The 61,173-nt window shown below is 35.8% G+C and overlaps 1 protein-coding gene and 1 long non-coding RNA gene across 8 annotated transcripts; one reads left to right on the top strand and one right to left on the bottom strand.

Moving 5' to 3' along the window:
• Window positions 1–2,157: 2,157 nt before the first annotated feature.
• Window positions 2,158–48,762, top strand: LOC127874670 (fos-related antigen 2-like). Of its 7 annotated transcripts, none has more exons than XM_052419161.1 (4): window positions 2,158–2,266; window positions 44,777–44,947; window positions 46,208–46,318; window positions 47,436–48,762. In XM_052419161.1, the coding sequence occupies exons 2-4, from the start codon at window positions 44,783–44,785 to the stop codon at window positions 47,919–47,921; spliced, it is 762 nt and encodes a 253-aa protein (XP_052275121.1). In that variant the 5' UTR covers window positions 2,158–2,266; window positions 44,777–44,782; the 3' UTR covers window positions 47,922–48,762. The 7 variants fall into 7 exon arrangements, with proteins under 7 accessions (XP_052275121.1, XP_052275122.1, XP_052275119.1 ...); XM_052419162.1 differs by lacking the exon at window positions 2,158–2,266 and adding an exon at window positions 3,139–3,159; XM_052419159.1 differs by lacking the exon at window positions 2,158–2,266 and adding an exon at window positions 6,093–6,194.
• Window positions 28,229–46,324, bottom strand: LOC127874671 (uncharacterized). The gene is made up of 4 exons (XR_008047042.1): window positions 46,184–46,324; window positions 37,631–37,689; window positions 29,741–29,882; window positions 28,229–29,162 (listed from the first exon to the last, which is right to left on the bottom strand). It is a non-coding gene; the product is annotated as an uncharacterized LOC127874671 (long non-coding RNA).
• Window positions 48,763–61,173: the final 12,411 nt, after the last annotated feature.

Genomic DNA, 61,173 nt, shown 5'->3' with positions numbered 1-61,173 from the left:
TTATGCATGAGGATTATTCATAAACGAGACGATTGCATTTCTTAGCCATGTCAGAGTTTTGTATCGCTTCATTGTATTCATGTAGAATAGATAGTTTATTATCCCCACGCTTTTTGAATAGCGTGGGGATATTGTGGTTATCTCCGCCGTCCGTCCGTCCGTCTGTCTGTCCGTCCGTCCTGGCCACTATCTCCTCCTACAATATAAGCACTAGAACCTTGAAACTTACACACATGGTAGCTATGAGCATATGTGCGACCCTGCACTATTTGGAATTTTGATCTGACCCCTGGGTCAAAAGTTATGGGGGTTGGGGTGGGGCCGGGTCAGAGATTTTCACTCATTTTTTATGCTTTTTTACATTAATTTCTTCATTTCTACACAGATTTAATTTTAATTTATACTGAACTTCTCTTATGACAATACGCTCAATCTCAACTATGCATGGCCCCATTACCAACACTGGGGCGCCCCGCCCACATAGGCCATACCCACACAAAATTGCCTTTTACTATAATTTCTTCATTTCTACACTGATTCACTTCAAATTGATACTGAACATCTCTAATGACAATACGGCCAATCTCAACTATGCATGGCCCCATTACCAACCCTGGGGCGCCCCGCCCACATAGGCCACACCCACCCAAAATTGCCTTTTACTATAATTTCTTCATTTCTACACCGATTCACTTCAAATTGATACTGAACTTCTCTTATGACAATACGGTCAATCTCAACTATGCATGGCCCCATTACCAACCCTGGGGCGCCCCGCCCACATAGGCCACACCCACCCGAAATTGCCTTTTACTATAATTTCTCCATTTCTACACCGATTCACTTCTAATTGATACTGAACATCTCTTATGACAATACGGTCAATCTCAACTATGCATGGCCCCATTACCAACCCTGGGGTGCCCCGCCCACATAGGCCACACCCACCCAAAATTGCCTTTTACTATAACTTTTTCATTTCTACACCGATTCACTTCTAATTGATACTGAACTTCTCGTATGAAAATACGGCCAATCTCAACTATGCATGGCCCCATTACCAACCCTGGGGCGCCCCTGGGTCAAACATGCGGCGTGGGGATACGCGTCGGTCTCTGCCGCGCCATTTCTAGTTAGCTATGCGGCCACCGACCCTTGCATATACATTAACACATACACATTGCATGTAGGTATAATAGCAATATGAAAACAATTAATTCAAAAGTGGTACAGCAATACTATTATATTTAATATATGTAAAACATGTTAAAGTTATTAGGTTAAGTGCCATACGTTTATGAACCAAAAACATTGTAAAGGAAACAGCGTTTGAAACTCTTGTCATCGCTAATTTAGCAAAAACGTGTATTACCGATATAGCGTTTATGCCTAGTGGACTCTCCCATCCTTCTAAATGGGATCAATTTATTTCCAAAATTAGGGATTTCTAGTATACTTATTTCTATATTAAGATTGTTTACATAAATTCCTTTAAGCAAAGAGCGCAGACCCAGATGAGAGGCCGCATCATGCGGCGTCTCATCTGGGTCTACGCTGTTTGCCAAGGCCGTTTTTCTAGACGCTAGGCATAAATGGGTTCACCATACCATTATTTTTAATAGCAAAGGTGGCCGTGTGGTCCCGAGTTAGCTTTTGGGTTCGAACCACACATCAGATATATTCTTTAATTTATTGTTAAAAATATTGTTTCTTGTTAAAATAGTTATTTAAAACTATTACAAGTATTACCGATGTGTTTTTAAATTCATTTAATGGCATTTTTCAATGCACGAAAACCTGTTAACAAAACCCTTTAGATGCATATGTACAATACAGATTTATACTTTCACGTCCTATCGGTTAATTTATTCAATGCACATCTATATTAAATTAATTATTAATAATCAAGCCAATGTGAGTGTGTAAAAACGTTTATCTTCAAGTTGTGTCATATGAAGTATATATACAACTATTATTATATACATATATGTCGATACACTCTTATTTAAGCACGCAAGCAGACGAATATGATAATGATACCGAACGAGATATATAAAGAACATAGCACGTTATGTAAAGCTGTAGATGTAAAGCATGTATATAATTATATCTATGCAGCGTTAACCTCCGCTTTCGCTCAAAACAACGAGGGATCCCTAAAATATTTATAAATATCGATGTCGTTTTTCAACACAAGCGTGTTTGAACATGCTCCCCTGTGCAAAATACATTTCTATTGTCATTTGGATACAGACTGGAAGCAAATGTGAGTTTTTTTAGTGTTAAATTTGATAGCAATTGTATTTGATATGGAAAATTGGCACTTTTATTCTATGTCACTTATTATTAATAATAATAATAATAATATTATTATTATTATTAATATTATTAGTAGTAGTAGTCGTAGTATTAGTATAATTATTATTAAATTGGTATTGGCAGTAGTATTGCATTTACCATAATACAAATTATTATTATTACTGACATAGTGCGATATTTATTTATTTATTTATTTATATTATTATATTGATTATTATTAGTTTTTTTGTTGCTGCTGTTTTTGTTCTTCTTTTTTCTTCTTTTTTCCCCTCCTTATTCTCCTTTTTATTCTTGTTCTTCTTCTTGTTCTTCTTCTTGTTCTTTTTCTTGTTCTTCTTTTTGTTCTTCTTCTTGTTCTTCTTCTTGTTCTTCTTCTTCTTCTTTTTTCTTGTTCTTCTTCTTCTTCTTCTACTTCTTCTTCATCATCATCTTCTTCTTCTTCTTCTTCTTCTTCTTCTTCTTATTATTATTATTATTATTATTATTATTATTATTTATCATTATTATTATTATTATTATTTTATTATTATCATACATTTTATGTAGGAAATATTATTTTGGTTTTTGTATCACATTGTATGTTACACATTTTGACCTTAAGTGCAATATTGCAATAGTATGGTAAATGACCTTCCTGTTACATCAGAATATTCACCATCTACATATTCGCTACGTAACTTTATAGATTCATATGATATTCTCCTTTTATTTATTGCATCACTTATTTTTCATTCAGTTTAATGAGCGAAAAGCGTTAGGAAAACGTTTCTTGTTGGGAACCATCCTGTATCGTCCGTGGCTCCAATGCCGTCTCAACAATTCGGTCCGTTCTCACAATAGGTACTGCACTTTTTGAATCTTGACCAATCTATCACAAGAATGATGGTCCCGTTGTCAAGCCTTACAATGTCAACATTTTTTTCAATAAAGTTCTCCTGCTTCCAAAACTGTCTTCACAACCGTTATTGATGATCATTTATTGTGTTCATTTTTTGTTGATGTATCAACAGTTAATTTAGTGAATATGATCTAATAAAGCAAACATGTAAAGTCAACCGGGAAAACAAACAATATTTCAGTCCCGGCACTAAAACTAGGCTTAATCGGGTTTGTGAAAATATACAACTTTTTTGGGCTAAAAGGGGCATTTTCACAGATTTTTGCATGCTGTGAAGTTTGTCATTAAATGCTTTATATTAATAATTGTAAATATTGGAAATAAAAAGCCCCAGTGAAAAATCGAGAATAAAATTTAAAAAAGAAAAAAAAGTTACCCACAACTGGGTTCGAACCACTGACCCCTGGGGACCGGGAGTAAAAGTATAAACCATTTAGACCACTCCGCCATCCGCGCTCACACAACGAAGACAGTATTTTATGCTTTATATGAGCAATCCTCGTAGTATCACAAAATCTAGCGACAACAACAGAACTCTCCAAATTTTTAAATCGTTTCGCGTTGCAACGCTTTATAACTTTCAGGTTTTAAATCGTAAAAAGATCCATATATTGGCTATTTTAGAGCATGGTAAATGTTCAGTGTTACTGTTTCCTCACAAATATCATAACTAAAACCAAAATTTGCGAATCGGAAGCAACTTTTTAAAAATTTTGTCAATTTACCAAAACGTGAAAACGCCCCTTTATTATACATCGGTCTATCTACCAACTCGTAATAAGATACCGCTTCTAGAAACGAGATCGTTCGTCTTAGTGGTTTTTCGTCGATTTCCAATGTATTAAAGTATTTTTGCATCGAATTATACTTTAAAATGCGCACGAAATGTAGTCCTATTGACTGAGCGACAGGAAAACTAGTCATCCTCTGATTGCTTGTTCTTGTAGTTATTGACGTTGAATCAGCTACGAAGGGTGGAGTTATAGGCCTTTATTTACACTGTGTAAGACTTGTGCGCAAAAGTGAGTTGCTGATTTGTCATAATCAGCGACCCGTCTCTTTTGTTCGTATCTATCCAATAAGAATGTTACAATTCCATGTTGCTGTTTTTCCAATATAGTGTAGCGTGACATCTGTTACCAAGTAACATATTCAGTTTAAAGGCATCCTTTGGCACACTTGGTTATTTAGTGCCTGCGCCCATGTTGAGTCGTTTATCTTCCTTGTACTAAGGAACAACCGATTTACGGAAGCACACTATTAAGGGAAAACGAAGTTTTGGTTTCAAGTTGTACCAGTATAACGAACGAAAAGCTTTACAAGCTTTGGTATTTAGAATGCGAACAACTAGACACTTTCACACTCTACAGGTGTCAATTACCTCTACGTGAGGGAGAATTTTAAAGCTATTGTCAAACTTGCATAGCACAGCTTTCTGGACTGTTATTTTTTATTTATAATGTAATTTTAGTTCACGCGGAACTCCCTTGACCATTGCTTTAAGGTCATATCATACTTTCATTCAAAGTTTTACTAAAACAGCTTTTGCGCAGCTTTAGAATTTGTCAGGCAATGCGAAAACCAAATCGTGTGGCGAATGAAAGTTACGTGGAGAGGGCGTCTCGCGCGAATAACATGTGACCCTTCGTTTAAGGTCATCGTCACGCTTATAGGTCGATTGTCAAAGACGACCATCATACATTTTGTTCTCACTTCTATTTCATCATCATTAATAAGGACATTATAAAAGTGCTTACTTCAATTGATCACTTTGCGGAAACATGTGTCTCTCTAACTCAAAGGTCAGGGTCGCAGTTGCAATGCCAAGATAAACGATGGACACAATGCAACTTAAATATTAAAATTAAAAAAAGTTAATTCATTAAAAATCGGTGCTAGCGATATATCTCTTGTTCTCTTTCCCAAAACGCAATGTCTCGGTATTCGTGTTTGTGAAACATCTCTAATTAATGCTGCAAGTTATTAGCAAGGAACTGACAAATAAAGCGTGAGTTCGCAGGTTTTATTTCAAAAGCGAGTGAATGTAGCAGATGCTTTAACAACTATTCACAACTATGTCAAGGCAGTTAGCTATCATTTAGCAGGACTTTCCCTCTATTGTTTGACTTTTATAAAATCGATATGAAACTACTTCTGACACGTAAAATGTAAATGCAGATAGCAGCGAAATTGGTTTAACGGTGCTACCTTAGATAAATTGCAGTACGCAATAAATTACCTACATTTTTAGAAATATCGGTGACACATCAACCTGTGAAATAAGTTTTTCATAAATGTACTTGATTTATGATTTTTCTGGTTAACCTGTTTTAAAGTTCCTCATAACGTGATATATATTCACAGAAGGTCCATAGGCAAAAACTTATGTCACCGGTATTATTCTTAGAAGGACAATTTCGTAAGTGGGTAATTTATTTATGGGTAAATGTAGTAGGTGTATATATGTTTAAATGCTTGATACTTGGAAAGTAAGAAAGACGCCACAGCCATTTGAGTTCCATGGGTCAAATAACAAGACTACATTAGCTAGTAACATGAAATTCGTCTCCGCACGATATCAAGAGAACGTTAAAGAAATCGGTGCCTATTGATGATGATGTCAACAAATCAAAGTTACAGCGTAGTTGTATCTATACATCAATGCCTGTAGTATATTAACATGTATAGATTCTTTTTCTTTTCACAAAATGGAGACATTGACAGTTGCGTCTCAGAAAAATCTTCGTTGAAATTGTTTACTCATGCACACAAATAAAACAGATCTACGGGTCTGCAGTGAATTTAACTTCACTTTTCAAGTTATGCTGTTATCTTGATTACATACCGAAATTCTCGTATGGGATCCCATGTAATACTGCCCCAGGTGTTACAAAACCCAATAAAGTATACGTGTATGTGAGTTGATGCGTAGCTTAATAAACTGTCTTCTCATTACGAAATAAATTTCTTACCAAACGTGAGTAGACCGTTTCTATTGTAATATGATAATTATTCATGAATTATTTTTGCTAATATAACAAATATTTCTTTTTTTTTTATAATTTATTTAATTTATAAATGTATTATTATGATTATCATTATTATTATTAAAATTTTATAATTATCATTATACCATCATTACTTTCGTATATTGTCTGTCATAATTTACATGAATCGAAAACTGTTAAATATAATTTTACATGTCAAGATTATTAATCGAATTTACATTTTAATGCAATTTAATTTAAAAACTTCGAAGCAATGAAACAATAACTTCGTTTCGATGAACGTAGGCTGTCTCATTAGTTCACGTAATTCTCTCCTTTAAAAATATGCATAATAACAGAGGCACACATATCTTAATCCATATATTAATATGTTCTAAAGTTTGATTTCATTTCATTTAAGTGCATGAAGTTTTAACAGTAACTATAGCTACCACTATTAAGCAACTTGAAGCTCGCCAGTTTTTACATTTTAAGAAATTTGTATTTGCTGTTTTAATGTCAGAGTTTTATAAAAGTTCTAATTGCAAATGTACATGTGAATGCAAATAAACATCATAGTATGTTTTTCCTTGTAAAAAGCCCATTTAAAAAATTCACCACTGCATAAATCGATTTTTAATCGTCAACTTAACAAACAAGAGACTGTAAATCATAAAGTTGTGCTAATTATTTTTTTAAAGTGTATAAAGTGCAGTTCGAAACAAGCATTGTGCGTATATATGCCTTTTGCACAAAGCGTATTCGAACCTGCTATTGTTACAAAGAAAACCATTCAAACAGAAAATGTAATTAAACCATTATCTAAAATTCATAAGGACAACTGCCCTTTGTAAATACGTTTACTTATTTTCTGTAGATTTTGGCTTAAAGAGACATGCAAATTGTTAGTTTAATATCGTTCCTGTACTTTGTTATCTAAAGTCGTTTATTTTAAGGAATGCAGATTACATGTTTGTAAATAATCGCAACCAATTTTGACAGAAGTATGGTATTTTGTTAGTTTTAGCTGACTAGTGTATATGTGTATGGCCAAACATGTTCCGGGTTAACATCTGTGAATGTGACGCATCCATTTAAATACTAATTTCTGTATAGTTTCACTGTTCTTAATTGTGTATTGAAAACAATATTGAATGGCCGTTCGTGGCTTTTCTTCAATTACTTTACCGTGAATATAACGTACGTGTACGTATGTGATTCATTTCTTGTTCATATAGACACATGCAATTTTTATTGCACATATGAAACCAAAAGTTAAAAAAAACGAAAGAGGAAAAATGTATCAATCGGTTGCAAAATAATCTAGTCCAGATTGTTAAAGGAGGATATTACAAATTTGTATAAACAGGAGTGTGTTAAGCAATCCTTTGTTTTTAAACATCCCGTGTCATATAATTATAACTTATGTAATAAACGCTTAAGAGGATTGCAATTTATCACTTAAGTATTTTATGCTACCTTCTCGACGAGTCAGATCGATTTCTGGCTTTTCCTCAATGATGTATACTACTGATGACATTATAGTCCAAAATGCATGCACTTGTATAGTATTTAATACACACAATTGGCTTTTTTTTGTAGCATGACTTTGATTAACTTATCGTGGTTCTTGCTTTTTCATTAAAAACTGAATGCTCGGGAATTATTTTAAAGAAATTGTATGGTCTGTTGAAAAAAAAAAAATAATGTTCTGTTGTTATTTTAATTGGAAATATTCCTTCAAATTGCATTATCTCGTTCACGTCTTTTCGGTTATCTACAGGCGGGTGGCTGTATTAACTTTTACTTAAAAAAAGACGACCAAAGTGTAGAAGCTGCCCAGCGCTAAAGCTGTCGGACCGTATTTGGTACAAAAACGAATATGGTACATTTGTACCATATTCGGCCGAATATGGTACAAATGTACCATACTCGGACCGAAGATGGTACAATTTTCGACCGAATATGGTACAAACATTGTACCATATTCGGTTGGAATAAGTTTTTCTATGCTCGCCAAAACGTATTTGGTACATACCAAAAAAACTCATAAAAATGAAAATGGCCTACGTATATGGTACATAAATTATGTATTTCTTAATAAATGAAATAGTCTGCCGATGTGTAAACTTTTTTTCAAACTCAAATACATTGTATTAACCTAATATTGGAAGTGACAAAAGTATCATCATCATCATCATCATCATCATCATCATCATCATCATCATCATCATCATCATCATCATCATCGTCGTCGTCGTCGTCGTCGTCGTAACTAGCAGTAACAGAAACAGCTAACCTAACCACACTTTACATGGATTTTGCTGGTTGTGTAACTGTTTCGCCGGCTAGGTCAGTCGGTTGCGCGTCAGATTGGCACGCAGGCGGCCTGGGTTCGATTCCCGGGCGGGCCAGATACTTTCGTGGAGATCATTAATAGCAATTTTCAAATTTTTAAAACTTTTTTTTTCGAAAGTGTATTTTCACCAAAATCCGATTTAAGAGATTTTGAGCTCTTTTAAATGAATATATCTCTCCAAAAATAAGGATGTTTGACTGGCTGCTTTAGACAGGTGTGACTGTATTCCTAAACATTACTTTGTAAAGTTGATTTGTCGTTCCGACGTCATATTGCTGAGAAGCCGACAAAGCTTTGAAGTTTCCGATTTTTTCTTTGATAACGTGCCGCTTTAAAAAGGCGGGAATTTTGCACACGAGTCTTACTCAGAAGTCAGTAACCATATTTGACTTGGCGGTCGGCAAGAAAAGTTGTGATTTTCGACTAGAAAGAATTGAAATCCAAACTTTCTTCAAACTTCAAAAGAATTCTTGACAGTAAGTACTGTACATAATTTTAATTTTCAGTTGTCTTAATATCCATTGATGTTTTAACATGCATTGATTTTTATGTTTTATGCCCCCCCCCCCTCAGAGTGCATTTGCAGTTGTCCGTCCGTCTATCCAATTGTCCGTGGCATTCCTTCCGGGTGCGTAACTCCTAAACTGCTAAAATATTTAAGCTACAGTCATTTTTTCGAAAGTGTATTTTCCACCAAAATCAGATCGAGCTCCTGTAATCTGTAGATTTGAACATTTTAAATTTTATGGAGTTTATAGGTCTTTGATCTTCGAACCCTGCCTAGTCGTGACTTCTGGTGAGCGACCTAGGCCCCCAGGGCCCCTTCTTTATATCCCTTCCATCCACGTAGCATTGGTTTCTACAGACCGTTTGTCCGTTGACCGCCATAAGTTTGCCCGCTATTTTTCCCCTGAATTTGAATTCGGTTGGATTTCAATGAAACTTTACATGAAGTACTTGCTACTTTCATTGCGCATATTGCCCGGAAGTTCGGATTGTAAATTTTAGCGGAGCTATCAGACGAGTGATTTTAGCTCAGCTCATGTCGTGAGACATTCGTTTTCGACACGCGGTGTTCAATACAAGCTCTATTAACTAATGAAGTATAAATGTATAATAACTTATTATATTATTTCAGATGAAGGAAGCAATTAGGAGAAAAAGGAAGCAATTAGGGTGCTTGCCCAGGTCGAAGTACGACATTATTGTCAGATGTTTAAACGGATCGTTCGATGTCCCTGTGAAGAAACGGACACATGAAGAGAATAATTGTTTGGCCATGATTAGAAAACGTAAGGACTTCGAGCTTGGTGACCGGGGTTCTTTATTGTGTGGCGGAAAGCAAGTCCTTGTGAAAGAAGATCTTCCTAGATTTGTTGAGAAGATGTTCATGGAAAACAAAGGATGTGGAGCAAGGGTTATTTACAACAAACTGAAAGTAAATTACACGGGGTTCTCGGAACAAGCTATCCTTGAAATACTGTACAATAGCAAGTATTACCATGAGAAGTATCCGAGATTTACAAACAAGCCAAAGCCAAAGACAATTACAGAAGAGGAACCAGGCAAAAGATGGCAGATTGACATAATTAACATGAAAAATCAAAGTGTTAGCTACAAGGGGTCCACATACAGTTATATTCTACAAGTCGTGGACGTTTATTCTAGGTACGTTATGCCAAAACCCCTGAAAACGAAGAGTTCGCGTGAAGTTGCAAAGGCATTAGAGGACGTGTTGATGGTTAACCTTGCCCCTGACATCATCCAATGTGACAACGGACTGGAATTTAAAGGCCCTAGTATGAAACTTTTGTTGAACAAGTACAACATCAAAATGATCAATAGTAGGCCGTATCATCCTCAATCACAGGGCAAGTGTGAAAGGTCAAACAGTGTTATAAAGGCCAAGATTCTATTTGCAACAAAAAGTAAACGTGGATTTAACTGGGTCGAAGGGCTTCAAGATTTAGCCTATGCCATAAACACAAGTTTCAAACGAGTTCTTGGGGGTCTCACGCCCTTTGAAGCCTACTACGGAAGAAGTCATGTTTTTACCAAAGAACGTCATAGTTCTCGTGAAATAAAGAAAACCATACGGCGAGCAAATAAAAAGGCTTACAGGTCGCTGTTGAAAAACGCAACTTCCCCAAGCAAGTACAAAGTAGGAGAGACAGTATTAATTCGCTATCCCTTTCGAAAATCCAGGGTGCCAACCAAAAGATATGTTATCGAAGGCAAGGTAGAAAAAGTAAAACGAAATGGTGTTTATATCGTGTCATTTCAAGTACCGAACAAACCCGAACTTGGATTCGTAAGCAAATCGGTTGGGGTCGAAAACATGACTAGCCTAACTGTTGCGTTAGAGAAACAACGAAAAATTAAAAAACATTCATTAAAACAGAACCGCTCAGAGAAACAAAATCACAGAACTAAGTACTATCATGTTTTAACACACCATGAAAATCTGCAGTTGTTGGATGGGGTGAATATTGCCATGGACCCAAATCCGGATGGAAATTGTCAATTTGCTGCTATATCGCATCAACTTGGTAAAATTGGTATATACAAAGACGTAGATGCTTTACGTAAGGAAGCAGTCCATCACATTGTAGAAAACAGATATTTCTATGAAACTTTTGTCTATGATGAAACATTTGATGAATACGTTAAGAATATGTCTAAGAATGGGACATACGGCGACAACCTCACGCTCATTGCACTTATGAGAGAATATAATTTGCAGTGCCTGGTAGTTTCTACCCGAGGACTAGAACACTCATCAATTGTGTCAGCAGATGGAAAGTTCGATGGTGATGTTGGAACAATTGCATTGGGGTATTTCCCAGAAGGATTTGGCATGCATTACGTTAGTATCCGTATCAATCAACGCGTGTACAAGGACATAATATCACGCTTAGAACAGTCGTATGACAACGGTGACTCTGGCGACAGCGCTGCGTCTGGCGACAACGCTGCGTCAGGCGACAACGCTGCGTCTGGCGACAACGGTGACTCTGGCGACAACGGTGACTCCGGCGACACCGCTGCGTCTGGCGACAACACTGCATCTGGCGACAACGCTGCGTCTGGCGACAACGGTGACTCTTGCGACAACGGTGACTCCGGCGACAACGGTGACTCCAGCGACAACGGTGACTCCGGCGACAACGGTGACTCCGGTGACAACGCTGCGTCTGGCGACAACGGTGACTCCGGCGACAACGCTGCGTCTGGCGACAACACTGCATCTGGCGACAACGCTGCGTCTGGCGACAACGGTGACTCTTGCGACAACGGTGACTCCGGCGACAACGGTGACTCCAGCGACAACGGTGACTCCGGCGACAACGGTGACTCCGGCGACAACGCTGCGTCTGGCGACAACGGTGACTCCGGCGACAACGGTGACTCTGGCGACAACGGTGACGTCTCTGTGTGTTCAGCCCTGAAAGAGCTTCAAGATATGATAAACAATAGGAGGGCACAGAAGCGAACGACTTTTCCATTTCTGATGTTACCACTTCACATTCAAGTTGAAATTTTTAAGTTCTGCATACAATCAAACCCGTCAATCCAGTTTGTGTTGGCGAAGGTCGGCAAACCCTTTAGAGATTTAATAAGGTCAATGAGTTTGCAAACACCTAGAATTTACATTCGGCCGGATATTGGACTAGATACTAGTAACAGAAATCCTGTTAGCGTTCGTTTCCTATTAACAAGAGCGGGCAGAAACAGCGGTCTTATTTCGGCAATAAAAGAAAAGGGGCCAAAATGGGCAAACGCATGGCTGCGTTTGCGTGTTAGTGGAATCGGTTGGTATGATATCATAGATGTCATGTACAGACATTACAGGTGAAATATACATGTATATCGGTGTTTGGAAACCTGTTATGTTATTTTTGTGATTGATGATTATGTTCTTCTACCGGAAATTTGTTGTCATTTGCTCATTTACTGGTAACTTTTTACGAAGCACATTTGGGATATTTTGGCTGCTACTAAAATGAATGTATATATGTATATTATGTCTTGTCAAAATGCTACAGTTGGATTAAAATTTAAATGCTGTTCTATGTTCTTCAATATTACTTTGAAAAATCCTGTCAGTATACCAATAAATGAAAAAAGTACAAGTTTGTTGAATCTCTTGAATGAAACAAATTATAAAATACAAAATGTAAAATGAATATGTGAGGATGATGATGACAAAACATTTGTGATGATGATGATGGTAAAAAAATTGTGATGATGATGGTGGTGGTGATGATGATGACAGTGGTTATGATGATTGGGGTTTGATGATTGTGGTGATGATGATGATGATGATGATAATGATAATGATGATGATGATGATGATAACAAACGTTTTGGGATGATGATGACAGCGATGTTTATCGGACGATGATGATGGTTATAATGATGATGATAAGTTTTTAGATGATGATGACGGCGATGTTTATCGGCCGACGATGATGATAATGATGATGATGATAACAAAATATTTGTGATGATGATGATGGCGATGTTTATTGGCCGATGATGATGATGATATTCTCATCGTCGTCATCATCATCACAACATCCTCATTATCGACCGAAAACATCGCTGTCATTATCATCACAAAAAAAACTTTTGTGATCACCATTACGATCATGATAATGGATATGATGATGTTGGTTTTGATGGTGATGATGATGGTGGTGTTGGTAAAGATAACAACGATGATGATCATTGGGGTGTTGATAATTGATGTGATGATGATGATGATGATGATGATGATGATGATGATGATGATGATGATGATGATGATGAGATAACGATGATGATGATGATGATGATGATGATGAGATAACGATGATGATGATGATGATGATTACGATGATGAGTGTGTATCATATTCGGAACGAATGTGGTACATTTTTCATCCGAATATGGTACAAGTTTGTACCATATTCGGTCAGGCATTTTACCCCAAAACTGCAGATACGTATATGGTACAATTAGACAGTTGTACCATATTCGGCCGAATATGGTACAAACTTGTACCATATTCGTTTTTGTACCAAATACGGTCCGACAAAGCTACACAATCATACTGTTCAAGGATTTATATTTCTAGAAAGATATTCATCCCTCCATTCAGCTTATCGAAAATGTCCAGTATTAATAATGGTAGATAATCATTCGTATTTCCATTCTACCAATCGTACAATCGTACTTAATCCTCGGTAACGCAGTTTTGGTAAATTACGTATACTACATTTATCATGTGTTGGCATGCGACGATGTCGTAATTTTCCATGATAAGTATTTTAAGATAATCCACCAATTGCTCATTACACGACATTTTCATTCGAACAGTAACAAGAAAATTAGCTTTTATCTTACAGACGGGCGTAAACAAAAACTGTATCATGCGAATCTCATTTAGGAGTTATTCCCCTTGTATTGACGAGTATATATTTTACTTCAAAATTTTGCAAAATTATTGCGACCGTATAATTATTTTCCAACTAAAATCGCATTAGAGTGCACAACCGCTAGCGATTGGTGTAACGAATATTAAAAGTGAACAATCAAAAACAGTTTGCTAATGAGACAAGTTGGCTTGTATTATTATTTGATGTCAATAAAATCATAACCCCCTCCCCCTCACCACCACAACCACCACCACCAACACCACCATACAACGCCGACCGATGATCAACAGCTGCACTATAATCATATTAGTAATACTAATCATTATGATTATATAGATAATCATAGAAACAGACATGCATAGCATATTATATGTTTATTGTGTTTATAATATGTCAAGAACATAGATCGGCAGAGGAAAACACGTGCTTATGTTTATAAAACATTTTTTAATGCGGTTTAAAGCGATGATCCGTTTTACGGACATGAGTGTAGTAATCATATTTGGCAATGAGTATTCACATTACGCCATGTTACTATATGTAGAATTTCAGCGCGTGCGCGTCGACTGTGGGTTTTTTACGCAAGGGTGGGTTGTCTGTCAGTCGGACTCGTTTTTATTATACGAAAAAAATCTATTGACATGTCACGCGTCGTGCGATATGTGTACACTAGATCACACACTGATTAATTGAATATGCTTATTTTTATACAACGCACGTGTGATTGTAATTTTTCATCAGAATATATCTATACTATTGTTTTTTATTGGCGTTTATCGTTGTTATCCACATCGTGAGGAAGAATTTTTAAGAAAAAAGCACACTATAAAATATACACTTTGAGTATAGTTACAAAATTCCTATTTAACGTTGACGTGAAACAAAGATTTTTCAATTAAATTATAGAATATAATCATATGAGCCACGTATATTTTAGCCTGTTGTTTCTTATGCAGTCATGTGCCTCTGTATCGGTGCTTAAAGTAAAGGTTCAGGTAGATTCCACTTAAACTCACTTAAATGGTAGTCCCTCAAGAATGTTTGCAAACGTGAAGTGTAGAAATACAGCGAAATTTACTTAGGTATGGATGTAGGATGTACTAAATGTCTGGTTGTTGGCATAGACGTTTTGAACAAATGGTTTTGTACTACAACATGTACTTATTTTACATTTATGTGTAAGAAATTGATCGTACAAGTTATTTGATACATACATTTTAAAAGAGACATTGCCATTTCTATTTTCTACAAAATGCTAGCATAAAGGTAATCAAAGCGCTGAAGGCACTGAAGTTGTTAGTTGCTGTCGTCCTTGATTAGCTTGTGCGCATTGCACAGGCTAATCAGTGTGCACAGGCTAATCTTATTTGACATGCATTAAGCCCCGTTTTCCCTGAAAGCAGCCAATATGTACAGATTTCAATGATAAACACTAGACTGGCCAATGTCGTCTTACAAGCTGGTAAATACACTCACTGCAGTATTAGATGCAGACACTCCTAAGCATTCGTCGTCTGCAGTGCAGAAAGGCAGCGGTACTCTTTCCTAGCATAGTGAGTAACGGTTCTTAGCGTAGCTAAGGCTTCTAAGCACATACTGATTTGCAAAATATGCTCTGTAAATTTAGTCGTAGCTAACGCTCACAACTAAAAACAGCATAGGAGCAACGCCTTCAATGCATTTAACTTCTCTTTTAGTGTAAGACATTGCATAAATAAAAATTCTGTAAAACATATCGTAACTAAAATGGAAGCTTGGTTGATTGGTAAGAAACAATACGGATTAACCTATCGAGCTATATATTTTATTTACAACCCCACTCACTTATGCCCATGTGGTTAAATATGTGCGCACCAGACTTCAATTCGTTGCGTATTGTCAGGCAAACACCGATAACTGGACTTTGTATGTACAGAAGATGTATTTCCTCAGTATGGTTTGATAACTGGGAGAGCATTGATTTTACAGTGATAGCTATGTATTCTCATCTACTGCTTGATATATGGGTCGCGCTCTGTGAAATCCGGGCCTAGTGCATGTGCGTGAAGTGTCGTCAGAGATAAGCCTTTGCAGCCCACACGGGCTAATCAGAGACGTCACTTTCCGCCTTGGCTGGATTTAGAAGAGACGTCGTTTTAACGAACAATTCCGTAATTTTAAGCGGTATCGCTCAATTGATCATTGTCGGCTTGGGTATTGCTAAAAAGTACCCCTGGTACTCATAAGTATACTACAATGTATCCCGGGTTACGGAAACTACGCTTAAAGGCACCCGGCCAATATCAGACTTTACCCGATTGTTAATCCCGCCTAAAAATCCGATGTCGTAAAACGCGCGCTACCGAATCTTAAACGGTATTGTTTTTGTCAATGGAGGAGTTCTGAATGTGAATTTGTGTCAGAGAAATGAATTTGTGTATGATTTTCGATAATATAGAGGCCATTTTACAGACTATTGACACATATATGAACATAAATTTGAAAAAAAGGGCCGACAACGACCAATTAAGCGCAAGTATTCCCGAGTACGTTTTAAATAGTATATTTTCCGTACACGGGGTACATTGTTTTATAATTAGGAGTACTTGTGTTACTTCTAAGTAGTACCCGAGCCGACAATGACCAATCGAGCATAAGTGTCGTCCCTGTGTGGGCTGCACAGGCTAATCTGGAACGACACTGCGAAAATGCATTAAGAACGGTTTTTCCAGAATGCAGCCCAAATATAATCCTTTCAACTAAAGCGATTACCCATTTTAAATAAATGAATGTAACTATAGTTATCTTCAAATCATTAATTCGTAAAGTTTCATTGCCTATCCAGTTTATGCCTTCTTAATCAAACAGAAATATAAGAGAACAACAATATAGTTAACTTTATTAAAACAATTACGCAATGAACTGACATTTTCACCAAACATGAGATAACGGTTTAATGTGTATTTTTAAATCGTTGGTTGGTTGTTGTTGTTGTTGTTGTTGTTATTTAACCAATGCACTCCCCACCCATAATCAGATAATTTCGTTATGGTGCTGATTAGTTGAATAAAGTTTTTAGTTTACGAAGCGCGAAATTTAGTTATTTTTTTTTGTTTTCGTATAGTTTGCTCAGCTCATCTGTTTTATAACTGAAAGTTTTAAACTTTTACTTAAAAATAAGTTTTAAAAACAGCAGAAAGTATGGTTATAAACGTTGGTCCATAGATCAGAAATTGCCAAACAAACCAGGAAGCTACGGCTCGGAATTAAACAGGTGGACGCTTTTTTGGCTTTGTCTCAATGACTCATCATTTTTTTGGAAACTGATTTCTCGGTCAGTGTTTTATCAGTGCTGCATAAATTGATAACAAATTCTGACACTATTGTCTACTAGTACGATTGTGCATGTCATGGTTTCCCTTATGCTCACAATAAAGCGATAACGACATCTTTATTATTGGTAAACATTTAATCTTGCATTTTTTAACCGAATGTTGGTAACTAGCTATTATTTCTTTCGCTTCTATTTATTGAGTTATTGTTGGACAACTTTTGATGCCTATGATGATGATGATGATGATTATGATGTGGTTGTTGTTTATGCTGTTCCTGGTGTTGTTGTTGTTGATGTTGTAATTTATAATGATGATGATATTGTTGTTGTTATTGTTGTTGTTGTTGATGATGATGATGATGATGATGATGATGATGATGATGATTATGATGATGATGATGATGATGATGATGATAATGATATTATGATAAAGCTAATTATTGTGATGATGAGGAGAAGGAGGAGGAGGAGAATTGTGGTGAAAACGATGATTGGTGGTGTTCATTGCGGTACTGCTATAAATGTGATTTAATGTTTGTTTTACGCAAAATCACACAAAATCTATTACGGTTTTATCTCAAATCTCCTATTTGACAGCAATCTGCTCTTCAAATCACTTTCGACTCTCATGTTTTACTTTATGTTCATAGTAAAAACTAGTATGTTGGTTCTCTATCAAGTTTGTTCTAATAATGTCATTGGGGTCATGTCTGCTCTAGGAGTATACATAACATTAATTATTATACCGTGTATACGTGTTTACGCCGGTAGCTTAATAAAATGATTCTGTAGTTAATTATTACGTGCATGTTAAAGCTGTATATAAGTAAATTAGATTTGACAGTGATATACCATGTAGAATTCACCAATATATCAAGTTACATAATTGTCCTTGGGAGAACACTAAGTGACGTAATTTATATATTTATTTATCTACAGTTAAATACATATCACGCAAGTCATGTGGGAATATTAAACTGGTAAACCAGTGAAACCCCGCTAGCATATCCTAATTATAGTATATATATACATTTTTATACATGGTCGCGTTCAAAGAACGTATGACTTGATTTGATTTTCACCGTCTTAAATAAGTTTCACCTTTTATCTTTGGTGAAGGAAAACATAAGGCTTGCTTATGCTTACAAATTGTTGGAAAACAAAATGCGATTTTTTATGCGATGATCCATTTACTACAATCAGTGTTGTTACAATATTATTTGTCAATAAATACTCACTTGTATATTTACAATTTCTGCGCGTGCGCCTCGATTCTATTTCAGGCAACGCGGGTTATTTGTCTGTCTGGTCACACGCCGCTCTATGTTCATTGAACATAAGTGATTGATTGCGGCCTATTGATTCTATTACATACTAGTTAAAAGTAAATGTTTATATTAATTTAAGGAAATTGTGAGTTTTGATTGTAAAAATAGTTATATTGATTGTGTTATCAACACCGTTTTAGCTTCTGTCTTCTCTGTTATGTGCATGTAGTTACCAGTATAAGTTCGGGGGGGGGGGGGGCGTGAGAATTACTATTGCTCACTTGGTGAGTTGACCATGGTTTATTTATGTATAACACAAACTCTTTAATCAAACCTTACGTAAACTCATCTTTAGAATTGTATAGAATCTAATAATAATAGGCCGAATATGTCCTACTGTTGATTTTGGTCATAAGCCGATTAAAATGTCCGCGCTAAAAGTTAATGTAATCCACTTATATTTTAATATTTTAAATTATTATGGAACAGTGTTGAAATCCATTGAAAGAGCTAGGAACTCGAAGCAATAATATGCCAGGTAAAATAAGTAAAAAAAAAACACGGCGACATGTTAGGAATTATCGCCCTATAAACTTGCGTTATACAACTCTAAAACAGTACACACACAAATAATAATAGTGTGTGTATGAAAATCTTGCGGCGATCAATATGATAGTGACCTATATATACTGTTTGACTGTATTCACGCTGACATGAGAATATGTATGGATATATTTTTTTTTGTAAATGACAAAGATGGTAAGTTTACGTACTAAAATATTATGCCTATCTTCTGTTAACAATATTTCGGCACATGTTCGCACGTTTCATTTGAAATTTTATATTTGTCTGATTTATCTGGGCAAACAAATGAATTTCACTACATTCTGAAACGGGGTTTATTTTGACCATTCGCCCTCTGCTATAATAATTTGAAGCTATTAGCTCAAGATGTTGCAAGTGCAATTTTGTTAGACTGTGCGATGAAAGAGGAAATTACGTTGTTTTTTTCTGACAGATTATTTTCATTTAATTTCCTATAATGCTTTCAGTAAATTACACACAAAAAACAAAGCGCAACGAAATCCAAGTTTAACAAATAGTACCACTAAAAAACATCGCAATATACTGTCAATGTCACCAATCATGAGATAATGTTTTATGTTTATTTTTGGAATGGGTTTTTTATTTAACACCCTCCACCAATCTCCCGATATAAAAATATGCATTGCGTTGTTGAGTGGTAATAACGTGTCCATAACTTCTAAACGTCAAATATATTTATTCAACTTCTTATTTCGCGTGAACGTGCCACGTAGCTGAAATTTAGCAAAAGTGTTGTCAACATAATTTACTCTCAAGTTATCATTACGTTATAAAATATATATTTCAGCTCGATTGCATACGTTTATTATATTTATTTTAACTCGATTTCATTGAACTTCAACTACTAACTGAAACACTGTGGAGTCCTTTTTCTGGGTAGAGCCAGTACTTTAGGGTAATCTTAGGTACGCTCTCAGACAAGTACCTCGCTAGGTGGACACCATGTCCGCTGCTCCACCGCTACCATACGTAAAAACTTTTTTTTATGGATTTACGTACACCACTTCATTTAAACCTCAAAATAATTGGAAATAGACGTGGTATGGGTGTTAACGGTGGCTCCTAAGTTTCAAAGGTTAATCAAACACGGGGGATTTTGCATGGCATGTCACACTGTAAGGTGGAAGACTTCTTTACTTTTTGCTTTGTCACAATGACTCATTGGCTTTTCTTTGCAACATTTCTGCCCCGGTCAATGTGTGCTTAGTGCCGCGTACGTTGATAACAATATGCGACGCTAAATTGTCTACAACGGAGCGCCTTTTGGTTTCCCTCTTGCTTTCACAATTACAGCAATTAAGAAACTTTGTTTTCACAGGAACAATTGATTGCAAACGGCTTTCTGTGACAATTACGTTTATACTTGTCGTTGATATTTTTTGTTATTGGTGTTGGTGGTGCTGCAGATGATGATAATAAGAATGGTAGCGATGTGATCAAAGTGGATGTTAGCGCAACGGGGTTAGAATTTTGGAACCAGGGGCGGTAGCTAATATTCAGGTTGATCAATAAAATCCGACATATTATTGAGTCGCGCTCTGGGATAACGGGGCTTACTGCATGTGTAAAAAGTACCGTCTCAGCTTAGCCAGTGCAATCAGGTATGACATTTTCCGCTTTAATGGAATTGCTCGTTGAAAGGAATGATCATCTAAAGAAAAATCCAGTCTTGCGGAAAGTGTCGCCTCTTGTTAGCCTAAACGGACTGCACAAGCCATTATGGGACGAAACTTTACGCACCATCGTTAAGCCCCGTTTTCGCAGAGTGCGGCTCGACTATAAATATGCCATACTTACCCCATATAATTTCTTGAATGCTTCTGTCCAACCTCCGCGTAGAGATTTGACTGGTTCAGAGGATAGCTCGATATCAAATCCCTGCCGTTATAACCAGCCACGTGTTGATAGCCGAGCCACGTGGAACAATAATTGTCTTACGGTATCGACGGCATGAATAAATTTTGCCGTTGTTATGTTTACTTTTTTAATTAAGTCAATTTATTTTTATTATGAACCTTAACGTATACACTATTTTCACAATATAAAAGAAATTGATACTTATTTTCATAATAAAATACCTTAACAAAAAAATCTAGATCTGGAAAGGTGTTCTTGTAATGGCAGTGGTTATCGCCAGTAACCGTGAGATAACCGCAGCGTAGAGTTTGAAGTCGTCTGCTTGATACTTCCACGTGCTATTACGTATGAGCTTTTCGCGGCCTGTCGTCTGCTTTATTAAGACGCAATTCATTAAATCGATCTGAAAGGCAGACGTGCTCTCATTTGAGCCCAACTAAGTGGTTAATGTTATTTTTGTCCTGACGATTAAATAGATATATGCACTCGATGCCTTTTAGTAGTGCGGTTAGCCTCGTTTCAAATTTTGATACGCAAAAAGTGCAGCGTGTGCGCGCGTGAGGTTGTCATGGCAAATGTCCACGCTTAAGAAGCTTATATCGAACAATGAGGCAGATTTGTTAGCTTTAATATTAAGCAGTTGCTATTTATGTATTATGTAATATGCACCATATTGTGTGTTTGCGTAGTCATTTTGTTCGCATAAAATTTAATATTGGTCATTTACACATCATTATTGTCATCGATCGATCGATGAAGTGTTCTTATATAATATCAGACATGGCGAAAGACCGTCACTATTTACAGGCCAGACTGGCCAACGAGGAGAAATAATTTACCGGCCAGTTGTTAATTTCACAGGCCTCAATCTTAATTTATTTCTCCTGGATGGACATTGCAAAGTAAATTATAAAAGGGAAAATTAACATGTAGTTGATTTATGAAAGGGCGAATATAGTGAGAACAGCCTAATTTGAAGTAATAAATTAAGTGTATTTTTCAGTTTGGAATATATTTACACATATAAACATACATAATTGAGTTTTATTGATGTATTTAACACATATTTATTAATATATTAAATACGTTTACCTTTTATTATCTTTCATTTCACTAACATGCCATAACAGTTCTGTCAATAAACTGTATAGAGTGACAAAAATAATAAAGCAGAATATGCACATGAATCTGATTATACACAGATACAAGAACATATAAATCGAATCATGTTTGTCTGTTCCCATTTTCGAACCATCATCTTGTTAGATTTCTTTTCGCAAGTAAAATGAACTCCAAATTATGAACACTAGCTCTTATTCTGCGACATTCATAAATTTCTAATGACAATGTGTTAATTGTATCTAAAAAATATGTTCCATCGTTCAATGATAAACGCTTTTCATTAATCCATACTCATTATATGATGTCCATCATTAATTTCATTTTTTATTGTCATTTTTGCTGAGCATCGTAATTTCTTTTTATTGTCCACCATCTTAGAATATTTGCGACATGCGTACAACGCAACGAAAAATCGTAAATGTCCGACTACTTTCGCGACCATTCGAGAAGCTCCATTCATGTTTGGAATAATTCTCGGAATTTATCGATGCTGCAATTTACTAATGACCTACGAAATTTGGCGAAAATGAACTTTTTATTTTCGGAAATATCATATTGCGGTAACAACAATATAATGTTGTTGTGAAAACTGCGAGTGGGTTACAATTTTTTAAATAAAATTACCGGACAGTAAGTCCGACGATTTTGCATTTCACCGTCGGCCTTTTTAATTGTTCATCGGCATGTCTGAATAATAATTTGTGTCGTTGTCATCTCTTTTTAATGTTCATTATTAGCACCTTTACCAACCTATATACATCATTAACATATTTTCTTTTTTCTTTTTCCTGAAATACTTCTTCTTCTTCCTCTTCTTCTTCTTCATAGGAGCCTTCTTCGTTGTTGTCACTCACAATCTGTTTGGCTCGAGTCTTATAAGAATACGGACAAAATACTAGGTTGATCTGAACCCCTAAGACAGTACTCAGTACTTAAGCGTTCAGTTTTGAGTAACCCTGGATCAGGAGAAGTGAATACAAGCAATGACCCTGTTACCGCATTTGCAATTATACTTTTATTTGGACTGAATAGTAGATTTTACAATAAGATAACTGTTTATATACCCAAGGCAATCACGATTTAATGTCGGTAATTATGAGCGAAGTTTAACGAGTTGATAGATGTGGCTTTTATGGTCGATAATACACTTGCTAAGGTTTTGTAACCGTTAAAATAGAGCAATAATTGCCCCCAATAAATGCATCGTGAACTTCATCCGGGAACTCAACAACATAATTGGCGTTGTCATCATCAGCAGCGGCGGCAGCAACTATAGTGTTATACTTATCAATATGATATAATTGTTCGCAGCATGGTAATACGCATCTGTATTTATAAAAAATATCATTATGTCTCATCATCATCATCATCATCATCATCATCATCATCATCATCATCATCATCATCATCATCATCATCGTCGTCGTCGTCGTCGTCATGATTATCATGATGATGATGATGATGATCATAATCATCATCACCACCACCACCACCACCCTTATCATATTTATAACGACCACCTCAATTCTATTATCATAATTTTAATCAACGTCATCATAATAATCACATTGATTATTATCACTATCATCATTAGCATCATCATACTTGTAATTACTAACATCACCATCACCATCACATCATCACATCATCACAAGACTGGTAATATCCATTTATAACACCACTAGGTCGTCTTCCAGCTCTGTTTCTTTACCACGGCGGCACTGTATGACTCAGACTTGTGGTTTGGAGGTGAAAGGTCTCTCAGCTTTATACAAGAGATACGGTGCACGTACATCTGAATATAATATATAGACTGATAGTCAAGGCCGCTTGGGTTTTGTTTGTGATTTTTAAAGCCCTCGTCTTTGACTGCTCTGAGAAATAAACGTATTAAGTAGACAGCGATCAATGTAAAGTTGTTTAACTTATGTTTGAACAAGCTTTTGTATTTAATTATCATTTGTGGTATTGGTTGAATGCTGTAAATTTGTAGTAGTAGCAGTAGTAGTAGTATCAGTAGTAGTAGTAGTAGTAGCAGCAGTAGTAGTAGTAGTAGTAGTAGTAGTAGTAGTAGTTGTAGTAGTAGTAGTAGTAGTAGTAGTAAAAGTAGAAGTAGTAGTAGTAGTAGTAGTAGTAGTAGTAGTAGTAGTAGTAGTAGTAGTAGTAGTAGTAGTAGTAGAATACATGATGCTGATGATATTGGTGTTGCTGCTGTTACTGCTGTTGCTGCTGCTGCTTCTTATGCTGCTGCTGATGATGATGATGATGATGACGATGATGATGACGATGCTGCTGATGATGATGATGATTGTCTGACAAGCAGACAAGCATGTTTTTTTCTTATTTCTATTGTGATGAAAGCTCGTCAGTTGTGTGTTATCTGTTACCCTACTAACCAAGTTGTTATGACACGATCTGATTACGCGAATTTCCAACTGCGCAATAATTAATTCGTTTGGTTCATGATTCAAAATTTCCCCCGGGGCCGGGCTAATCGCTCCTAAATGGTATCGCCGCAATTTAAACTGAAAGAAAATATAAAAAACTGAAAATTGGACAATCTGGTCGAAACGACACTGTAAAATAAATGTAAGACTTTTGACTTTAACATCTGACCTTTATTTACGTCGCCTTTGTACCCACGAAATGAGCGTTCCGGGGCATGCGTTTTATTCCCGCTGGATGCAAGACTATACATCACAATGCGCGCTATCCGTACATAGTTATTTATCTCGCAGTATTTTATGTTGTTAAACGGCAGTGTGCGCTAATCGATGAGTCACGGTTTAGTTAAAAGAGCGTGAAGTGATCTTTAAGTGAAATAGCTATAAAACACTTTGGGGGTCAAAAAGACCCCGGGATGTCAGGTCTCTTATATTTCGTTGGAATTTATTTAGCAACGCGGGAAAACTCACTGTACTGAATAAAGACAATAGCTCGGGAATTCACCGGTGGTATTTGAAGTATAAATATAGCAATTGTGTCATAATAATATGCAGAAACTAGATTGATTAGCAATGTGCAGTTGTTTACAGTTTTTTTGCAAAGAGCGCGGCATGAGTTACAGCAACTGAGTGTTGGACACAGGCTACATTCTATTTTCGTCGGCTAACATAGAGCACGCGCGCGCGCTTTTAACACATGCAGAGACACTTGGCACATAGCAACAATGCAGCTTCCGATCGTTCCCGCAGCACCATCTGCTTTTTGTTGCTGGGCTGGCGATAGATTTTAAAATGTTTAACATGACCCACGCGTATATTTTCGACTTTCTTCACTTCTATTTTTTCAGGCCACATCTGCCAGTAGTGCGGTTGAACTCGTTTACAGCCAATGCGTAATTTGACCTAAAACGCGGTATTCTCAATCAAACAAGTCACTGGAATTATATATAATCAATATTTGCAGAATTAAACTCATGTCATTATTACTATTAACGTTTGGCAACTTAACAATTAGTAGTTTGTGTTTTGAACTTGTGTGTCACTTATGTAAGTTGAACTTGCCCTCATTTTGCAGGAGGTGGTTAGCGGCTGTTGAAAATACAATACGAAATCATTATCTCATATATAAATAACTCCCTGGCGAGCGTCTGTATTTACGCTGTAGTTTATTCGATCTACTGTTTCTATGTAGAAGCGTTAATAATAAGAACAAATCAGCTCTCAGCTCATATCAATGTATCTGTAAACTGGTTCTGATTGGCTATGAATTATTCATGCTACCACGTCCCGCCCTATCGCGTGCGCACTGGGCTAACTGTATTTGAACTTGTTTAAACATGCATTTAGTTTAAATCTACGATGTTAAAAGTGTCAACTGGCTGTGGCGATGATTTTATTGGTTCACTTAGAGTTTAAATATTGTAAACGCGCAAATTACCTTGCATTATCGGAAATGAGTTAGGCGTGAACAGTTAAAAAGTACAATTGTATTTAAACTATGAGGAAAGTGTTGTGAACGTAATTTTGACTGCTATTGCATCAACTCATTTCAAATTTATTTTTTCAAAAAGGACTTAAACAGGTTACTTCAAAGTGGCATGTAAGTATTAGTGGAATATTAAGCTTTGTTTCAAAGTTATTGTGAAGTTTTTTTATTATGGATGAAATGCGCATTGCAATGGCACAGAGCAATCGATATGTTTATCTTTCCTATTCCTATGGGATGTAGTAACCGCAATGAATCATTGGTATAAATATACCTTTACTTCCGAACAGAAGTATCACGATTTTCACGCACGACCATCACGTGCACAATAGATATTTTGAGTTAATTAAATCGTTAAAACAACACGTGTGTTTGTTCACATATTATTGCCAGATTTAGGCAATGGTGCTTAAGAACAATTACCGAATACTATGCTAAAGCGAAAAAGTAAATGTGCATAGAAAAGATTACCTAATAGAAGCACATGCTTATGTTAGATGTATATGTAAACGGCACGTGTCGGATAAATATGAACACGATTGTGATTGCAAAAATACAAAATTGTGGTTGCTATCAAGAATTATCGATTATACTGTATCCTTTGTTTTTGTCACTGAACAATATTCAATTGCTTTCAAGTGTATGCTGTATTTAAAGTTGAACATAATCAATGTGTCATTCCTGAGAATTTCGTAACAACACTAATGTTAAATTACGCCATAAAATCTCTTAGATTTTTTTTAATTTGATAAGTTACCTCGAAAGAAATGTGGAGGTTGTATCGATTTATTTGTGACACTTACCATCGGCATATATTTGCATGACCGTTTCAGGAGATTTATTAATGATGGATGATAATATGTATATACACTAACACAATATGCACACTTAGTTAAATCTGTATGCTAAAGTATTACATTGCTAAATACGTGGTTTTAATATATACATTCGTAAATAAGGTATTGGATTGATAATTATTTTGCTGTTGTTTTTTCTTCTGTGTTCTGATATCATGCTGAATTTACAAGCTGGACATGCTTTTGTCTAAACACTAAACAAGTGCAGATGCATCGACATATAATTCCACTAGCAATCATCTTTATTTCAGTCACGTTCTATGAAAACGGGGCTTAATGCATGTGCGTACAGTTACTTCCCAACTATGCAATTCATATAGGCGTATCAGGGCCGACACTTTCCGCTGTTATGCAATGTTTCGTTTAAAATAAAAATCCAGTCAAGGCGGAAAGCCCCTGATTGGCCTGTCCGAGTTGCACATGCTAATCTGGGATAACACTACGCACATGCTCTAAGCCCCGTTTTCCCAGAACCCAGCTCATTTCGATATATTGTTGTCTATGCACGATGCTAATGCCAAAAAGTTTTCCATGTTGACATGAGGTAACAAAATGTGTTCAGTTCGGAATAAAAACTCCAAATTATTTAAATACACGCCATCCTAAGCTAATGTTTGTGACTTCTTTTTGTGTTGCTAATGAATAGTTTTACAACAATTAATGGGTGCTCTTCCTGTGTTATGATTATCGAGTACTATGTTTAAATACCGAGTTTACTTTGTCCGCAAAGCACCAACTTGCCCTTTTTACCCCGGCCCCAGGGACTTTGCGTAGATAAATGTTTTGCGGTTTTTGCGGTTTTCACAATGAGTCTGTACTTTGGAAACCTGTGATGAAGGTTGTTGAATCAAGATGTACCTAAAGAAAAACGTACTTTCTCCCTTTTTAAATTCTTGTAAGCCCGATGCTACGTCTGTTATGATTGAAGATTTGCTGTTGGCTATTTTTATTCTGTTTAATTTCATTTACACAGAACGAACCGGCGTTTTTTTGGATTCACATTTGGAATATGTAAAATGGTCTGTCTCTATATATTCATACAATTTTACACGTATATTGTGAATGTATTGTGCTAATAATGTGTATATTTTATCTGGATGGAGGTCAGTGTTATTTTCAAAATATATCATTAAACATAAAGAATACTTCTAATATGGTTGTGATTTCTCAGTCGGACACTCGAACTTGGGTAGCAGAATAATTTAAATATTCAAATGTAAAAAACACTAAAAATCCGAATATCTTGCACAACAAAAAAGTTTCTGTTTCGGAAAAGAACAACGCACACAAACCATGGTCATAGATTTTACTTGTTCTACATCGTCAAGTAAGTATTATGTGTATGGAATGAAATTTACTGAATATTTTTCAGGCTACAATCAAAATATACATACAACGTATGATGACATATATTTATTGGGTAATAAGTACATCAGTTCTCATTGATTAAGTGTTTATAATGAAGCTGTCCTAAAACATTTTATCTACGTATTTCTTTTTTGCCTCAATATCAATGATATAAAAACGTCAAAGTTGATTGACATAATTTGTGGAAGGATTGCCGATTTGAGACCCGACTGGTTAATAATAAAAATACAGTCTCAATACTGACTTCTTGGTAATGAAAATTACAATTGGTTATATAAGCAGTAGACATGTTATTAATCTCGGTAGATTATATCAAAATAATTCATTTTTTTACAAAAACTGAACAACATAATTTTCATGTACATCTTACATCCCCTTCATACATATATTTTTAGCATTGTGAGTTATCAGACTTTCTAGTGAGAAGTGTGTTAACTACCTCATGTGAAAATTGTTTTAACTTTTAAAATCAGTAACATTTCCTCCAAAAAATATCTATGACTGATAACTACAAGTATAAAAGTACTTTCTCTGCTGTGACAGCACTTAACTGATGTCCAGCATAATTAAACGGGACGCAGTGCTATCAATGCTTCTACGTCACGTGCCTAGCCTCAACTGACCCTGATCAGTTTGCACTAATTAAAGCCTCATTAGGTCCGACCGGTGTGTCTTAATTAATGCGTCCCCGAACACCGTCAGGTTGTTGACCAGTTTCTGGCAAGGTGCCGATGCGCAATGTCGGCATTCTAAATAAACCATCATCGCCTAACTGCTCTTCGCTTTCACCACTGTCTGTCGTGGAAAAATCGGTACCGGGAATGTTCTGCTTTTTCGATTTCCGGCGAGATTAAAGATCTTAAATATACATGAAGGATAATATGATCAGTGCACACTATAAAAAGAGTTATACATATGTCAAATGATTTTTACTTCAAGTTTGCAAAAATAGTAAATAAAATGAGCCTTGTTCTGAGAAAACTGGGATTAATGCATGTGCGTAAAGTGTCATCCCAGATTAGCCTGTGCAGTCCGCACAGGCTAATCAGGGACGACACTTTCCGCCTAAACTTGATTTTCGGTAAGGCGGGACTTCCTTGAAACTAAAAATACCATAAAAGCGGAAAGTGTCGTCCCTGATTAGCCTGTGCGGACTGCATAGGATAATCTGGGACGATACTTTACGCACATGCACTATGCCCAGTTTTCTCAGAACGCGATTTCAAATAATAAGCTGTCAAGAACCTGCCAACGCTGTAATTGTAACGAAAGAACATATTTAAGTAGTATCAACAAGATTCGAAGAAATTTCGGAATAAAATGTATTTCTTGTGGATTTAGATAGTTGACAGCATGTATTGCATTTCAACGATGCGTATGAAAATATTATAATTGCATGAACCTTTACCTTGTATTATCATTGCATGAACCTTTACCGTGTATTATCATTGCATGAACACATTTATCAGGTCGCGGTGGCGTAGTGGACTAAGTGCCCGCTTAGTTCTCGTGTTCGAGCCCCACTCTTAGGGCGTCCTCATTTATCGGACTTTCTCGGAGATGGACGTGAGAGTGTCTCTATAAGCATAAAGCTTTTGTTCAAGCGAGCTTAAATGATAGGGTTATACTTAACACATAACAACATCAACTTTATTGCGTTTTATCGAAAAAACAAACAAAAACATTATAAGTAGTATTTTAATGTTGGTAGTAAAATTGGAATGTAGAAAACATACAGTATCTCCAGATATTGCAAATGGCTATACAATCTATATATTGTGCAAATTATTTCAGAGGTTGAAAGATGATATTTTTTAAACAATAAAATCATATATTTTACTGTTAAAACAGACATGACTTGATTCCTTATGCATGAAAGGTTTTATTTGAGCATTCCTTGAAGCCACACACTTACGTTAAAGGTCTCTTCAGTCGAATAACTAGAAAAAACATGTGCATATTCATAGCTTTAGAACAATTTTCGTGGTTAACCGCACGCATGAAGTAGTTTTCAACACAAGGATCAAACGGTTATCTTTTTTTGAGTTTTTTTTTTGTATTCACCCGTTTGCAAACTTACTCGAGCAAAACATCGTTTTACGACGAATTGCATCATATTTTTGTCAACTGTACACGTGTTTACTACATATCAAAAACTGATCGATTTGTATGAACATGTTACATGTACATGTTATGACAACCCGATGAAAAATCAATTTATATATGTATTGGGTATCTTTATTGTTAAAGATATTTGTAATATTAATATGGAATTATAATTGTATATAGTCTAACGGATCTTACCCAGGTGCATTTATACTTGGTTATGCTTTAGATTCATGTAATTTACTTTCTCCCATTTATGCCTAGCGTCTAGAAAAAAGGCCTTGGCAAACAGCGTAGACCCAGATGAGACGCCGCATGATGCGGCGTCTCATCAGGGTCTGCGCTGTTTGCTAAAATAAATTACTGTAAGAAATATTCTAAATATATAATAAATATACTAGACATCCCTTATTTTGGAAATAAATTGATCCAATTTAGAAGGATGGGAGAGTCCACTAGGCACAAATGTTTTATTGTTACTTTTTGCAATGGTTTTCTAGGTATGTATTGGGCACAATATCCTAAACCGCAAATCGATCCAACGTATTTTACATGTTCGCACCAAGAAACCAAGTGCCGTCAGTACTTTTGGGAAGGCATGATTCTTAATCATGAAAAGAAAACTGATCCATTTTGCATTTAAATGAAAACAAAATGATTAAATAATATTAACTTTAAGATTGGAATACGGAAAATAAAGATATTGAAAGTACAATGTGTGTCTTTTAAATATGGTCAGATGATATCTCAAATGAATGTAACTTCACGTGTTATTCACTTATTTAAATTGTTTTCAATTAAACGAACACTGATAAATACAAAAACAAACAAATTTCAATAAACTGTGAATGTTATTGTTTCTTACAGAAGATTAAGAATCGTTCGGGTCATCCCCGCCGTGTTTATTTGTCCTAAATCCTTGTTCTTATTTATGTTTTCGCGTTAAAATCCAAGGTCTTCCAATTCTTTGGTCGCCACGTGCGTTTGTTATGTCAATCAGCTGATCGGGAAGTTTAAATAGGTCATCCATATCTATTTTAAATCGCAGATCAATTGATCAATATCGCATTTATTTTCATACTGACAAGTGGTCTTGAACTGTATGTTACGTGCTATTGGTGTTTTTTGTTCTATCTAGGAGAAAAAAGGATATAATTTCAGTCACAGTAAGTCCTAGCAATTTCAGACTGTCTTGGAAGGTCCAACTCTTGGTATTTTTTATTCCGGATGATATTTTTGTGGAATAAGTTTAGTTTATCGCAAGTTTATGCGCACGCATTACGCTTGTATAAACATTTATTTGACAAACATATGCTTATATCTGTGTTTTAACTATATTTTGGAATTAAATGTTTACCGAATATTTCAATGCAGCCTTAAATAGCATTAGTTATTGCGGAAGAATATTTTTTAATGTAATAGACTGTATTATTCAGGAGCGCATTTGTTGTTTCTAATTTAACCATACAGGGTAACATAATTGAATGTTTAATTAACTTTGTACGAACATTGCAATAAGCATAATACATTTTACTATCCATTGCCGACTTTTATATTTGTAAGCGAAAAAGTATTGATACCATAGGTTAGGTATTATTGCCAACTGTTGCGTTTTGTGGTAACTAGCTCGGTGCAGTAAAGTGTGCACTTTCTTTGATCTTCAATGAGTTGAACGCGAAGTTAGGTTCATTATCATTGACTGGTGTCCGATATTGGTTTTCCATTCTTTGAGATAAGCCGCGTGTATAACGTAATCGCGTGACTATGAATCGGGTTGTCATGATATAAGTGTGATTGTAAATATACTGTCAATATGCAAGTGTATGATTGTCATGATAAAAGAGTTTGATTGTAATGATATAAGTGTATGGTTGTCATGATTTAAGAGTATGATTGAGATTAATGAGGCCTGTTCACACAATTGGAATTTAGCGTTTGGTTCTTAGTTCTAAAGTAAAATGAAATAATATGTTATAGAACTATATCGTGTATTTAACCAACGAAATAAAAGAAAAAATATTAACAATAAACTTCCTTGTTCATTTTGTGCAGTGTTTTCTTAACAAAGTTACAAAGCTTTCGTAATAGCCTTAGTTGTTACTATAAGCGTGTGCGTGTGCTATTTCGTTTGTGTGTATAATTAAGTGTTCGCGTGTAATTTCGTTTGCGCGTGTAATGACGTTTGCTTGTGTAATGTCATTTGCTTGTGTACTGTCTTTTGCGTGTGTAATGGCATTTTTGTGTATGTAATAGCGTTTCTTCGTCATTTTTTTAACTTACATGCAGCTTTTAAAATTTGAGCCTATATCGCAAAAAGTGGTCAAGCACGCGTGTGTTTTCATGCCGGAAGTCGTAGTCTCTAGTTCTGGAAAAATGTTTGTTTTAAACTTATTTACTTTAATGTTAGCATTTGTTTAATCATCGGATAGTAGCCGATTTTGCCATTAAAGGGATCTTTTCACGCTTTGGTAAATTGACAAAATTGAAAAAAGTTGTTTCAGATTCGCAAATTTTCGTTTTAGTTTTGATATTTGTGAGGAAACAGTAATACTGAACATTTACCATGGTCTAATATAGCCATTATATGCATCTTTTGACGATTTTAAAACCTAAAAATTATAAAGCGTTGCAACGCGAAACGATTGAATAATTTGGAGAGTTCTGTTTTTGTCGTTAAATTTTGTGAAACTACGAAGATTGCTTATATAAGGTATAAAATACTACTAGTATATGTACTCGGCGGAATAGCTCAGTAGGCTAGAGCGTTTTTACTTCAGGACTCTGGCAGGACTCCAGGGGTCACTGGTTCGAAACCTGGTCCGCGCAATGTTCTTTTCCTTTTTTTAATTTTATTCTTGATTTTTTACTGGAGCTTTTACGATCCAATGTTTACATTTATCGATATAAAGCATTTAATGAATAAGTTAAAAAATGCCAAAATCTGTGAAAAGGCCCCTTTAAGCTAAACATACTATCCGAATCTGATTTGTTTTCGAATAAATTGAGTGCCCAACTGTTATATAATTATTTTCAATGAGGCGCCTGCTTTTTAGCAGTACAATTTAATTATAATAAAGTTTATAATACAAAGTTTCAGTATAATATTACGTGTAAATATGTATTATTCTCTTTGATTAAAGAATCAGTTTTGAAAATATAATGTATTTATTTTGTACTTAATAAACGAATTTTTATCACATCGTTTAGCAATAATTCATCTGAAGTGATGTATCTGTAATATTAAAATAACGGTTATGAACTATTTACTACACACTTTATCACGAAAATGTGCTGAAACCAGCACTATTTCAAATGGTTCCGCATTATCCGTCTGCACTTCTATTGATCTGTCAAAGTCTGTATCAATGTATGAGCCGTGCTCTGTGAAAAAGGGGTTAAATGCATGTGCGTAAAGTGTCATCCCAGATTAGCCTGTGCAGTCCGCATAAGCTAATCAGGGACGACAGTTTGGCCTAAACTTTTTTTCTAAGAAGCTTAAAACCTAAAATATCATAAAAGCGGAAAGTGTAGTCCCTGAAGTGAGGACTTCACAGGCTAATCTAGGACGACACTTTACGCACATCAAGTAAACCCTCGTTTCACAGAGCCCGGCTCAGGTCAATATAATAATAATCTCCAGACAGAGACGAATGAGTAAACAACAGTTATTAGCTTGTGTGTTCGTTCAAACCATTTAAGTCTAACAGAAACTTATTTCCAGGTAATTACATTCAATTGTACATGCTCTTACAACTTTTAACATTTAAATGATGTCGAGCAGTTACTTGGATACTCATTTGAGAGTCCGGTTCATACGTATAGTCCATATTTGTCTATACGTTTCGGCTACAACTATAGTTTACGACTGATGCGGAGACTACAAGATTGGTTTTATAGCAATTATAGACAGGAGACTTAATAAAATTGCGTCGGTCTGTAAATAATAGGCTACAATATTTAACCGCGACAGAGTCCACAAGGTTTTACTGATGTTGAGTCCACACTATTTGACTTATGTGTAGGCTACACTATTGGACTGATATTCAGTCAACAATATTTAACTAATGTTGAGCCCACAATATTGGACTGATGTTTAGTCGTCACCATTGGACTGATGTCGAGTCCAAAGATTGGAATGATGTTGAGTCCACACAATTGGACTGATGACACACATTATTGGACTGTGGTTGAGTTCACAATATTGGACTTTTGTTGACGCAACAATATTGGACTGATGTTTAGGCCACAATATTGGACTGATGTTGAGTCCACAATAATTGACTGATGTTGAATCCGCACTATAGGACAGATGTCGCGTCCCTAGATTGGACTAACTTTGAGTCCACATTAGTGAACTATAATTAAGTCCACAAAACTTCAATGATTAAGAGTACAGTCATCAATATGAGACAGGGTGGACACGTACAGTAACTAGTTACTAGTTTGTCTTAAATGTCGTAACTTAAAAGAATGATAAAGAAATACACAATAGAAACGTCACTAATATGTAATGTAACAAAACTCTCATGTTCATTTCCGTGAATTTAATCAAGATGAGTACGCAATTTAAGACACATTCACAATGTACTCCCACGTCGTGAAAACTTTAAATCTGTATAGATACACCCACGCGGGAATGTCTAATAGTATACGCTCTAAATAGGATATACGATATTGTTATCTCGTGTATTAAAATATTTAAAACTGTGTGGACAATGATTTCTTTTTCCTTTTGTGTACATCATTGAGTGTATTTTTAGCTCACCTGATTGCCCAGGTGAGCTTTTGTGACCGGCCTTTGTCCGTCGTATGTCCGTCCGTCCGTCCGTTAACATTTGCTCGTAAACACTCTAGAGGCCACATTTCTTGTCCCATCTTCATGAAACTCGGTCAGAAGCTTTGTCCCAATGAAATCTCGGCCGAGTTCGAAACTGGGTTGTGCCGGGTCAAAAACTAGGTCACTAGGTCAAAAAAAGAAAAACCTTGTAAACACTGTAGAAGTCACATTTCATGCCCAATCTTCATGTAACTTTGTCAAAATGTTTGTCTTAATGATATCTTGGTTGAGTTCAAAAGTGGTTCCGATCTGTTGAAAAACATGGCCGCCAGTGGGCGGGGCAGTTTTCCTTATTTGGCTATAGAGAAACATTGTAAACACTCTAGAAGTCACAATTTTTTCCCAATCATCATGAAAGTTGGTCAAAACATTGGTTCAATTGATGTCTCGGACGAGTACGAAAATGGTCGAGATCGGTGAAAAAACATGGCCGCCAGTGGGCGGGGCATTTTTCTCTATATGTATTTAGTCATTATAGTGGCAGTTTTCCCTATTTGGCTATAGAGAAACATTGTAAACACTCTAGAAGTCACAATTTTTGCCCAATTATCATGAAAGTTGGTCAAAACTTTGGTTTTATTGATATCTCGGACGAGTTTGAAAATGGTCGGGATCGGTGGAAAAAACATGGCCGCCAGTGGGCGGGGCATTTTTCTCTTTATGTATATAGTGAAAACATGTGAACACAGTAGAAGTCACATTTTTGGCCCAATTTTCATGAAATTTGCTCAGAACATTTGTTTCCTTGATACGAGTATAAAAAATGGTTCCGGTCAGTTGAATAACATGGCTGCTGGGAGGGGGGCAGTTTTCTCATTATGCCCCCCCCCTTCCGAAGAAGAGGGGGTATATTGTTTTGCTCATGTCGGTCCGTCCGTCCAACAGATGGTTTCCGGATGATAACTCAAGAGCGCTTATGCCAAGGATCATGAAACTTCACAGGTACATTGATCATGACTCGCAGATGACCCCTATTGATTTTCAGGTCACTAGGTCAAAGGTCAAGGTCACGATGATCCGAAATAGTAAAATGGTTTCCGGATGATTACTCAAGAACACTTATGCCTATGATCATGAAACGTCACAGATACATTGATCATGACTCGCATATGACCTCTATTGATTTTCAGGTCACTAGGTCAAAGTTCAAGGTCACAGTGACCTCGAATAGTAAAATGGTTTCTGGATGATAACTCAAGAACGCTTATGCCTAGGATCATGAAAGCTTCATAGGTAGATTGATTATGACTCGAAGATGACCCCTATTGATTTTCAGGTCACTAGGTCAAAGGTCAAGGTCACGGTGACCTGAAATAGTAAAATGGTTTCTGGATGATATCTCAAGAACGCTTATGCCTAGGATCATGAAACTTCATAGGTACAATGATCATGACTCGCAGATGACCCCTATAGATTTTCAGGTCACTAGGTCAAAGGTCAAGGTCACGGTGACCTGAAATAGTAAAAATGGTTTCTGGATGATAACTTAAGAAAGCTTATGCCTAGGTTCATGAAACTTCATATATATATTAATCATGACTCGCAGATGACCCCTATTGATTATCAGGTCACTAGGTCAAAGGTCAAGGTCACAGTTCCAAAAAACGTATTCACACAATGGCAGTCAAGGTCACGGTGACTCAAATTAGAAAAATGGTTTCCCGATGATAACTCAAGAATGCTTACGCCTAGGATCATGAAATTTCATAGGAACATTGATCATGACTCGCAGATGAAATAATAATGAAACTTGACCAGGATGTTTGTCTGGACAATATCTAGGTCAAGTTTGACATTTGGTAAAGATTGAATGAACCGACTCCTCTCAGGTGAGCGAACTAGGGCCATCTTGGCCCTCTTGTTTTTAATTACATTTTTCACATCTGTTAACAAAAGTTGCATGTTCAAATGTCACAATACACATTATAATTCGTGTTAGACAATAACTGTGATTGGTATTGTCCGTTTTATGATGTGAGTTGCAACACTGCAGTAGTTGACATGTTCTTGTAAACTGCTTTGTACCAGGATGTTACGAAATGTGTTTGCATTTTATTCGCCCTACTCAATAACTTTCTAGGTCAGTACGGAACGATTATGTGAGCCTCGCTCTGCGAAAACGGGGCTTAAACATGTCGGGGACGACACTTTCCGTATAAATTGGATTTCTGCTCAGAAGAGACTTCATTTAAACGAAAAATACCATTATGCGGAAAGTGTCGTCCCTGATTACCCTGTAAACTGGCTGATCTTGGACGACACTTTACGCGCATGCATTAAGTCCAGAGCGAAGCTCGAATGTTACAAATCACTAACAAATGAACAATACATCAAGCGAATTCTTAGCAGTCTCCATCATATAATACAGCTGTTTTCCACATACCTGTAGGAAAATGTAGTCAATGCAGTGAGATGTTGCAAATGTTCCCACGTGCTCGTCGGCTAGAAGAGATCAATACATTATACGTCATAAGTACCACTTATACTAACGAAACCAAATCATTCGAATTTAATCAAAACACTTAATTTTGCGTATCCTCTTTATAGAATGGCTTAGAAGTCAACCAGTAAAACCACTATGAACGTACTTATAACTAATTGTTTTCAAATTTGCACAGCTTAAATAAAGCATAAAGCACCCCCTTGGTGCAAAAAGATAAATGTTTTCAATATAGAAATAAATATACTTGACATCCCTAATTTTGAAATAAATTGATCAAATTTAGAAGGATGGGAGAGTCCACTATGCATAAATGGATTAATTTAAAGCATATACTAGAAAGACGCTTGTGTTCTTCTGAATCATGGAATAGCACTGCTACTACGGCGCTGATAAAAATTATTGAGCCTCCTGATACTTTTTATATGAACAATATTATGTCCCAGCGATGTTAGCAACCTAGAAAGGTAGCTTTCAATTCGAGTCCCAACCGTTATTAGACTATATCGCTGACAGTTTTAACTTGTGGCGAAATACAAGATTCAGAATACTTACGTTATTTAGTAACTTTGCGGTTAAAAATTGTCACTGAACGTTACACATTTACGACCGTTCATGATAAAAGTATTAGGCATGTTTGGACTTGTAAGCTAGTATGCAAAGCAGTTTAGCCACTTGATTGTACCGTAGCTATATGTTCACTGTATTAATCAGTACAATTTGTTGGATTCGTTTATAAAAAAATAATCATAGGACATGTTCTGCTCAGATCTGTGGAAACTTTGTATGAAAAATTGATCCTACATAATTTATCATGTGAACTTTTAGCAATCGGGACGATACACTACATCAAATCGCGTGTTTAGTCACTTGTAATTAGAATAATTTAAAGTGTGACGAAAAATCTCAACGTTATAAAAAATCTATATCTCACTTTAAGCATTATAACATTATGTTTGTTTGAGCATATAGCAGGCCATTTATGTTTTGTACACAAATCTTAATAATAAGAAAGATATTAACTAGTAGCGTTATAGTATTTCGACGTACGATATGGAAATAATACAAAATATAGTGGGCCGTGATCTGTGAAAAGGGTTTTTTCATGCATGTGCGTTAAGTGTCTGCCCAGTTTAGCATGTGCAGTCCGCACAGGCTGGTAAGGGACGACTCTTTCCGCTTTTATGATATTTTTCGTTTTAAGAAAGTCTCTTGTTAGCAAAAATCAAGTTTAGGCGGGATGTGTCGTTCCTGATTAGCCTGTGCCGACTGCACAGGCTAATCTGTGACGAAACTTTAAATCTCCTTTTATCAGAGCGCGGCTCAGTATTATAATCCATTCCAAGCTTTTGCCACTTTTTGACATTGATATTGTATACATAGCTACTTACGTCGCAGTTTTGTTTTATTAACAACAAAATATAACGCTACGCTACGCCGCTGGTAGCTTTGTATATCCACTTATGAAAATAATGAGACAGACTAATATAGTAATGATGCAATCGATGCAATCGTTTAACCTTGTGTCGCAGCTTTGTTTTGCACGCATCAGAAGTGAAAATGAAACGGAATGGAATGCTACTTTCAAACAATATTCAAGATGGATGGAATATATCCCAAACCGGTAAACTATATGTAATTCACTACCGCCTGGAAGAAGCGGATGAAAATGTCAGCTCGCAGAATAATTTTATGCAATAAATTAAACTTAAATTAATGAAGATAATATGTGACATTTGTCCTGATATGGTTGGAATTTAGATAAAAATCGCTTAAAAATGAATGCGCAACAGATGGTTTTAATAATAAGTATGTTAATCAACAATATGTATAATACGTGATAGTAACATGACTGCACGAGTGCATGTGTACTAAATATACAGTATAGCTTATCTTCTATATATATTCGATTGTTTTCCGTTATTTTAACCCATTTATGCCTAGCGTCTAGAAAAAAAGGCATTGGCAAACAGCGTAGACCCTGATTAGACGCCGCATGATGCGGCGTCTCATCCATGCGGCGTCTCATCGGGGTCTGCGCTGTTTGCTTAATGGAATTTCTGTAAAAAAAAAATTATTTATAAATATAGAAATAAATATTCTAAATAAATATAGTAAATTAATTTATCCAATTTAGAAGGATGGGATAGTCCACTAGGCATAAATGGGTTAATAAGGAGTTTTACATGCCTGGCTGCGTGGCTTAAAACATTATAGACATGCACTTCTCGGTTAGTTATTTTCTGTCAATTTTACAATTATGAGTGATACATGTATATGATGAGTTTGCTGTTTTTATCATTAACAACATCTGAACTGAGTTTTTATAAAAATAGTTGTTTTTAAGCTATATATGTACCTGCAATTTTACTTCTTTATTTTGTAGTTGTTTCTTATTAAGAAAGTCGGCAATTGCGACCTCTTTCTTAATCAATTGTATATTTTTTTGTACCAATATGCCCTTTAAAAAATGAATCTGTATTATCAAAGCATGGTTTTTTGGTAAAATTACGGGCTAATAAGGTACGAAACTTTACGCCTTTACTTTATTTTCGCTTAAATAATACGTCATTTAAACGGAAAAAAAACATACCAGCGGACAGTGTCCTCCCTGATTAGCCAGTGCGGACTGCAAAGGCTAATTTGGGAGGACACTTTACGCACGTGCATTAAACTTTGTTTCCCAGAGCGAGGCTCATCGTATTTAGCTTGTTTTAATTGATCTGGTAGAGGAATGTTCTGCGAAACCACAACTATGTTTCTGCTAGGAGTAGTTCTTTACATCAGTTGAAATTCCTCATCGTTTCCAACTGTATTGTGTTCCACCAATCGTTATTCCCGAGTTCGCGATTTTCAAGGGTGCGAATTCTTTGCATTACTGCAAAAAGGACGTACCGTCGCGAATTCAAGTATTTTAAAAAAAGCTTCGCGTTTCAACGCCGTTAGCTTCACGTTGTAACGCCGACCTATTTTCGCAAGTTCGTTCACAAAACATGACTTAACGCTCAATGCTGCACGCTTTATAGTTTCATTTTTTTTCATGTGCCATAGATTGAAAATCATTTTCTTTAATAACTTTCATGTGGCAAAATGCGTTGGTGTCCCTGTTTATTTTCAAAAAGTAAATAGAACAATCAATACGCATATAATTTTTACGTAACACTCTCCGAAAAAAAATATTAAGGTAGAAAAATGAAGAATATTTGCACTACGTGTAAAACAACGTTTTTATGAGAGTATCAATCTATGTTTTCATTTTTTTGTTGCATTTTTGTTTGGGATTTTCATATAAGTTAGGGTAACGTCCCTGCGAAAAAATAAAATAAAATAAAGGTCACTAAGAAAAGGCAAGAAAATACATTAAGATGCGATCTTTCTATTTGAACAAGCGACGTTGCGGTTTTAATTTAATATTGCTATATTCTCTTAAATTACATGTAGTTTCACTGATATTCTTAGCGCTTCCGTAATAAAGACATTATTATGTTGTGCCACCATGCCCCTATGTTTTCACCTTGTGAACTTGTGAAATAAATTAACGAAGATTTGTATCAACGTTATCAGAGTTTAAGGGCAAATTATTTAGCAATTTTGATGGAAATAAATTTAAAGTGTCAGATGGACCTCAGGCAAAACAATGTTAATTAACAAGTTCACGACTGTAAACTATTGTCGAACGCAAAAAAAAAATGTCATTATTGACAGATAATTAAAAAGTGTTTGACCGTTCACTATCGGAGATAGCAGATTGTTATTAAACATCGCTACTAATGTCACATTAAATCTTATAAAATCATTGTCGTTCTTGTTGTTATTGTGTTTTCTTCTTGTTGTTGATTTTGTTAAAATTATCACACACGAGGTAACATGTTTACCAATACAAATATATATATATATATATATATATATATACCTTAAACAGCTTAGATGCATTTTTTCTGGTAAACAATGTACGATTTTGAAAGTGTGAAGATCAAAAGCAGGTATCGAACACATCACCTAAGAAATAAGCTGAATTGGCAATCGGCAGCTGTCTCTAGAAATCAAGTGCAATCATTTTTACATCAGCGAATCAATGCTGTAAACAAATACGCATATTATTGTTCATTCCGAACGGTAGTTAATTAAATATGTAGATAATGTCGCCAGCTGTATATTGAAAGCATCAATCAGATACGCCCCAACAAAGTGTGTTAGTAGTTAAAGTTGTCTCGTACTGCGTAAATACTTGTGTCAATGTGAGACTTTCAACCTAATTAAATTTCTATTTTATAGCACAAATAATTTGATAATATATAATTAATATTATAATTCATATTTTACTTTCATAAAGCCGGGCTAGCAAGCTTAAATGGTAGACTACCTTGTAGTAGCTGGAATACAAATCCCATGGTCTTGTGGGGATTGGTAAACAACCCCTTCTTACGGCCATTCTCCCCATACCTCTTATTCAAATGGGTACAAGTACATTGTACGTGCACTTAATACAGGAAACCCATCAGACATATGGAGCGTATAAAACCGTGATTTGACTGAAATACTGTTGAAACAGGCAAAACAACCAAGCGTAATTTCATTTAAAGTGATAGTATGGGCATCTTACAGTTTATAGGTGTCTATCGCAACCGTTGTTTATTTTTGGTGTTTTCACTTCATATAAACTTATATTTGTTAATGCATCATCAACATACTAAAACAATATCCCGGAAAGAGAAAAATAATGCATTTGAATATCAACCGTACTTTCGTTTTGACAACTGACGACAGAAATGATTTGATTTACGATGTGAATCTCAATCTAGTTTTAGTGCAGATTCGTTCATACGACACAAAGACACTATTTTGTTTTACGGATCATTTCGGCTTAGAGGACTGGGTGAGTCACGTAAAATATCGAATATATATTTTTTTATAACAACTGGTAGCAAGATGAGTTGCAGATAATTGGTCAGTAACCACATTTTAACTAACTTTTTTGACCTGTTAATTCTTTTCAGCTCAATTCAACAGTTAAATAATGCCCATAATATCACTTTAACAGTGCGCTCGTTCCTCGCACAGAGAGACGGTCATCATTTTATAATATTTTTAATTTTTTTCACGGCGCATTATTAAAAAAAATGTACCCGACTTTGCGTCGCTCCACCCTTCCGTTGAGATCATGAAATGTTGATTTTTATTTTGGCAGCTGCTCAAGTTTACAAACCCGTTAATAAATAACGACACCGTGTCCATAGTAGCAGAAATTAATGGGAATTGATGATATCATTCCCATGAGACTACTTTAAAAATATCCGTAATCAAATTAATACAAATATGTGTTGAAACTTGAAATTGTTATTAACATTATTTAATTGTATACAACTATGTTAAATAAATTAAACTTATTATCTGTTATTTTTTTACGGTTCCAACCTAGCTAGTTTTCCCATTTAATGGCCAGTAACCCTATCTCAAAACCTAAACTATTGAGCAATATGCGGTTTTATTTGGTCATTGTATTTTTTATGATACAAAATTGGAACATAGGTATTATTCTCACGTTATCATAACCAATACATGCATTTTTTTGCGGTCGGTTATTGCTGTTACTCATGTGCCAATATCTTATGTGTCAGTCGCCTTTGGTCTCCGATATTCCTTCAAGTGTACTGCAGTAGAATATATCAACACGTAACTGCAATTATTTACCCGGTAAATCATGTCATTTCATTTACCGCGCTAATGGGGGATTTGTTTATTTTGGGTGGACTGCGGTGACCACACTGTACAACGAGGTCATTGATTCTTTCAGGCGGTCATTCGCCCCAGCGTTTCGATCCTTTTCTCCACATCGCTCTCTTGTTATAATTATTATATTATTGTTGGACAATCGTCAATATTGTAATAGTTTCATTTTTTACTGCGGTTTACAAGCAGGTTCAAAGTCCGGAGGTGTATTGATTGCAAAGTATTAGTAATAGTTTAACAACAGACGCCCGCTCAATCGGGTAGATATATAAATCGGAATACGACACGATATCGCTCAGTTTACAACTAGTACTCCTGCTGTAGATAGTTCATGGTTAATATAAGTGTTAGTGTACCAGTGTCAAATCGTTGTGCAATATTTATTCATTTTTACTAAGCAAAAGTGTCAATGTTATGTGTGCACAATATATCGATGAGATTTAAACGTGCAGTGCATTGTACAAAATAAACGTTCGATAATATCATTCCGCACATATTCGTGAGGGTATATAGTGGAAAATACATATTATTTGCTAAATAAATCAGCGGACATAACGCATATAAAGCTGATATACCAATCATCATGCTTTGGGTAAATACTTGCATTAAATTAAATCTTCATTGGCATTGTTTGTACTCTTCTTACATGTTTAGTTAGTTTGAATCGTCTGACTATGTAACTTAGCCCTTGTCGAGTTGCAATATTAATTTAATTTGAGTATATTTTATTAAAACCGTTCCCCCCCTGCACTATATATGTTATGTAATTTCAAAACTCATAAAACATTGGGCTATTAAATGGGCCACTGCATGAATTAGGTATAAAATGTCGATCAGTACAGTTACAATATTATTTTCCTCCGACAATCAAGTGTTCAAACCCAGTTCTCAGTAACATGTGTGCCATTTGCTTCGTAATTGGAAGGAAATTCATTATGTTTACATGACTTTTTTTTCAATCACGTGAGTTGATGGGATGCGTCTTATATCAGAAGCGTTTCCTGGTCAAAATACAGAACGGGTGTATATTATTCATAATTCTTTGTATGACCGCAACACTTTAAGATGAGTTTATTTTTAAATGGAAGTTCAACCAGTTAGCTAAAAATAATTTCGCCGATATGTTATATTTTGTGAAAAGCGATTTATGGAATTTGTGTTATTGATGATTAAAATGCACCAGTTGCTGCTGCCAATTATGACGATACGTAAAACTAAAAATAAATAATATAAATAATGAATGTACTTTTAGTTTGATTTAAGTATTTATTTTTATTTTTAACACATTTATTAATTTATGTAGTTATTGTTTTCATATTATATTATGTTATTATATATCTTATTATAATATTATTTCAGAACACGATGAGCGACCGGCTGTCCACCGAAATGCATGAAAGCATCGTTTCAATCGACCCCCATCTCAATCCACGCGTAAAACAGGAAGTCAAGAGCCACGTGCTTAGCTCGCGCCGGAAACGGGGTCTATCTGACATAGACATACAGGAAAAAATGCCGAAGGTGGAACAGGTAACTTAGTTTTTAGGTTACACAAAATCTAATATTTAAAGAAGTGTTTTTGCTTGTTGAATGGCTATGATAACAATGATGCCGATACTTAAAATAATTATTAATTGACGAAAAATAAAAACGCTGTCACAAAAGCTACAACAGCTATTAATATAATGACCACTAAATACAAAAATAAAAAAGATAATAATTACAATGAATAATAATATTCATTTTTATATTCATACTCATCAGCATCGCTAGTTAATTAATTGTTTGATAATCATATCATGAAAGCGTCCGAAACATTATTTTCCTGATTTCTGAAATGCAGAAAAAAATGTAGCAACTCCACTAATATGTGACTTATTTCTTTTATCATCCGAGTGCGGAATTTTTAATTATGTTCCTAATATAATATTTTGGAAGAAAATGTAAATAAAATGTAACCGGGTTAAAACACAACCACTTTAAACTAAATTTTAAGTGCTGACACATTACGTGCTTGACAACACTGAGCATTAAACAAATCATTAAATAAACAAGGCAGGAAATACGATGAGAAGATTTTCAGAATTAAGCCAAAAAAAGAAGAAAATATCGTGCGTTTTTATTATATTTCATTGAATACTCGCCATAGACAAGTTACTCGCACAAGACTGCATACCAGGATGATTAATAAGGGAATTACATTATTGTGGTCAAAAGAAAAGTGCAACAGCGACATGTCGCGTGATGTTTTTACTGAATATTTTCCGCGTTTCAAATAAAACAAACTATATTTTAAAAATACACTGATTTTATGTAGTTACTTATTTAAAATTTATTATTAGAATCATGGTCAAAACAGTGCAACCCAACAAATAATTTTATTTATAATTAATAATCGTATAATCATAATAAAAACGGCTTCTTAATTTATGTTCTGTACCGTGTAAGGTACTTGTAATCTAAAGTAAGCAAGACGCGCTTCTTATTTCATGATGGTATTTTGTATATGTGTTCGTTTATATACAATACGTGTTGTGTGTTGTCCTTGCGGTGCAAAATAGGAATCATATAGCACATACTTTGAATCGTAATAATCACAAATTATATTGGTGAAAATAGTAATAAAAAATGGTTTCTAGTATGTTAAGTACAAATTTAAAAATCTTTAAAATTTGAAAGGGTCTTTTAGATCCACCAAAAACAAAAAATAATCTAAAATATAATCACATAGCATACGCTCAAATTAAGCGCTGAACTATGAAATACCTTTAGTGGCCCATTTCCTTCAAGGAGCTGACCCCTTACGAGCTGGATAAGAAGGAGCGGCGGAAGGCACAGAATCGCCGCGCAGCCGAGAAGTGCCGGAAGAAAAAGCAGAAGGAAAACCAGGAGATGGCGAAGGTGAGCTAAGGGGCAAAAAAGCTCCCGGTTTAAGTACAGATTGTAAGTACAACATTAACATTAGTTTCTAGTGAAAATAAGTTTGTTTGTATTTAAATGAATATACAATGTATTGCAAATAAGAAACATTGTCGTTTATATACCAGTAACAGCCTCAAAAGACTAAAACAAATTTATAATAAAATTCCCGAATGCAGTTTAGAGATCATATTGAAGATTTTAAGCAATGCACGTAAATTAGTAGATAGTAATGCAAATTATTATGTTAATAATAATGCAAATAATGCATGTACTAAAGTAAATACTATTACGACTACAACCACTAATGTTACAGCTGGAACTACTATTACTTATAATAATCATATGGATAATAAGAATACAATTAATAATTACAATTAGGATAATGCGGTTATGTGTTGTAGGTTCTATGTTTTGTAAAGTAATTTTAGAGTAAATCATTAAACAATTAAGATGATGGTAGAAGTTACACGTTGTTTAAGTGAATGCGTAGGGCGTTAAAGTCAATAGTTTACACCTACATCCGTCTTACTATAACCACCATTCACGGTCGAAACACTGTCGCCCGTTTAACGCCGGTAAATTGCCTTCGTTTCACCAAACCTGTCAAAACTGGCGAGATTTTGTACTAAAAATCATACTTAAACAAATCAAAATTGCTCGTTTTCATATTTGACGGATTGGCATCTCCGATTTTAATGCTGCAAACTTCGGTTTATGTACGAAACCGCAGTGTTACACACTTTCGTGTGCAAAGTTTACCCCAAGGTTCGAACATAGCCTGGAAATTTCAATTTCTCGATCAAGACCGATAAATCAAAGATCTGACAGGTTATTGGCTGTTGAAAGATTTGATCCTTTAACCTGATCAAAAATACAATCGATCTATATTAGGTGTACTTCATTTTATATGTGTGTTTTTTTGCGTTTGATTCTATAACTAATTCGTAAATAAATTTTGTCGGCAATGCCATGATTTGCGTTGTAATAATTATCGATAACACCACCAACATCATCATTATCATACCGTTATCATTATCAAAATCGTAATCACCTCCAACATTATTATATCCAATATTATATTATGTTCTTTTTTCAGTGTTATGACGAAGAAGTCATTAAGAATAAGATGCTACAGGACGAAAATCAACGTCTCAGGCAGGAAAAGGAAATGTTGCAGAAAATACTGGAAGAGCATCAGTTCATGTGTCAGCGAGCGATTTCTCCCTCCCCAAACAACACACCGGGGTTCGAAAACAAGACGAACTTTGATTTCACCTTCGTGTCTTGCGCAACCGGATATCCGGCCCCGTGCCAGTCCGGCATCCCACGAGAAACGACTACCCCATTTCAAATGGAGGAAGAGCCGGATGTGTTTCAAGGGAATGACTTTTACCCGACGACGATCTTCGCCGACCAAATCAAATCGGAAGTAGATTGCAACGCTCCATCATGTGCCGTTGCGAACTTGTCTTCCCTCCCAGATCTTGGTGACTTAGATTTCATGGGCATTTTGAACCCCGTAAGTCCAGAAGAAATCTGCCAATATGGGCGTCAGAGTATCAGTGACTTTCAGGACATGTAGCACGATAGATAGCTGGGTTGTGGAACATCAGGGATGTAGAAGGGGGCTTGAGTGGGTGTTGTGTACAGGGAGTTAAAGGGGGGGGGGGGGAGCTGCGAGGACGGTGCTGTTAGGTTTACTCGCTCGTAGAGACGATGTGCATTATTCTGCTCTGTGTACAAACATTTCATGGAAAATTTGATCGTGTAAAAATCATATTTTGTTTTTCTATCTGAATTTAAGTGGTGGCTAAAAGCCGGTTCAGTTGTGTTTTGACGCACAATTATCCAACTTACATCATAATTAAATATCTTTATGCAATGTTAATGGTTTATACGAACTCATGATCTATACAAATGTTCTGTGTTCCATATGTTCCATTTATTGGTGCATTTCATTCATCCTTCGTATATCAAGTTAAAGACCGCAGGGATTATATCCAAATATTCGTCAGAATCAGTGTTCGTTCTCCCCAACGGGCACGTGCGTCTTGCCTCGCATATGCATGCACTGTTAAGCGCATATCCACACATGCGTGTGCGAGCCTGTGTACGTGTGTGCGCGTCGGGATACATGGGAACTAAATCAGTTTTCTAATTGATCTCATGAACTTATTTCTTTCAGAAATTATGTTTCATCTTATTGTGATTCGACGAAACATTGTTGTTGATTGTATAACTGTGATCGTATTACATTGTAAATATGAGAACTAGGCTGTTGTTGTTTAACGCTGAAATAGACCGGGTTATTTCAGTAGGCCTCTAATTTGTTTTGACAGTTGAGTATTATATTTTCACGCATTATCTATTCTTGTCTTGTCCTATTGTTATATTTGACAAGATAATTGTGAAGGTTAAAAGAACATAGTGTTTTGTTTTTCTGACGACCGAACTTTGTGACTCATAATTTGGCTTCTGTTCAATTTTGATAAACGTATGACAGATATCCAGTTTGCATCCTATAATGCAATCAAGTGTTTTTTAACATTTTATATTAAAGGGTATATTTGCTATAAATCAAACATTTTTTAACAAAATAATTCAAAAGCATGTAATTAGACCACTTAAACTTATAATGAAAAGAACATCTAATGGGATATCAAAAACATCGATATAAATTAGGCGAAGATATCGTCGAATTTTGAGTATTATAATTGGTGTAGAAAAATCGCAATTGAAACTTTAAAAAAAAGCTGCACATAATTCAACTTGCTTATTAAAAAAGTCAAGAGATATTTTTCAGATGTCCTTAAAACGGTGTCAACTAGGAGCTAATTTAAAAATGAAAACGTACGATACAAATATAGGATATGAAATGTGAAATACGATAAATGCGTTATATTGATACGATCTTCGTTATCATAAATCGACTTCAATTATTGATTCAAATGTTATCTTATACAAGAATTTGTTATTAAATATTGACAAAATACTCCGGTCAGTATCACCGTTTTACGTTATGATCTTACTAAATAATACACAATGCGGTATATAATGAAGTATTCAATTAGTTATAAACGACAATAAGTAATTACAAAATCCTTAAACTCATGGAAGCATTTTGACGCAATCAACTTTGGTAATCACTTATAAGAAATATAAGTTTTACGACTATTTTTTATTATTTTTTTATTATCTAGTTTAAAAAAAATCTGTATGATGATGATGATGATGATGATGATGATGATGATGATGATGATGATGATTTTTATGATTATGATGATGATTTTGATAATAATATTGTTGTGTTGTGTTGATTCCAATTTTTCCGTATCGTATTATGAAATTCATTTCTTACGATGACACTGGAAAAAAGACGCAATTGTATGAAAACAATCATAAATAGCAACCATGGAACTTGTGAACGAACTGCACTTAAACTTATATATAAGCAGATACGTAAATTCGTGTATCATAATTAGAACGGGTCACGTGATAGTGAGCTCTACCAATGTCCTCAAAACCTTATCGATATCTTTCTGCGTCTTAATATTCAAAACCTTTACATCGTGTAAAGGTTGAGTGACTCCGCGCTCTGATTGGGCGAATATTTCATAAGATCAGACGGGCTGAATTAAAGCGACCAATCATGGGCGATATTTCAACGTCGCGTCAAGTTTTAACTATACCAAAATGGAAATGTTAATGCGCAATTAAACTGTATGTGTCTGTTCTGTTTTGTTGGAAACAACGCAGAGAGATGTAAATAAGATGAAATCGAATATAATCAGAGAGGTGCATTGTTTGTTCACGATTTTGTTTTACCCACTAGACCGTAAAAAAAATCAATTGATGTGGATTTGACTTTAAATCGAAATGATATTTTCACCTTCAGCAGAGTACACAATTCTAATATTTAGTAAGCGAAGACTGTATGGATTCGTATCAGAAAAATCATTTTACCTATCATACTGTTTAAATAATCTCCTTACTCTGGCCATTAAGTATCCATTAAACGTAAAAACAATTTAAAATGTTTTTTTTCAATATAGAGGCAAATGAGACTGCGTAAAAAATCAGGAGAGAAATTGTTATTAACACCCGCTTGTCCTTTATCTACTGCAGCCAATCAAACTGCTTATACAATAAATGACACATAAGTCGAATTTGCTCAAAGAATATTACGTTTAAGGTACGTGATTTTGCCAGGTCTATTGATATCAAAAGATGTCCAAGTCAGGACCCACTTGCCAACGGTCCCTAAAATAAGCAGTGGACGAAAAGAAAAGATTTTCAACAACACCCATATGTACTTCATAGAACAATTCTTTAACGAACAAGTTAGGGCACGCGTGATCACGGGGGACTGTCCGGTTAGAGCAGTGTTTGGTGCATCCGCCTCTCAGCTAAGCGATCTGGGTTCAATCCATGCGCCTAGGGCATGTGAGTTTGGCTGGTTGTCACCTAAGCGAAATGGAGGGGGGGGGGGGGTCCTCCTTATTCTTCGGCTTCCCATAACGGTACAACACTTCACCAAAATTAATTATCTGTCACTTAACAGTAAATAGCTAGAAAAAGCAGCTTGAATTCCAGAAGTGTCCCAACTTACGTGAGTCTAGTACAGTCACTTATGTGCTGGGTCACTCTCTGGGTTATAACATAATGCAGCCTCAAGCGCATAAGGAAAACATAACTTTCGAAATTAACATACACACAGATGGTCAAAATGAGTCTAAATGGTCAAAATGAGTCTAAATGTCTAACCCTGCAAGAAGTATTAGAACATGTCAGTTAGTAAAATACATATGGGCCGTGCTCTGTGGAAAGGCGGTTTAATGCACGTGCGTAACGTGTAGTCCCAGATTAGCATGAGTACTGCGCACAGGACAGGCAGACAGACATTTTATTTGACTTGCACAATGTACATCGTCAACATCACATGTGGTTGGTAGTGATATATGTCAACATGTGTATGCGCATAACACCAACGTCTACAAACATTATACAAAACCAATGTATATTGAAATACAGAGGATGAACAATTGGTTAAATAAGTTGTACGATTTAACAAGTTTGATCTTATACTCAACGATTCCTTAACAAATAAACACAGTTTTATCAGTTCCGACCTATTTGTTGATAGCAGCAATTGTACGTACTTAAAAACAGATGGATGATTATAGTAATATTTCTATATGTATTTCTTCCTTATATCAACAACTGTTGAACAAATACATACACAATTAAATCCATCCTCAATATCCGTGGGCTAAGCAGGGACTACGCTTTCCACCAGTGTCATGGGACTGCACAGGCCAATCTTGGACGACACTTTACGCATGCATTAAACCCCCTTTTCACAGAGAACGGCCTATATAAATACCCTGAATCACATTTCGTCTATTAATGCATTGTCTACTAAGAGCTCAATGACAATTCTTTGTTAAAAATAATATTGGAACCGTAAAGAATTTCTTCTGGTTGAATACAGAACATAATACTTCAATGTTTTTGTAATAAAGTGAACATATATCATATTCATGGATTTCTTTTTATTGAATACAAAGCATACTACATCAATGTTTTAGTTATCAAGTGAACATGTATCATATTGATAATATAAGCGTTAAGATAACCTTTTATCTTTCATTTTCCAAACTTGCGTTTTATGTCCGATATGTATTCATTTCTCGGAAGCTGTTAACTAACCCAGAAGCCAAATATGAGTTTTTCTTTCGGTTTTCAGGAAGTCAATGTGATTGGCTGAAACTGATTGCCCAGGTTTATCTACTTCATAAGACAATGGTTTCATTAACACGGAAGAAGAAATCAACTATACATGATTGCTAGTATTAAATACCAGTTGCGTCATGCGAAACTGAATCTTATGCAATATACGACCAGCCTGCACAAACGCGCAGTCTGGCCAAGAGCTCCATGTCCTCTATAAAGTCCCGCAATGATGCGCAGTGTGCGAATGCGCAGGAAGGTCTGGAGTTAAGACTTAAGGCATACTTTCGCACGACGCGGCGAAATTACGGGTCTTTTTCCATTGACAGAAACTTCCTAATTGTAATTGTTTCAGAAGGATACTGTATTGCAGTTTTAAATATTAACACTTATTAATATAATTAAATATATTTTTTGTTAACGATGACATATACGATTGTTAGGCATTTCTTTAAAAAATCCATAATTCATTTTGTGTGTTTATTTTATATCTTTCTTGTAACATTATTCATCTTTGATTTTGTTGATTTATATCAATAACGCATTGTTGTGGCTATGTAAAAATGGAGGCCATGTAAGAAAACGATTCATTAAAAACACATTTACCGGCACTCATTAAATAACACTTCGCGCTTACCAGTTTACTTCGACGGATTCAATGCTATTGCGAAAACTTGTAAAAATATTAACTTGTATAGTATAATAATGATTACTTTTATTCATTTTTCTTAGTAGTAACAACCAATTGTAATTGTCATAAGAAATGAACGTGCATCAACAAATCAGGAAGTAAAGTGTACTGTTTACCATTCCTTATGTCTGCAATAATGGGCATACGGATTTCCAAAAATCTATTTTCAGTGTATATGTAACCGATAACAGTGTTGATTTTGCACGTATATGTATTATCGTATTTCATGGAAAGCGCGTGTTTATTAAAAATCAGAAGTTATATATATAGTCCGTGTTGTAAGGACATTGTAGGTATGTGAATTTGATATAAACATGTTGGTAGTTAATAAACTTTAATCTGAACACGTTTGAAAATGTGTTGCTTGGTATTTTACGCATGATTGATTCCCCGACGCAACGCGGATCGCGTATTAAACGAGTACTCTTCATTAGAATGCTTTACACACAAGATTATATGAATAGAAAAGTATTTACTATTTATCGGTACAGTTAACATTTCAGGGCTTTCCCTAGATTCGAAATTCAAGTGTACACACTGACCCGTTGGAATACATTTATAAGCGTCAGTAAGTTGCTGTTGCTGTTGTTTTTTTCTCCCTTGTAATGTTTTTACTTCTAAATTTCACATTTTGAGTCCGTCGTGCTGGCTTAAGATCACAGTCATACTTTAAAAGTTTAAGAGTCTATTAGCGTGCCCTATCCTTTTCTTAATACCCATGGAATAATCTTCATAAACTATGGCAACAATGTTTAGGTAATTTAGGCGTTACACAGTAGGTAAGAGTGAGTCATGCTGGCCCAAGGTCAATGTCGCTTTGGAGGTCAAACGTTGGCTTTCCATTTTCGTTCACATTCCGAATGACAAAAACTCTTCGAAGGATATCACGAAACTTGACCACAATGTTTGCAATCCTATACCCTTCGATGGCTTTTCATGAAATGTGGCCACAATTCCAAGGTCACTGATACGATGTTTTGTAGACATAAGCCAATCACGCATGCTCAATGTCATGGTCACGTCACGCTTGTAAGTTAATGGTTTGGTCTGCAATGTTTTTACTGCACTTCATATATTATATACCCAATATCAAGCTTATATATTTATATGGTCAGAAGCCATGATTCAATCACGCTGGCTCAAACTGAAAGTCACGATATAGATATTTCCTGGACTGCTTCCATTTATGTATCCTGTTCTGTGTCTTTTTTGTTGGGACAAAGGTCTTTCTCGTAAAGGATGATAAACTTATTTGTTCAAAGATGTTTTGAAGTTGTTGTTTTCTTTCATTTGACATTAAATGCTAAGACTTGATAAATTCAACGTAATACAAACTAATCAAGTATAACGAAATTAAAAAACAACAACCTACGAGATTTTTAACATTTGCACCATTGGGAGTCGAACTGTTATCGTCCAGATTAAAAAACTACCACGTTGACATAGCCACCATCCTTACGAAGCTATTGCAATGACATTATATTAGCCTATGTAATAACACACGTGGTAAACGTAAGTCTGAATACATGCACCAAGATAAAGAGATTGTATTTACATAACATGCTTTATGATGCCACTTCTGACAAACTCAAACTTTATTTGCGGTTGATGAAATTAAAGAATGCCCGGAGGTTAAATAACACACTCTTCTCGAATGATTGTGACATGCACTTGAACAATCAATGCGGGGGCATTAATAAAAGAGGGACTTTCGATTTTGTACAAACACGTATATTTATCCTTGTAGTAGTAGGAAATAGTATAGATTAAATAACTGTCACATGGAACAGAGTCTATTAATTGCGTTTCAAAATCGTTTAGTTCGTTAAAGAAATAAGTTTATAAAATAAAATACTTCAAGTCATCGAGAAAAGAAAGGAAGGGGGATTCGACACGTTGTTTATTTCGACGTGGAGTTGGTCCTTGCTAGCCTAAGACTGCATTATCTATAGGCCTGGGGTTTCCAGCCCTCCTACCGACGTGCATGTATCCTATATAGCTACCCGAAGCACGTAATTTGGGACACATTGTAATTTAACAGCAATGTGCAACTGAAAGATACTCGATCTTGCCTCGGTTTTGTGTTCAATTGCGCTTGAATGAGCGTGTGTGTAGGGGGGGGGGGGGGCGAGGGGGGGGGGGAGCGGAGTACCCAAAGGAAACCCTATTTGAACATTTTAGCCCCCAACCCGCATACTTATGCAACAGGAAATGAACCCGGTCGCTTGGTTGAGCTGCATATTTACAAATCTAACCTTACATCCCGAACTTTCAGTAATAATTCATGTCGCCTATTCTTCAACAATATTGAGACCAATAAACCAAACAGATGTATCAGAACGTATATTACCAACGGAAGAGTTAAATTTGGATTTTAGAGACCCATTCGACAAAGACGTTTAATATGTTACCATGTTTATGTTTGTAACGGAAACCTACACAAACAATGTTTGTGTAGGTCCCTGTTTGTATCACTAGTGACATTCGCAACCCGAGCGATCCATGTCTGCCGTCTGGTCGACGTGATTGGATTTCCGAGCCTCAATTGTTTGCGTATCTGTATCTGGCATTACAATCATCTAATTAAAATGGTTTTGCACACTTCGAGCAGCGTCACTTAAAATACTTGACTCCTTGACCGGGAATTAGGAGACATTAGTCAACATTGAGCGCATATGCATTTATTTACTGTTTGGGTGGAACGATATTGATCCTGCTATGATGAACAATAATAGGCTGAAACTATCATGAAGATAGACACAGACGATGATTAAAATGATGATGAGGACGAAGAAGAAGAAGAAGAAAAAGGAGTAAAAGAAGATGAACAAGAAGAAGAAAAAGAAGATGATGATGATGATTAATATGATGATGATGATGATGATGATGATGATGATGATGATGATGATGATGATGATGATGATGATGATGATGATGATGATAATGATAATTATAATGATGATGATGATGATGATGATGATGATGATGATGATGATGATGATGATGATGATGATGATGATGATGATGATGATGATGATGATGATATTGATGATGATGATGATGATGATGATGATGATGATGATGATGATGAGGATGAGGATGAGGATGAGGATATTTAATGTTTAAGTCGGAGCAATGACTGGAACTTCAAAAGATTTTTTTGTATCACTTCTTCACTTTCTGTGATATCGTTTGATTTTCGTTTATGGTTTTTAACAAACGAAACTTAATTTATTTATATATTTTATGTGCTTTTCATCTAAGATAGTGTAAAATGAAGATTCGGTACAAGCAATTATAATTCTTTACAAAAAAGATGAATGGAAACCACAGTGTGTCGCTAAATCTCGTCAAACAATCCTAACTTCACGTCCAGCGCTAGATTTAATTTTCGATAAGACGCCAGTTTCATTTTACGACAACTAAATAATGATTTAATGATAAAATCATTACACGAACTTGCGTGATTTAGCATATTTAATTATTTTCTCGATCATTTAATTGGTCAGTAAACCCTTGTTGAAACTGGGTTGTAAATACCTGAAAGTTGCTAATGGTCATTTTCCTGTGAATGACCGGTTGACCAGTGGTCAGGTCCTTGTCCTTAAGCGACCCTGGTGTTTCTGTGCTAATGAATAGCGGTGAAACGAAAACAGGGTGTTAGTGCAATGTGCCACGTGTCAAGACCCGTTAAGACTACATTCCTTTCGGTAACCAATACAATCACTCATAAAAAAAGATTATCAGTTTGTATTTTTTTCTAAATTATGAGTTTGTTACCTTGTTAAAGGTCTTGAAATAAAAAATTAATCGATCCTCAACAAGTGGTTAGTAATGGTTGCGTGCATTTTATGCTATGTTCGGAAACAGCAAAATCTCAGAGTTAGGTACACTATTCACGTATGAATGCATGGCTAATATCTCATTGTTAAATTAAATTAGTATGCATGAATTTCGTACAATGTTTGTCGATTTGATTTGTACTTAAAATAGGAAGCAAAATTAAGTGTAAAAGCAAGATGCCAAAGGTGCAATTTAGGTACTAGTTCTTCATAAGAAACGCAATAGAGAATGTCTTAACAAGCATGTGGTTGATGGTACAATAAATTCATAAGCGGTTATTTAAATATGCGAATACTTTAATCCTGGCGTGCTGTCGTTTCGGGTTATATACTCTTACTGCACATGAGTTCGCACTATGCGATGGTTTCTCATGTTGTACTCGGGCATTGGCACAAGTGGTATTAGTTTCAATATCGTTTAAACACTACAAACTTGCAGCGCGCCCATTATCACGTGACCAGGTCATGACCTGTAGGGAACAGGGAGCGGGCTTCTCGGTCAGTCGCGCGGTTTTCTTCCTCGGAATTGCTTGGCTGTATTTTGCTTGTGATGATTTTGTTTTAATACACGTGATTACATTAACCAGATAACAATGGCAAGTAATGAACTAGAAATATCAGTTGAGAATGAAACCGAGAAACCATTTAATTTCGATTCGTGGTGTTCAGAGTTACAACTTTCTAGGAAGGTCACCCAAATACTCACCCCAGGAAACCCGGTACCTTGCGGGTCGTGTAATACCATTTTGGCATGAACTTACATAGGGTAAGTAAATTGGAAAAATTAATTTTTTCAAAGTCCAATTTGAAACAACTGTGTATTAACATTGATAACAAAGGTATTGGCCTACATGTAGAAAAAATTCTGAGAAATGTTCTTTAAAAAATGAGCGAAATGTGGCTCCCTGAAGTAGAAGATCGGGCAAAACGGGCCATGTTCAGGCATTTAGGGGAGAAACAACTTCTCTAATTTGCAAGCCACTACAATAATTAAAGGATTTATACAAACTTTCACATGTCTGCCATAACCTCTCAGCAGGGTTTCTCCAGAAAACTATTTATTGTGGAGAAATTTTCGTTTTTAATGACCATGTTGGGAAAACATTGATACCATCTGGGGAGGACCAGGAAACCATATGTGGGTAGTGACTTTTAATTCTTTTTCGTGACAAAAAAACCTAATTTTCAGCCATTTTTATGAAAGTTATTTGCTTTGTAGAGGCCTATAGTAAGTGAATGTGGGCACATATGCATACAAATTTACTTTTAATGCTTATTAATACATGCAATGATATTATTTGGCTTTCATCCAACATCATTTCAGAAACTTGAATCCTTCGTCTTGTATATAATGTGGTTATTCATTGTCCACTTTAGATATGTAAAGCTGATAGTTTCATCTTAATAACTAACTCGTTTGCCAGTTTGTGCTAAAATTACATTGTATCACATGGCCAATACCTTTGTTATCAATGTTAATACACAGTTGTTTCAAATTGGACTTTGAAAAATTTAATTTTTCCAATTTACTTACCCTATGTAAGTTCATGCCAAAATGCACAGCACTGTCCCCTATGGTATTTCACGACCCGCAAGGTATCGGGTTTCCTGAGGTGAAACCAGGACAAAACATCATCTGAAGTAGGGACCAATGATCAAATACTGCAAGCGGCATGTAAGGTATTTGATAATTTGTTAAGTGCCTCTGCAGACAAAATTTCAACGCACGGTGACATGTTCATGGATCCGAGAACTATACTTACTATAAAATCAGTCAAAAAAAGGCGACACATATCACGCAATTTCTAACTGAAAAGACAAAACGCCGGCGCCAAAATAAGAGAAGAGAGTACGTTCTTAGCGGATGTGGCGACCGGGAGGAAACAATCGTCCTCAAAACATCAGAAGACCACCCTTACCTCGGAATCTACATAGAAGAGTGGGGGGCTGCCAATATGCGACTTCTTAACCATCTCTTAAGCACCGGTCAGATCGAACGCACCGACGTTGACTTTTATCTCGCGTACACCACAAAAATCAGCGTCCTCAATTTCGATTACAGCTACCGGGAGCTCCAAGCTGAGCATGCTTTTCGTTGGGGGACGTTTTCCCCACACATGGAGCTGCAAATTCTCCTCCCAAAACGACCGCGTACCGTCACGCAACACACACTGTCGTACCCTTCGAAACAACCTTGGAACGATTGTCGTATACTTAAAGCTAAGGGATCGTTCCCCTTTGGACCCAAGTGCGGTACCGTAACCCGGAAGCCGGGACACCCGCTGACCAGCCAAAAAACCATTAACACGATCTACGAGCCTTATCTTCGAAGCATGGGAGCGGAATTTACCTGTGAATTATTTGATCGCGAGTTCATTCTGAACGGAATAAAGCCTGGTTTTAACATCGTCGACCCGGAAAAAATATCGAAAAATGTTGAAGTAAATAATTACCTATCGGCAACAAATGCTGATGCGCGCGCGCGTTGTGAATCTCAAATTTTAACAGAGATTGCAAATGGACATTACGAAGTCGTCGATAAAAGACCGTGTATTATTTCTGCTCTCGGCGCGATACCTAAGAAAGGCTCATCTAAGGTCAGTCTAATTCATGACTGCAGCAGACCAAGCGGTGCAGCGCTAAACGATTACGCAACAACAGTTAGTAAGCTTGTAGAATAAAGCTCCCTGTACCCCTCACAGTATGTTGTTTGTTTTGTTTAAGTGGTATTAAGTTTCTTAATATCGTTTAAACACTACAAACTTGCAGCGCGCCCATTATCACGTGACCAGGTCATGACCTGTAGGGAACAGGGAGCGGGCTTCTTGGTCAGTCGCGCGGTTTTCTTCCTCGGAATGGCTTCCCACCCTCCCTTCCCCTTATTTTGTTGAATATTAAGTTATTAGCTATGTGGTTTGAAATCTGGACATTTTGAACTTTGATATGTATTGTAATTGTTTATTGTAATTGTTTATTACATAATATTATGTTTTGTCAAATTATGATGCACTGTATTTGTATTTTACATGAATGGTATGCGCACTATTGATTTGTGTATTTATGCGTATGATTTAAACTTAACATTGCGCGCGCTTAATTAGTAGGAGTTTGTTAGTTAGTTAGTTAGTTAGTTAGTTTGTAGACTAAAGCTCCCTGTACCCATCACACTATGTTGTTTGTTTTGTTTAACATTAAGTTTTGTGTTCAATATGAGTCAATCTCTGGGAAAAAGGAGCTTAATTGAGCCTAGTTCTGAGAAAACTGGCAATAATGCATGTGCGTAAAGTATCGTTCCAGATTGGCATGTGTAGTCCGCACAGGCTAATCAGGGACGACACTTTCCGGTTTTATGACATTTTCCGTTTAAATGAAGTCTCTTCATAGCAAAATCCAATTTAGGCGGAGAGTGTCGTCTCTCATAAGCCTGTGCGGACTGCACAGGCTTATCTGGGACGACACTTAACGCACATGCATTATGCCCAGTTTTCTCAGAACACGACTCATTATTAATCAGGGAAGACATTTTCCGCTTTTACTGAAAAGTTTGTCTCTTCTAATCGAAAATTCAGTCTGAGCGGAAAGTGTTGTTTCTAATTAGCCTCTAGCCTCTTATTAGCCTTTATCTGGGACGACACTTTACGCAATCGCATTAAGCCCCGCATTCCCATGCTCATATATACTTAAACTTGTGATATTCTGATGAAGAAATTTACCATGGCCTGTGCATTGTGGGTGTACCATGATAAATCATCGCATCAAAGGACGGACGATGAAGCCTTTATACTTCAACAAATTTATATTTGTCTCAGAGTAAAAAAACAATTAAACTTACATTCAGTGCACGCTTATTCGTAAACAATGTAAAGTCTTTCTTCTCATAATAGTACATTTTGCGTCAATCTTTATTTTCCTGTTTAACACGAAGATATAAAAGTAGTACACGTTGGACACATATATATTATACTGATGATTAATGATTCACTTTACACCCGCCTGATATGTCGTCAATAATATTGAAAGTTGGTGCATAGTGAAGTATTCTATTATTCAAATATTATTTGCACGAATTGTATATTAAATTGCATAAGAATACATAAACGCTTAATAATTATCCCTTGCGCCCACGCGGTTTATAGTTGCAATTCATTATATTCCTTATGATAATCATATTTTCTTCCCCATATTATTGTTCTTTGAATAAAAGAGAAATATTTGCTGTCAAATATCTTTATCAGCCAACTCGTTTACATATTATTCTTTAAACATATTTAAGTGAATGACAAATTGCTAGTTTAAAAAGCTTAAGTGAATTTGGTTCGATTTTATATTTCAGCAATATTGACACGCTCTGTAAAAGGCGTGTACAAAATGAAACAACACTATCGGAAGAAATTATTTGCGCCTTGCTCTGTGAAAAGTTGCTTAAATGAATGTGCGTAAAGTGTCGTCCCAGAATAGTCTGAGCAGTCTGCACAAGCTAATCAGGGACGACACTTGCCACCTAAACTGGATTTTTGCTAAGAAGAGACTTTCTGCAAACGTAAAATTTCATATAAGCGGAAAGTGTCGTC

This window comes from Dreissena polymorpha, chromosome 3 (assembly GCF_020536995.1).
Source record: "Dreissena polymorpha isolate Duluth1 chromosome 3, UMN_Dpol_1.0, whole genome shotgun sequence".
NCBI lineage: Eukaryota > Metazoa > Mollusca > Bivalvia > Myida > Dreissenidae > Dreissena > Dreissena polymorpha.
This window is presented reverse-complemented; position numbering and strand designations above follow the sequence as displayed.

Excerpts from the sequence above, each read along its gene's own strand:
- LOC127874670 (XM_052419155.1), top strand. The coding sequence starts at position 39,288 with ATGGATGGAATATATCCCAAACCG. Across the intron at positions 44,948-46,207 it reads AAATGCCGAAGGTGGAACAG|GAGCTGACCCCTTACGAGCT; the intron begins GTAACTTAGTTT and ends ATTTCCTTCAAG. Across the intron at positions 46,319-47,435 it reads AAAACCAGGAGATGGCGAAG|TGTTATGACGAAGAAGTCAT; the intron begins GTGAGCTAAGGG and ends TTCTTTTTTCAG.